Here is a 57,365-nt window from a genome sequence, read left to right as displayed (position 1 = left end):
CTGAGGTGCAGTGGAGACTGGTTACTTCGTTCGGGTCTTCTCTTGGCACAAGTCCTTGTAGCAGAGAACCAGAGATATTCAGATCATACAGCTAGAAAAGATCATCAAGAGAAAAGATTGAAGCAATAGATACAAAAACCCCCATGTAAATATGTTCTTTATTGCCCTCAGAGAGCGTTAGCAATGGCAGTGCCACATTTCCAGAAGCAGAATGGCTGTGCAATGGGGACAGGACAGGACAGGAGCAGAGGGTCCTTCTGTGGTTCCTCTCCTCTGGAATACAGCCCCGATGGAATACAGGCTCCAGGCTGCTTGGGAACTGACCAGGTATACTTTTCCAGGTGTCAGTGGCCCCTCAGCACCCTCTGCTTTCTGCTGATAGTGTACAAAATCTTAACCTCCAAGACAGAGAACAAATACATCATAAAATTCTAACTCAAGTGGTGATCTAACCCTCCCCACAGAGACTGTGAGAAACATAATCTGCTTTATATGGGAGAGTCAAAATAAATGATCAAATAGTCTTCTGGGATCTCTAGGAAACTGAGCTGTGCTGGTGGAGCCTTCCCATCACTGGCGTGGCAGACAGGTCCATGCTCCCCCAACTTTGTCAGTACAGATGAAACTCCAGATTCACCATTTTTTCCTGTCTCTCCGACACAAAACCCTTCCCTTTCCAGGCAGTGGGTGTGCAGGTTGTGGAGGTGGCACATGCTACACATGGCCACAACCCAGCAGCACACTGCTGCCAGAGGCGAAGAGACAAAACGGCAGTTGGCTGCTGCCAGTGCTTGCAGCTCTAAACCAGAGTGAAGTTCAGTCCAATTTCACCAGTGCCTTGAAGCACTGAGAGAGTACAGGTGGAGTTATTACATTCCCCATAACACTCCCAAAGTGCTATGGTGGGCAGGAAAGGGAACTTAAAAATACTGAAAATTGCAACGCCTGACTTTCGGGTGCCTGGGAGTCCAGACCTTTGTGCTCAAGTCTTGATGTGAATTCAGCTCCTCACAAAATGAGGCTCTGATTTGTGATCAGCATTTGTAGACTATGCAAAATCAGTGGAAGTATTTCGGGGACCATTTGGCCAAGCAGTTGGAAACAAATTCAACAAGCTGTTTCAGGACAGAAGTATGTGAAGCGTTGAATTGCTATCCTTCTAAAACACTCCAAAACAAGCAGCCCACTAAGGAAAAAGGATATTTGGAAATTTCTGCTGTAGATTCAGGTTCATGTCAAACATTAATTCAAAGCCCTTACCTAAGTGTGTGCTGAAAACACTGACTGTGCACTGACTTAGAAGGTACTGCATCAATGTTAATTGCTGTAAGTTAACTATGACCATTTTCTGAGCTGTTTATTTCTGTTAATGAGAGAGAAATGATTAAGCAATTATTAGACGAATCTTCCTTTCATTCTTGCCTGTCGAACTTCATTGTCCTTACAATCTTCTTATGCTTTGTCCACCACTTCACACATCCACATTCACTATCTGTGCACACAGAGAGGATGGATGTACAGCAGTCCTGCTTTGTCTTTCTAGAGCAACTGGATTGTGCAACCTTTCACAGGCACTGTTTTTTTACTATGTGTGTCTTCTCTAAGACGTCTCTCTATTGAAAGTATTCAAGTACCAACAACACAACCACCTTCACCTAGGAAGTTTTTCTGGTGTCCCTACTTCTTCGTAATATCCTTCTCCAGGAAATTCCTATTTATTTCCTTTGTCTTTACTCATGCAATTATTAGCAGGAGTTGGCATATCTGTTGCTGCCATCAGGAGCCAGAACTCTTTCAGCAGAAGACAAAACCCCTATAAATGACATTTTTTAGGTGCAGTCTCACATCAAAATACTTATGCTGGGGAAGAATTTAAGTACATATTTTATGCTTTTTTTTTTTATTATTCAAGGTTTATTACACTTGAACTAGATTAACCTATAGTTTAACAGTGATTACAAAAACAGTATGATGGAGCTTGCAGCTCCTTCCTGATTTCATTGCTTTTTCAGACATTTTTCCCAAGCAGGGCACTGTGATTGTTAGAGGACCTTTACAGCTGACAAGGTGGATACAAACAGCAAAAGGTAGAGCAGCAGGGTATTGCACAGCCTCCTTCCCACTGCCACCAAGAGCATCTAGTTAGGTGCAGGGACAGCATCCAACTCCTGTTACCTATGGTTCCGTCTACTTAATTTACATCGAGAAACACACTGGTCATGGTAGACCAGTCATGCATTTGAACTAGTTGGCTATAAAGGCTACATCCTATTATTGATTTCCCTGACACTGTCTTCTGTCAATTCCTTTTTCAGACTGTGTGCCTCTTGAGTCAACTGTCTGCAAGGAGTTGTTGTCTGCTGCACTTGAAATTCCCAGGATGCCCTCATTTCTCACTGGTTCTGCACTTAATCAGCAAAAAAACTTCTCTAGCGTATTGCCTTTTAATAATTGATCCTGCAAACCTTTCACATATAATCTCACTCTTGGCTCTTAGCTTTGAAAAGCCAAATGCCTCAGCTCACAGACTGAAATGCAGTGTTTTCATTACATTTATTCATGTTGAATAAGATCAAGCCACTCACTACCAGCAGACCAAAACATGGAAAATAAACAAGTTACCTAGGTGTCTAGGGATTGGTCCACTAACTGCTTAAAAATTTAAAAATATAGACCATAAGACTAACCAAAGACTTAACACATGAACAACAAACATCCAGCTGTCCTGGCATAGGATGGGGTTGACTTTTCTGTACCTTTTGCATTGATCTGATCTCTGCTATAGCCTATTTGGAGACCCATTATTTAACTTCTAAATAAACCAAACTCTTCAAAGAACCATTTCTCTACTTCTCTTAAACCATGACTGAAATAATTTAATATAGCCACTTCCAAACCTGTTCACAGTGCTTTGAAAAACACAACTACCACAGGAAAGAAAAACTACCTTTCATCTTTGAATTTTTCCTTTTGGTTGAGGGAATAGGTAAGATGCAATTATATTGCTGGTATGGTCAAGTGAAACCAACAATTGCCATGAAACTGTCAAAGACAATGTTAAGTTGCAAGTCTTCCCCAGATTACATTTCTTTTCAAATCTAGAGTTTCTCACCTCCTCCCAGTTGCTCTTTGGTGGGTCCTAAGGGAAGAAAGCCAGTGCCTAAGTGCTGTACAGCTTTCTGAAGGTTTTATTTATATAGTCCATACTGCTCCACTCACATTTTTTGTGTTTGTGCAAGGAAATCATCATTCATATTTGCACAGCTTTAGGCATACTCAACTGAGACCTCAATAAAACCAGCCCAGTGGCAGGGGCACTGTATACATCTGAAGTGACAATTCTTGAGAAGTGTTTTTATCCATATCCTCATACAAGATTATTATCTTGTACTTAGATAATTTGAGTCCAAGACAAAACAAACCACTTTAATCAAGGGTCAGAATTAAAATTCAGTGCTCATGTGCTAGTCTGCAAGATCAAGGATTAGGACTGGAAAGAAGTGGAAAATCCAAGTTTCAGAATAACAGTTTTACACTCATCAGCTTGTATATGGCTGCCTACCTTCCTCCCTCGGTGCCTGGCCCAAAAGCCATTAAAAGATAGCACAATATGGAAAGTAACAGCTGCTTTTTTTCCTATAAAACCTTCAAAACAAGGTTATGCTGCTTTTTCCTCAAACTGAAAAATAAAGTAGAACCATTTTGCCGTGCAAATGGAAAACAGTGCTTCATTCTCTTGTAACTGGAGAAAACTCAGTTTGGACAGCACTGGGAGAAATAGCTATTACTATTGTAAATAAAGACTTCATTGAATTACAGGACTTGAAAGATGGTTTTGAAGGGTTAGCCAAGTTTTTCGCCACACTAAATAAAATTAATACCATTTCCAACCTCAGTGAGAACAGCATGGGTGGGAAGCGATAGTCTATCCAAAGTGGAGAATTCTTTGCAGAATTTGATCAGTTGCAGAAGGAAAGAGGGTGGAGACAGTCTGCAGTTCAGCCAAGAAAACAAATAAAAGTTGTTCAGAAAGTAGCAACACAGAAAACCAAATGATAATTTAGGATTATGTGATGTATCAATATAAATATGGTGATAAACCACTATAACAATCAGTATGGATAAATAAGTATAGACAATTTAAAAAGAATTGCCAATTAAAAAAAAATAAAAACAATAAACACACACAAAAAGAAAGAATAGACACCAAAAAGTTTCACATTTCCTTCTAATTCAGCATACTAATTTCACTTCCATCTCAGTTTCTGCAAAAATCAATATTTATAAAGCAGACCAGGGTTTCAGCCCCCACTGTTCCTATGTCGGATAGCAGCTGACCCATGGTAGTAAAATGTCACGTTCCTGTTTGTTATCTTAAGGGAGCTGAGAAAAGACCTATAAGGTAGACTGAAATCAGCAGAAACAGATCTAGCTTCCTCAAGCTATACTTTGTAATGTCTGAATAAAAAGGACAGGCATCAATTCAAGGAACATATCTCTGGTACAAGAGGCTAGAAGAAAGCCTGAATGTGGTTTGTGTAAAGTTACTATGTGGGACAGACTGCATCTGCTTATCAGGTGAACATTTTGCAGGAAGAATGAGATATTTCTCAAGAGAAAGAGCAAAACTTTATATTAGAGGTGCAAAAATTATCTCCCCAAAATGGTATTTATATCCATCAGAGATCTAATTCTAAGATACCAAAGCAAGACATTTCAACAGATGAGCAAAAACTGGGAATTCTAGGACAAAGCTTGAGCTTTGCTGTTATAAAAAAATGCACGCTCTCTACTATTGAGACTAAATAACTGATAAGAATCAGAAAAACATTTTGCATTGCTATATGGGATATTTAGATCAGTTGGATTACATGACCTTTAAAGGTCCCTTCCAACCCAAACTATTCTATGGTTCTATGATTTTATTTCCTGATTATCTCAATTTCAAGTTGCAGGATAACATTTTTAATACTTACAGAGGCAGGAAATTACCAGTGTAGATACATGAAAGTATCCTATAATCTACTCAGATACACCTGATGAAATTATATTAATTAGCAAAGATTGTATCTAGATATGTTTGGGTACCATGAGATACCTTATGTTATCAGTGACTCCAAGCTTTTTGTCCTTCTGGGTCTAAGGCACTGATCACGCAGCTGTGTTCATATTAAAGGAAAGATGCACTGCCTGAAGCCTGTACAGTGATCCCCTGAAGAGACTTGTGCAGAACACAGCAACTCTGACTGACAGCTTCACCTTCCACTATTTCAGATGGCATTAGAACATCACAGTGGTGCCATATAATTTCAAAATACCAATATAATCACTACCTTCATTTTCACACTATCAAAAATCACCAAGCATCCATCAAGAAGCTGATGTGAACTGAAGCACAGGTAGCTTTTCACAGACTTACTCAAAGGGATTCTGATTTGCCACAGTCTATAGATGAACTACTACATGATGCTTTCAGAGGCTCAAAGAGCCTTCAGAGATGTTTGAGACTTCCCTGCTTAGATATACAACAGCAGTGAAGAACAGATGATGCTTTCTGCTGAAGCAGATAAAGGCTTTGCTGGGGTGCCATCCTCTCAGCATCAGTACTTATGTGAACTCCTCTGCTTCCCTGCCAGCCTAAGCAAGCTCAAGGTCAAGTACGTAACAGTTTGGTGTCTGTTACTTTGGCCTAGACTCTCATCGACCTAAATTCTCTTCCTCCCCCTCCCAGAGCATCTAATTATAACACTGAAGTCTTGATTGCAGCTCACACTGTGCTGGAGATCAGCCCACCTGCGGTTTCCCCAGCCCAGCCCTCAGCTTTGTTGAGTGCCATTGTGGGAAGGGCAAAACGAAGGAGCCGCCGGAGCTGAAGATGGGGTGGGAGACGGAGCGGCTCCTGGGGTCACCCGGGGACCACGCAGACAGAAGTAGATCACCTCCCCAGCCCCCGTGGGGCAGGTCCCTCGCTGCCGGGTGGTGTCCACCCGTGTCAGCCAGCCCGCGCCCCGCACCCCTGCCCCTGCCCTTCCGCTGGGCCGCTCCTGCCCCGCCGCCTCGCCCCCGCTCTGCCCGCTCCGACGCCCTCTTCCTCCTGCTCCATCGAGGCCGGGCAATCACGTCCCTCCCAGTGGCTGTCTCCTGCTCTTAGTATCCAACACGAGCAGAATACTTTCTGCACCCTGGTCTGGTGTCATTTCTTCTTGTAAATTCAAACCACAGGCTCTTGTCCTATCAGCTTCTCCTAATTCACTCTCCTAAAGACAGTTAAAAGATAAGGGATTACCTCGGAATTATTTATAGCATCCTGACGATTCACATGACTTCTTTATCCTCACTTCTGATGCTTCTTATTCCTTGAACGCCTGTAATGACCCCTCCATTCCCCTTCCTTGTTTTTTTATCCTCTAATCTTTTATTTCCTCTTTTCTCAATGTTAATTAGAAGCAGACCTTAGATAGTCACTGCTATGAAACAGAAAATTGTCCCCTTGTTATTGTGTAGACACTGAAAAGTAGTGCCCAAGAAGGAAAAAACAGAAAGCACTTATAGTAGTAAAATTTAAAAGTGACAGATAATTATCTAAATTACGAAGTAATATTTCTGTTATTCTTCCAATGAATTCCAGTGGTAGGTCTGAATTAAACAACAATTGGGATAGATAATTTGCAGCATTTTACTACATCTGGACAGAGTATCGTAACAGATACTTTAATATGGTTAGAGACATATCTTAGGTCTCTTACAGCAAGGTAGGATGTCCTAAAGTCTGGCATTAGAAACAACATCCATGCTACCCTGATTTCCTGCAAGGACTTTGTTTCAAGTGATAATTCTGGTTCTCATTAGTTTTATCCTTAACACTAACTAGAATATCCATGCAGATGCAGCAAACTAATAACAGGTGTAACCAGCATCAGCTTCTCCCATAAACACATATGGAACTGATCACGCTTCAAGGATCTCATTAGAAAAAAATTCAAAATAAGGGGTGGAGGACAAGAATCCAGAGTCCACATCTGTTTTCTAACAATCTAAATTAATGTCCTGCCTCTAGAGCTTGTGGTTCACGTTAATCTTGTTAATTTGTTCGTACTCACAAGATTTTTCAGGCCTTGGATCAGCTTTTAATACAAATTTTTTCATGGGCACTTCTCTTCCTGTTCATGATTATACAATTTCCCTATGGCAACTACCACAAATTCTCCTATTAAATAGTGGCATTATGAAAGTATTTAAGTTGTCTTGTAATGCAGTTTTGCAGCTGGAATTAAAGAGGCGAGAAGCCCGTACCATACAGTAATAGCTAGCTGTACAGCTGGGGAATCTTGCTGGACAAGATCCACCATGTGATTAACGACACAGCCAGCAGGATAAAAAAAATTCATACATACTCTTGTTCAGCCTTTGCCTAGAAGCATATGTCAGAAGCACGCTTGAAGAAAAATTTCAGCTAAAGATGTGCAGTATCTGTAATAACAAAGGAACTACTACCATCATGCTACAGTATTATGTTTCCTCCGACACATGTATTTTAAAAGGAGTCTTAACCTGGGCCTTTTACTACATTGGCTGAAAATAATACATGTACTGTAAATTTTCAGAGGAATGGCAGTGGAGTGATTAGCTTGGATTCTCTCTCCGGCAAATCATTCTTTGCCTTATCTCTGTCCATGACCTTGTGGTAATTAAAAGGAAAGGAGAATAGTCTGACGAGTAATCGAAAATGGGATTTATTTCCAGCTGTTTCTCTGTTTCATGAGATATCTCAACTTTGTAGGTCCTTTATATGGTAAATATTACCTGTATTCAAAGGCTTCATATACGTGGCTGATGCATTGCCTAATGGAGAAAGGTACATAAATGTTAAGTAGCACAGACCCCTGCTTTACTGTTGTTTGTCATGACTTGTGTTCGGTAAGGTGCTATTTAACTTATTTAACAGATTGATAGCTTCTCAGATATAAGCTACCTCTTCACACAATGAAAATATTGGTCCAGTTTCAAGTAATTATCTCATTTAATTGGCGTGGTTTACAATATTGATCTGCTAAAGATACTATCTGAGTAATTGCAATTTGGGAATAATAAAGTACTTACCCCATGAGTATAATTTTCTAGAATATTATCTGTCATGGACTCACAGATCTATTTCACATTTTTATGTGACTCAAATGGGTGGACATAAAGTTACAACAGCAAAGGGATGTAGCTTTCTGTAGTAGAAAATATAACACATTATCAGATCAGCATGTGTGCAATACAAGACTGGGAGTCAAGACTCCGTTCCTGAGTCACTAATTTAGCTGGGAATATAGTTAACCCATCTTTGTCAGGACAAAGTTTTCCTTTCTCTAAAATGGGCAGGCACACCACATACCATATTTCATGTGAGGCATGGCCAGGCTTCAGAAAATGCATGAAATCTGTCAAATGAAAGGATCTAACAACCGGTTAGAAATACAAAACAAACAACATCATTCACTAATATTCCATGTGACCCACCTCCTCCTTCAGCTTTCTGATTCATTTTCCTCACAGATTTTTGGTCAGGAAGCTGAAGCCATAGATGCAAAACAGCCTGAAGCCATCGGATGCTTTCCTAATGCTGGCAAACAGAATCCAACCCAGTGTGTTGGCACCAGGATAACACAGGAGAGTCAGTTCCTGTAGCTGACTCACTGTTGGCTTTAGGCGTATTACAGAGCATATTGTTTTGAAGAAGGCTGAATCAGAGTTGTCTGCTCCATGACACGTACATTTGTTAACTTCTCCAGGGAGGGTACAATTAGAGACAGAGCTGATCTTGACAGTACCACATACCATCAACCATGTGATATAATTTTTTTAACAGTGTCAAATTATGCCTTTATGTCAATAGCAGGAGAACTTCACACTGTTGATGTCCCTTGCAAATCAAGATAATAAACACTAGTACAACTTGATATATAACAGACTGGAGAGGGGATTGCACTGGCACAGAACCTGAAGGTACTGACACATCGAAGGCTGCAGCCCACGAAGACCTGTAGCACCAGCTGAGGCTGCCCCATGAACAACAGAGACATGGAGGCTCAGTGGAGACTGTCAAGGATGTGGTGTTAAGAGTCACTGCTATCAAAAGCTTTAAATGGCAATGCCTGCTTCTGGGGAAATCACCACTGCAAGAGGCCTTTCAACTGTTCACCGAACAGATGCCCTGGTTGCAGAGCGCCTTCTGCTTCCCTCAGAAGCACCCCACAATCTGCATACCTGCTCTGTGGAAATCAGCCTCTCCATGTAACAAAATTCTGCTTCCACACCTATTCATCTACTGTTTCAACCTAGCAGAGAGAAACTGAGTAAATTAAGGGAGTGAAAATAATTGATGTCTTCTAAAAGGATCATGAACCAAACCTCATTTTATATAAGGTGTTCAACAGCCTCCAAGTAGCAAGAACTTTTATTCATGAGCAGCTAGCAGATAATAACACTGTGATGAGAGCCCAAGGAATCTCCACAGTCCCTAATGGACACAAATCTTCTCCCACAGGCAGGTAGGCAGGACATATGAACCTTGCACTGATTTCATCATCTACCAGTGTTAAATCCAGGGTAGAGATTATTCTCTTTCATTTCGTTCTCTTCAGCATAAATCACTTTCCTCTTCCCACAAGGATGGGTGTTCTACTGTACGTTTGTTCCCTGAAGTAATGTCCACTTAATTTTCCCTCTGTCTCACTTAAAGTCCCAAGGGACTGCAGTACAGTGCTCTCCGATTTTTGCCAAGTGTATGCTCAGCTATATCTTCTGTCAGCCCATGCTGCAGGTTTTCATGCCCAATAACAATATGATCTTTTTCACATGGCACATATGTCCTCTGCCAATATATGCCCTTTGTTTATTCTGTTCCTTCTCCCTATCCATTCTGTGGGATCACTGTGCACTTATTTACTGATTTTGCCAAGCGTTTGACAAGTCCAAGAACGAGATACAGAAAGACTGTACAAAAAAAAAAAAAAAAACCACTCCCAAAATAGACCTAATTTTTATGTTCGCTCTCCCTTTCACCAGACTGCGCATTGGCAAAAATTCACATCCCTGTTCATTGGTATGCTTTTTTTGGCTGCTGATATCTTGGGAACATCTCAACAGCTGGATTTTGTGCAAACCTATATTCATATGATCTCATTATATTCTCATATATGGACATTTCCAAGATGAATATGCTGAAGAATGCTTTCTCTGGTGGCAATCAGTTACTGACTAACTTTTCAGAAGACAAATAGGTTTGTATCATATTCTTTCTGCTGCTCTCAAATCTTCTGTCTTGCACTGAAAAATCTACTTTGCAATTTAATGATTTCTGACAAGAACCCTGGATTTTTTGTACTTCATGTTGCTAGTTAAATTGTTTTAAACTGCAGCTTCATTCTAAGTATTTATAAATAACAAAAGTCATCTTAGGTAATTAACCAAGGTCATAAAAATTCTCAGGACAGGTAGTCCCTACAGAAAACCAGAATCCCACTGGACAGAAGTATTATTTCTGGCTTCATTTCCCTGCAGTGGAAAGAGTTTCCTTCTCATTACAGAAACAACCCCTGGAGTATGATACTAGAGAAAGTCCTCACTATTTTGTTTAGTTCTCCATGGCTGTCAGACCAGCACCTCACCATGGACAAATGTAACACCATATGTAAAAATAAGAAGCAAGTGCCTTGGGAGGGACTAAACTGTTTCAGGAGCCTGAGAGCAATTTAGGAGCAACCTCAAGGAAATGTGCTGTGAAGGGGGTGAGTGACCTCAGCAGAGGTGGTCTGGAATGGAAAATGCATTATTTTTTATAGTGTGTTGAAGGGAAAACTGATACTATGAATGTTCATTGGTTTTTAATACTATGATATAGAGGATGGCAGAGAGCATGTACAAAAGCATCCGTGAACTGTCTCTCTTTGCAATACAGAGAATGCATTGGGTGATTCTGCTTAAGGTAAAGGACAAACACATTCAGAAAACAGCAGCCAACTATTTATAAATATTCTTCTGCCCCTCACTCTCCTCTCTCCAAACCACAGACAACACACAGATATTCTCTCACTTCAAAAATCATAGCCTACCATGTCAGCATCTCATATTCAAACACAGAATAAAACAGAGTGGACTCCCTGTTACCTGTTGCAGTTCCTTTCTAAAGACCCGTTTATAACAAAATTAAAATCTATGTAATTTTTCAGCAGGAACAATCAGATTTATTCTCAAAACAAGAATTTGTAAAAATTGCAGTATTTCTACAGAGTGATTTAAGACAAAACACCCAGAAAAACACTGCAAATCTAATTCTCATGGCTAACATTTTTTCTTTCATAATAGCTCACCAGCACCAGCCCTGAGGGCTCAATACACACTGAGGTTGTTCTGTGTCCTGTTATGCTCAGTGCATCAACACAGTTACCAGATAAATTCCAATCACAAAATCTTTATTGCTGAGGCTGTTTTGCCTTGTAATTGAGCTTATAATCTAACTTAATTTGGAAGTCACTGAGGGTGATTACACTTTGAACTCTACAATAGCATCTCTACAGGCTCACTTTCAGATATCTTATTCAAGTAACTTGATTTTCTGACTGCTAGAGAGGTAGCAAAGACTAAGGAAATCCATTCTAGTTTTTGGGGTTTTATTTTCAACAGTTAGAACACTGTTTATCCTGGACAACAGCCTTTAGGATTAAGTAGGACACCCTAATGGCCTTTCACCTTTTACTTGCAATAGTTTGAAAAAAGAGAACTCAAGTAGATATGAGGAACAATATCAGGAAGGAGATACCTTAAGTCTTCGAACTCCAGTCTAGTGGAGTCAAAGATTGGCGCTTACCCAGTCAGCACCCATGAACCCTCAAGACAAACAATTAACATTTAATTAAGATCCTTCTAAAAATCACACACTTTGTCAGAATACCATCAGCAGCACTATTTTTGCACGTGATGTTACCAAGTCTAAGCTGTTTCAAAAACCTGACAAACTGAAAAGGGCTCAGATGGCTCCTCAGGATCTCCCATGATACCATACCATCCAAACATAAAGCACCACAGACAGTTGCCACCTCCCACAGCACAACCATACTTCGCACTGCCCAAAAAACGATGTTTCTGCAGTCTTAAAATTAACAAATAATGGAAAAAGCCCGGTAAGCTCACAAGATCTAAAGACACTGTGTTTGCCAGTGTCCCTGCTTTCCCCGCCCTAGATGAAATCCTACAGGGAAAGAAACATCCAGCACCCCTTCCTCCTCCTTTCTCCCTTCCTTTTCTTGCCCCACTTGCTGTATTTACAGGATCCAAAGCTCTTTGGCACATTCCAGTTGTAGTCTGCATAACTAAATACAAGGGTAAAAAAAATAACTTTGGGGAGATTGGAACACTGCCAGCTTTCCTGGGTAACTGGACATTGTGTGGAGCTGGAAGGGTGTATTTTAAAAGGAGGGAAGCAGAATAGAACAGCTTAAGAATCTTGGCTCAGCCTGGGCATATTTCCTCCTAACTCTGGCTAAACCTCAGCACGAACGGCTGGACGGAGGAGTCGATGTGAAGCTGGGGAGGGAGGCTGCAGGGCTCTCCACCAGGACTACGGCAGAGCTTGGAGAGGCTGAAACCATGCTTTTCCTTTGGGCACTGGCGTTTATTTTAGTCCTGCAGGAGCAAGATCTTTTAGGTAAGTGATTCCGAGCTTGCAAAGCAGAAACTATAGCTTAAGCGTAGCATGGTCAAAGCCTTTGTGTGGGGTGTGAGGGGGAGGTAAAGAATTGCTTACTGTATGGGTTTTGTATGAAGGTGACACAGGTATGTGTCAAGTTTCTCTGGGAATATTGTTTTTAACAGGAAAAACTCATTTTGGGGGCTATTAAAGTCCACCCTGGCAGCATATTTCTTTGGTAGAGATTTTTCACTTCTCTCAGGAGATACTATCACTGTATTTTCAAAAATTTAGAACCACATTCAAGTGTTGCAGCCAGTACCCTGCACCTCCATAATTACTGTTCTGGAAGCCTTATTAACATATGCACCAATCCACTCAGAAATGAGATCGAAGTTCAGGGTGAAGAGGGAAAGATTTTCCTTTATTCAAACCCTTCTTTTTAGATTTTCTGGTAACAGCACCACATTATATTGTCTTTTGCGTTGGATTACATACTCCTGAGGTTTTGAGGCACATAACGCCTTCTCCAAATGCCTTGTGAGTACAACATATAAACACAGAACATCTGATAAGCTTGCCTCTGAGTTTTATTTTCATTAACAACAGATTTGTGCTGGAATAAGCTGTAATCACATTCTAGCTGACAGTGTGACTGAAAGCTATTGAGTTTGTCTAGTTCAAGGGTTTATAGTCCCCATGTAACCACAAACCTGGCTTCCCAGCCTGTTTGTATGACGTGTTTTCTGTTAGCTGAGGCCCAGCTTTATTTTCCCTCTGCTCTTACTTCTGGACAACACACAATGTTTGTATTTCATGGTGAGGTAGTAAGTTTCCATTACAATCAAAACATTTCCTGAAAAAGAATAAGTCCCTTCTGCCCCCAAGTCCTAGTCACTCTTCCTTGCCCTGACTCCCTCCTCCCTCCCAACTGGCCTTGTAATGTTTATCAGTTATGAACTGAAATATCAATACATACCCCAGCAAGGGCACTCTAGCTTGTTTTCACTCCACAAGTACTCACTATCCTCTTGCGAGCTTTGCAAGCTTCACAAAAAAACTGTGAAATTAAGGGAAAAAAAAAAAAAAAAAAGGGCTGGAAGAATGTTTTTATTTATTCCCCCCAAAGTATAGTTTTAATCTGAAATCATTAACAAACTCAGATAAAATCCAGCTAAACAGGACAGTACTTGAATAATAACTGCGGTGGAGACTAGCACCTGGTATCATGCCAGGTGGTAGCTACTCAGTCAGGGAATCATTTTAACGATCTCAATCACGTACTTGACGTAAGATGGACAATTTTGTGTATGCCGTGGCCAGCAGAGTACCCTGGCTGGCTGACAGGCTTAAAAAAAGTCATCTCCACTTTCCCTTTGCTACCTTTGACTTGGGAAATCTAACTTCTGATTTCTTTACAGATCTTCCCTCTCGAGCCCTATGGGTTCCTCTTAAAAGCAGTTCAGAGTTGGCTGAAGTAGAATTTATGTTTTAATTCAGACATTAACATGAACAATCTCATATTCATAGAGCTCAGCCTTCAAAGAGCTCAGGAGGAGAATCTGGCACGGGAGCCCTTCTGGATGCAACCACATGCTCCTGCCTAATGGCTGCAGTTCTTTGCTGTTGTTGCTGGGTTAGTCTGTGGGGGGGCTGTGCAAATGTAGTGTGCAATGTAGCCTGGGGCACTGGAACATTCAATACCTGCCCCCTTGAAACGTGTTTCCATTCTTACAAAAACCTTCAGGCAAAGTGTTCTGAGGGATGAAGCACCCCAACAGCAAAGTCTTCGCTGCATGCTTAGGCATGGCAGAGAGGGGACCTGGAGTCCTCAGGTAAAGTACCCGGCATGAAAGCTGGCCCTGCTGGCATGCTCCATTTAGCTGAGCAAACCAAATATTGGGCATGCTACTAGGGAGACAGTGACATGAGTGCTCCAGTGGAGGCATTGCTGCCGAATGCTCCACACTATGGCATGATTTGTTTTTAAACAGCAGAAGTTTCCTTCAATTGTAATTACACGTTAAAGTAAACCAACTGTATGTTTTTCTTCATTCAGCTAACATAATATGACTTCTCAGAATATTTTGGATCCTCTGATATTCACAGGCAATAGCAAAGCTGAGAAGATCTATAAGCTAGACCATTGCCTAGAAACTGAAGAGAAAAAAAATACCTTCAGAACAGCCTACTTTTGCCCAAAATTGACCACTTGCATTCTCACAGAACAGCTTTTTGCCTTCACTGGAGGACTGCACTGTAGAATTAAATCCACAATAAGAATTTATGAGATATGTCCTACCTTAAACCAGACTTGGACTCAGATTTCTCCACTAATAAACTAGTAGTGGTTTAACCTATACCCCATGTTATAGGTATTTTCTGTCCTTATAGAAATCTACTGGCATTATTGTCTCCAATGCAAGGATTACAGTCTTTGCAAACACTCATCTCTCAGCTCCAACAAGGAAGGAGAAAAAGTTAGTCACAAGAAGGCATACTGAGATGTAGGTGTGTTTCTTAAGACCATGACACGTCTGAAGATATGAGTTCTATACAGAAGTGAGCCTTTTTACAGATTTTATACATCTATAAACCCCTATGTTTAGTTATATTTAATTTAAACGAATTTATTAAGTTCTGTAGACTTTGTAACCTCCATGTATAAAGCAAAGGTTAATACCAAACTTCAAAAAAGTTTGGAGTTTAGAAATATAGGACTCCTGCTGTTCATCTGCAGGATGCAACTGTATTTATAAACACATCTCTCATCTGCTCTGGTTGGAGCAGTTGTGAATCTTGGCCATAAATGCCAGGACCTAGCATGTGTGTATGTATGAATGTGGGTGGGTATATATATATCTATCTATCACTATTCTACTTCCTGAGTTCTTGCAGAACATATGAACTGTCTGCCTGAGGAAAATACATCTTCAAGCAAGTTCTTAGACTTGTTTAAGTATTAGAAAAAAACTACGAGGAAATTCTTTCATTGTACTATCATATTTCTTTCTACTACCATGACTTGCTCATATGCAAACTACACAACCACAGAGCTGACTAATAAGTCACAGACTCACCTCACCGGCTCCCCGTGACCATAGCTCCTATTACTAAACACAGACCAAAAGCCATGTCCTCATAAAATTGAAACCCTCTATTCCCAGATACCAGCGGTCATCCTCAAATTGATGGTAGCATCAAATACTCATGTATCCCACCTTCTCCATTCTCAAACCAGCCTTAAACTCAATCATTCTACACAACTTATATTCTTTACATATGCTACAACACAGCTGCTCTTCTTCCTAAAATGGTTTATCCCCTTCTCCACACACAAGTATGTCCTATACAGTTACTAGCTATAACCCTCCTGACACTTTGCCTTAGATTCCAAAACATATATATATATTCACACAGAATACATAATAAAGGGAAACTTTTGTTTGCAGTCCAAAGCACCAGGGTACCCCATCATAAATTACAGCATGAATTAGAGTAACCTACCTGCAAATTACATAGCTCACATCTCTTATCAGTCCAATTGCCTAGAGTCAGTCACTGCAGTGCACAAGAGGATATTCCTTGGCTGCTTGTTCAGAAGAGCAGCATGCTGGAAATACATTCCAAGCCAATAGCTCCTGCACAGGAACTTTTTATTGTTATGCTCCTTCCTTGGAATGAAAATATACAAAACTTAAGCGTTTCTTACAATCACAAATATGGTTACATAACAGAAGAAGAAAAGTGGTTTTTCAGATATATTTTTTTTCTTCTAGCAGACAGAAATAGCAGGGACCTCAAATTTTGCTGTATCTGAAAAAAAAGACTGCCCACTGGCAGCACAAGCTATCCCTGGCCCTGTACACTCTCCCTCAGACTCCACTGCTTGGTAAGCAAGAGCTAAAGCTCCCTTGTGAAAAAAGAATGACATGGATCACAAGAGCAAAAAATTCCTCCAGATGAAGTAGTTTTACACAGAAATGCATGGCAGACATCTCTTAGTCAGGAATAATTTCTATCAAGTCCCTTTTCTGATTTTACATATTTCACAAGCACAAGTGAGGCACTGTAGGACCAGAACACATCACAACATGGCATCTCAGATGGGACAAACAAGTTTAGAGAAGTGAGAACTGATATGCTGGTACCCTGACTCACCTTCACTAATGCAATGCATCCCACAGTGCATGAGATTTCCTCTTTGCTCCTCTTTCAGGGAAAGAAGTATTAAAGTAAGTTTAATGTTAACTGATCTAGGATCTGAAATAATATTCATAGTAGCATATTCCATGTCTTGACAAATACAGTATGGACATGGTCTGCAAGTTTGGAACTTGACTTTCTGATATGGTTATTTAGCTTCTGAAATGGATATTAAAAATAATTATTTTAATGCAAGAACCTTCCTTCAGGGTGTTTCCATAATTATCAGAATCTCATGAATCTTGGATACCAGAGGAATCCCTTGGCTTTTGTTCCATGTTTGAAACCTTTCCAAGATCTGGCATTCAGGTGGCAGTTGAGGTATACAGTGAATGTATAGATTAATCCCTACTCAGGCATTAAAAACTTTCAGTGTACCTCTTGAAATGTTTTTTAAAAAACCCAAACTAAACCAATCCTCCCAAACCTCCCAAATTCCTGAAGAGCTTTCTACTGTCAATTCTCTGCCTAATATACAACGCCCACCTTCCATCTCTCAGTTTGAATATTCCATATTTGCCCTCTATGGAATTTGCAATGTTGTTCTGTCACAAAAACTAGAGCCTAATAAAGGTGTGTGTACATATACATATATATTTACATGTGTGCATGTATATATAAGCAAAGCCCTGCAGTTGCCTCCAGTGTAAAGTATAGTAACCTATGACAGTATAAGAAGCTAAGAAATTTTACATATTTATTACAATTCCTGCAGTCTTTATTTCAATCTCTAAAAGCAAGAATTTTCTTATCTTTAAACAACTAGAAACTCTAAACTCTAGAAAGAGGTTCAGAGGTGCTTAAATCACAGCTAAACATTAGGCAGTATTTTATGGATTACAGCCTGGAAGATGCTCTATGTCCAGTTAAAGATATGCTCCCTAGCATGTAAGAAGTTGAAGATAATCAGCACATTAAAACTATTTCCAGCACAACATGTTCTAAATCAATTATCTTTGCTGTCCTAACAATAAGATTTGATATGGATTAAGTTATATATAACACAGCTTAAAATTAATTTGGCTACACTGGTGATAATGAAACTGGTAGTGGTGCAGAAAGTTAATCCAGTACTTCCATATCTAAGGATGCCAATGTAATTAAGGGTAGACATAACTGGAAACTAATTTTGATGCCTTTAAGAACTGCCCCTCAAATGAATTATGACTAATAGTCTTGGCATAACATGTGTTTAGGTCCAAAAGCTCTAATACTGATAGTATTGGTATCAGTTCAGGTTTAAAACAATTGAACCTTTCCTGTATTCAGCTGCAAGTTAACTTCACCAACCACTTTTGTAAACCGTATAATTTCTTGCGCTTACACTTCAAAGTTTTATACACATATTAAAGTGGAGTCCAACACTTATATTTAGACAAGGAATAGTTTAAGCAAGGATCAGCAAATCCCTTCAGAAGTCTGTTGCATTCTTCCCAAACTGGTTAAGGGGTTCACCCTTTGAACTTGATACTCAAGTTCATGACCTTTTTCCTATTGGAACATAAATCCATTAATACGTCCTTCATTTTCTCATTGAAAACTATCTGGCAACCTTATCCAATATGCTCCAGGAATAAAATGATAGTGCTAAACCTAAGGCAGTGCAAACAAGAACACACAGCATAGTATATTTTCTTGAAGACTTACACATGTTCTTCTTTATTCCCTTTGGTCTATCACATTATTTCAGGCTTCCTTATTTGCCATCTGGTTCCTGTTTCAATCTCACTAGTCTTTCATTTGGCTTGTGGCCTGCTTTGTTTTATCACTCCCTCCCTATTGAGCACAACATGAACTCTCAGTTAACTTTCAAAACCACACTGATCATAGAATGATGCAAAAGGAATTTCACAGACTTTAAGACCAATAGGGAACATTATGGCTCCTCAGCTTGACCCTCTCCGTAACACAGACCAAAGAACCCAACCCAGTAATTTCTATATCAAGCCTGTAACTTCAGTTTGACCAACTTTAGGAAGGATACTAATAAAGACCTACCAGATTTGTGTGATTGCGTACTTCAGTTCTGTCAGTCTTGATAACAGTGGCGAAAGGACAGTTGCTCAGGTTTATTGTGATGCTTAACATTAGCCACTACTTGGGTGATCAAAATGAACCAATAAGCAGCATCTGGATAGACAGATCCTGAGGGTTGTAGAAGGGGACTTCTTCAGGGAGTGTGTAGAAGCAACATCTTTGGGGCCTGGTGGAATATATCAAATGTACAGGAGTCAGAACAGCTTAACTGAGAGGTATTCTTCAACTAAGGTCTTTGCCCTTGTTTGCTAGGGTTGTTTTAATTCTTACTTCATCATTCTTTCTATCCCCTGCTGTAAGATCAAGTTTTCTATAGTCAGGCTGACCATGATACACAAATCTTTACTCTTCATCATGCCACTTTCAAACATTAAACATACTTTTCTATTAAACACATCCTTATTAGCAACCAACACAGAGAATCTTCATTTTGCTGCTCCATCTGCTGGTGTCTGACTGTATCAGAGCACAGGGCACTTAGAACCACCCAGCTTTATGGGCACCATCAACATCGCACAGACTTCATCAGAGGAAAAAAGGCTCAGTTTGTTTTCTTATCTTGAACAGAGTTCTGATTCTTGATGGAAAAAAACCCACCTGTATATCAAATAGAATGGACTTAAAGACTTGAACTAAGCATCTCAGTTGCAGGAAGCATCAGGTGGGTATTTGCAGATGGGACATTAACTGAAAGGTAGCGTTCTCTTTGCCATATGGAAACATCACAACAAATATCTGCCTGAAGTAATCCATTAGGCTTCAAATGAGATATTTAAAACATTGAAATATGCCTCCTACACACTTGTTTAAGCTGCCAGAAGTTGCAAATACCCACACATTTTAAATATGTAATTTATACAGCATGCAAAGAAGAGTTTACTTTTAAAAGCTGCTAGCTTTAAATTTTACTATCAAAGCTTTCTGCATTTATGCATGTGATTTGACACATAGGCAAGTAAAAATTCTAATTTACATTTTTAAAATGTTTCTTCAGCAACAAGAGAGCAAGAATATGGAAGTATCCTAAAAAGCCATTAGTCCTTTGCTTACATGGCTTGCAGCCTTCTATTTTTCATTCCCTTTACAAGGTGACTGCTATTACTACATGAGGTAGAGATGCTGCTGGAGAAGGTCAGTGTCAAAGGCAGACAGTGTCATTTTCTTTCACCAACTGTGACACAGAGAAAGGCAGTGCTTGTAGGCAACGTGTGATTCTCTTCAAGCACATGGAAATTATTGCTTCAGCTGAATTGTCTGACCATAGTGACCCAGATACATGCCATATTTACAAGGGACTGGATGTGTCCTGTGAACATCCCATCCCAGAGGTAAAGGCTGTGAGTTAAGAGCTAAAGCCAGACAACAAAATAACAGTTGGGGTTTTAGCAGCCAAAGCCTCAAGCCAAGCCTCAGAAAACAGAAGAAAACGACACTGGCCAAAGCACTGGCTGCCCAGCCAGCAGCAGCAACTGCCCACCTTAAGTACCCTATTCTGGCATGGTAGTGAAGGGACAATCACAAGTGCAAGAGCACCTCTGCTCCGGCATGAAAGCTGCTAACCCGAGACAGACACACAGGCCCTGGCTGAGAGGGTTTCTGCTCGGTCAGCCCTCAGCCAGCTCCACACTGTGAGGTCTGGGAACTGGACACGCTTTGGTTTCTACTAACTGCCACCACTCGCTAACAACAGCTATCAGGTACTATCCTGGGACACTTAGACTTAGGCTATTTGTCACATTTTTTTAGGTACCGCACTAGTCCTGTGGTTCTGGGTAACATCTGACAGTCCTATTAAACTAGGATGATACCCTTCCTCCTCCTCCAGTAGGCACCACAGTCTATAACACAGCAACATGCTCTGAGTACCAGGAAGCTGTCTGTCTGCATGTCAGGAGAGACGAACCAACCACCCCGAGCAACCAAACACTACCGAGTCCTGCATTTCACAGCAACCCCTTTAGCAAGTTCTCTATGTGTGCATGTGCACACAAGCTGTGCATTGCTTTGCTAACATCACACTGAGATTCAACAGCCTTACGCTGGCTATACATACCTATCACGGCACACTCTGCTTTGAACAAATGACAGAGTCATCCATCATATATCTAGCCTCCCCATCTACGTACACCTGCCTCGAGTAGCAGTCAGCACTGCTCTGAGGTTTGTGCTGAACAGCATCCTCTTTCACATAGAAGGGATTCTCTGGGATTCTGCTCTAACAGCACCACCTCCTGGTAGGTGAGTGCACCAAAAAACCCCAAATCAAAACATCGTTACAGATAAACAACCAAAAACTCTCTCTTAAACTCTGCCAAACCAATTTCTAAATAATGCCTAGTACATCAGATAACATTTTAATCCTCTCCTCCTCCCCACTCTCTGCCCTCCAATTTCAAGGATACCATTCCAACCCAGAGTACATCTCACCCCATCAAACTTCAATGGCCACAATCCTTACTGACACGTGTTTGCCATCATCTGATACCAACGCTCCAGAAATCTTGGCACAGACTTGCGATGAAGCACTGCAGTAGTTCCAAATCACTGCTCTTGCACAACAGTACTGAAGACAGAACTAGTTGCTCTTCTTATGTTTCTTACTGTTCCTTATAACCAATGCTCAGTTTCCTCTTTGTCTCTGTTACAACCAAATGACAATGGAAGGAGTTACTGCTGCTTTTTCATTATCATAGCTTCTTCGGGCCTCAAACAAGAGCAAGACCTAACTTCACATGGAGCAAGATATGCTGTCACTTCAGTTGGGTTTAAAATACTCCTCTATGGTTCTGTGCACACATACTAAAATCTAAATGTTACTCAACGTTGCACAAAAATTATGAAAATGAAATTGGCTCCATTAAAGCATAGACACCAGCAGGGACTGACTTTTCATGGAGCAGAGCCAGCAGAATGAAACATTCAAAGAGCCATAGCTCACAAGTACTGAGTGGTAAATACAGATAACAGACAGAGGTAAGTGATTTTGTATATAGCACCATGTATGAGTGACTTGGTCAGCAAATGGCATCAGCTGTACACACTTTTACTGTTTTCCTTCCCATTGCAAAATCAGACTGTTACAGACAAGTTTCTGTCCCAGTGGATTCACCAGCCTGTATCTATTTGGGGCATAAGTGGACAAACTTAGCTACTCTTCAAAGCTTTACTGTGACATCTGTTTCTGAAGAAAGTCTAAGAAGAACTGATGTGTAAGGTTGATCTTCCCAACGCTCAGGTTTTATACTTGTAGAGACAGAGTTACAGTCTGTAAACTTACCCTACACACAGGTAGGAAAAAAGAGATTGTGTAAACCAAACATAGGCACAAATAAAAAAACCCAATACCCCTGGCAAGAATAAACACAGTGACAGCATGTACAGGCAAGGAGACATTCACAGCACTGGGGTATAGCTGTAGTTATCGGGAGAGAGGTTCAATTACTACCTGGGACTCATACATTTGTTTTCATAAACAATGCTGTTTAGCATGCAAAAATACCACTTCAGAAATCAGAAAGGTAAGGACTGCTATTAAAAAGCTCCTTCTGATTAACTGTGGCTGTTTTTCCAGCTGCTGCAGACCCTGTCAGTGTGTTACCTGGAAGTTTGGGAAGAGGAAGCTGGTGTAATGAACATGATACGGTCCAAAAACGCTTAGATATTATTGAAGAGGTAAGAGCTAGCGTGATGGCTCCTGGACTTTACAAGACCTGTGCCCCATCTTTTTGACCAAAGAAAAGAAAAAAGAATGATGTTTCTAGACACTATCACTTCTTGATTTTAGTCTATTCAAGGTATAACCATTTTTTTCAGATATCATGGTTCATAACTATCCATAAAACCATTATTGCCAGAAACATATAATCTTGATGAATTCCAAACAAGTGATTAACCAATCACTATTACATATCAGCCTTTTCTAAAATGTTTATAATTGTGCCATTAATAAAACAGTCTCAGAGTTGACACTTGTAAAGTTTCACATCTGCTCATGGGTAAATGTGAATTCTGCAGATGACTCCAAGACTGACAGAGGAGCTTCTGCTCGCTCCTGCAGATACTCAAGAGCTAAATGAACTCTATGACTGGGATTCTAGCAAAGATGCAACGTTCAAAATTTTTTTCCCCTGGTGTCTTAAGGACTCACAAGATACATGTCCAGAGCTAACTGCTCCCAGCTGGGTAGCTGCCAAACTACACACTGTTGCTTCTCAAATGGCAATGTTACTTCTCTCCTGGAGGCTCAGAAATAAGAGATAATTTAAAAAGAAAAAAAAAAAAAAAAAAAAGCAAAGGTCCCTCCAAGAAGTCAAATTATGGGCGATTCTTTATACAGAAGTGCTGTAATTTAACTCTTTCAAAACAAAGTCCTAATACTTCATGCCACTAGAGGCCAGCATAACACAAAAAATATTTATATCTGCAATGCGCAATATAAATTAAATTAGCTGTTTGCATTATGGGACATTAGATTTGCACTTCTGCTAACACGTTTGGTATGTTTCCTGCCACTTCACCCTTTGACTACCCCCTTTCTCCATCTGTCTCCCTTGTTTTCATTAGAAGGTAATAAAAACAGTGGAGCATCTAGAATCAGAAGTCAAATCACTCCTCAACATCATCAGTGAGACAACATCGAATATCCCCATTGCTCCAGGAACCCCACTTACAGATATATTTGATGGTAAGTATCTAGTGGGATATAACCTAAATTGAAAACAGTGTTGCATATATTATTACCAAAGATGTAATCTTTTCTCCCTCCAATACATGAAGTAATGCCTTCTTTCAATTCAGTGAAGCTAAGGCCTCAGCTGAAATACTGGGTCCAGTTTTGAACACCAGGTTTCAACAACTACTAAAGGGGGGAGAAAGGGATTGAGAAAAGGGGAAAAAAGCCCCAAACCACCAAACAAAGAAGAACCCAGCCAAGGAGCTAGATACATGAGCTACACAGAAAGGTGTTTAAATTGGGGATGTATACTCTAAAGAATATTGAGGTAGCCCACCAGAACAAGTAAGGCTGACACAAAGATGAAATCTGTGTTTTCTTCCCCATGGCAAAAGTGAATAAAACAAGAAATAATGCAGAAAGACAGACTCAAGCAAAACATAATGCAAAACTTTCTTACAAGGACAGTGAACCACAGAAATGATATTATTCTAGACCACCAGGATGGGCTAAGCAATCTCAAGGTCTTCCAGTTTTAAGATCCTGTAATTCTTTAGTTTCATGTGTGACAAATGAAACAAAGGTAGTAAAAAAAAAAAAAAAATTGAAGTATTACCATTTTGATATCTTAAATCCAATTTTGACATGCAAGCCCCTCACACAAAACAAGCTCCTGGATAAACATTTTTGGAATAAATTATTTGGATGAGATCACCTATTCTACACAGCTTCTTATAATGCTCTGTCCTCTTCATTCTCTACCCAAGCATCAATAGTGTATTTAACAAGGTGAGAGACCATCCTGGTAGAAAATAAACCATTTGTGGAAAACTATGAGCATCCACAGACATGTTTATGAAGTCAGTTTTGTCAGTGTTGTTTTTTCTGTTTGTTCATTTAAGATAGCTGTGCATGGGTACCTACACACATGCATACCACAGTGCACTTACATGACAGAAGGTGGGCTCGAACTAGACAGCAGTAGTTTACGCTGGTTTTTAGTTCTTGCAGTTGGCTGTATGGATATGGTCACCATGACTGATATTGTCCTTACCAACTTTGTTATTCATTAAATAGTCCGATTTTCTGTGAGGGACAGTTAATAGGTAACAATTAAGTTACTCCCCTGCAAGAAGAGTTTATTTTAAAAAGAAAAGTATTCCAGTAAAGCGTTACAATGAATTTAAAATGGAAACATTAAGTCAACCTTGGCATAGCTGTAGCACATCTATAGTAAGTACTATTCAGATGGAGCTTGTAACAACTGCCAAATGGCTCAAGAACTTCAGATAGGACCTTCCTTCTGTGATGTGGTGAATCAAAGTGACAGTTCCCCACTTTAAAATAGCAGGATTATTAATGTTTTAAATTATGTTTATCCACAAAGATTGATCCTTATAACCGAAGATCCTTATAACCAAAGATTGATCTTATAGCCAAAAATAATTACCTCAGCTCTTTTCTATACAGATACCAGCTGAGCACTGCAAAGACACAAGACAGCTGAATGTAACACCGGCTGTCATAAACAGTTGCACTTTTGTTCATTTAATAAGCTCGTGTTTCCAGAATTTGAGCAGGGATGAAGAATCCTCAGCTGTAGTTTGCCTTTTGTGTTCCTGTGCTTTATAATAAACACGTATTTGCTTTCAGACACGGTTTCAAAGCTTTGTATTTTAAATGTTACAGCAGCCCTACTTTATCAAAACTGCATTTCAAATACAGCATTCTCAGCAAGAAAACAAGATGAGGTGGGACCCAGGACTAAAGCACAGCTAACAAACTACACTTAATTCAAAAGTTTATTCCTTCCCCAGCAAAGAAATGAACTCTTGCCATCAGTGTAAATCAATGAATATATACTTCCAGCTGAAATTTCCTCTCAAGATATGCTTAGATTGTCTGACTGAGTGTATGGAGTGGTCTGGCTTTGGACATGGCCACATGGCTGCCGTTGCCTGAAACAGGAGTCCTATCTGCACGGCCTAGTCAGAACTGGGACTAGTCAGAATTTGTCATCCAGACCCACAGCCACCTTATTCTGTAATCTTTATACCCTTCTCCCTTGCCACAGTGACAATACAACCCAGAATTAACTCCAACATCCACCCCCATGATACCCCCATTTTCTTCTATGACAAACAGCAACACAAAATCTAGGAAACAGGACCTCCCTGACCTTCACAGAATGCAGAGAGAGCGTGCATATGTGTGTGAAATAAGAAAAGGAGTTTGCACATGCTTGACTAACAAGCAGTCTGTTTTAACTGACCTAGCTCTAAACCTCTTCCCCCACCTTGTATGTTTTTTTTTTTCCCCTTTGTGTGTTTATTTTGGGAAAAACAAGCTGAAGAGATGTCATCCATGCTAGCAGAGGATAAAAATTCAGAGTTCCAGGAGTCAGAGAAGAGTAATTACAATACGCAAAATGGAAGTACTGAGCAATAACTACAGATTACATAATAACTACAGATTACATGTATCACATACAGGCAATTGCTCATCAACAGCACACAAGTCCCAAACTCGTCAACACAACAATTTCTGAGTAATTCTGTGGATTCAAGTAGAGAACTTCTATGGAAAAACTAAGTTACATAAACTGAGTCATCAGTCACATGTAAATCAACATGAACACCAAAAAGCACAGTCTGTAAAGAGTTAGAAGACAGAGATTTAATTTCATAATCTCTTCCTACATACATATATTTAAGGCACGATCCAAAACCTTAAAACATTAACCATGGAATCTTTACTACTGTCAACTGAACTATTTCCTTGTGACAATTGCACTAGTGAGAATGAAATGTTGAACACATCTTCCTTAAAAACAACCAAGGAAAGAAAATGGAACTTAACAAAACTTCTTTAAAACAGTCTTAACTAGACACAAAACTCAAGGCTGATCTCTCCACATATCAGGGAGCAGACTAGCATGAAACCAACTTTGCATACAATATATTTAAAACTTGCATTAAAATGGCATGTAATGTTTACACACAAAAAAACCCCACTTTTAATCATACAACTGTAATTTTTGTTCCATAAAACAAACATTATTTGAGCATAACATAAGCAGAAAAGAAATAATGACCTGTCATTCATGGATTGCTGAGAGTACTATACAGAGTCCTGAGCAGATCATACATAAGCTTGATATTAATATTTTTTTGGCATTTATTACCTACTATTTTGAACTGAAGATATATGCAATATTATCTTTTAAAATATAATTGCTTTAGGGGAAACAGGTCATTACATATTTACTTTTGCAGAAAAAAAGATGCTTTAAAGCAAAACATGAAAATAGCAGCTTCTTTAAGAAAAGCTCAGTGCTCCCTTTAGTCATTTCCACCACACAACTTGAGTAGGATTTTACGGTAGTCTCCTGAAGTATCACCCTGGAAAGAAACCCAGAAAAAGAAAAGTTGAAGACTTGAGCTTTGAAACAGAGGAAAAATAAGGGTAAGCATCCTAAACATGACATTAATGACCAAAAGAGATGAAGCCAAGACTGAAAGAAAGCAGGTGTTAACCTCTTAAAAAAAATAAAAAATTAAAAGCCTGCTAATTAGAAATCACTCTAATAGAAGTACACAGTAAGATCTGCTCCTTCTGTAACTGAAATCAAAAGTGTCCATGGAGAACGTATTTCTTTAGCAAACTAAATTTGGTATATAGGCTCAACTACTTACGTGGAAATAGTTCAGTAAAAAAAAATCTCACTGAAAAGCTGCCTTTCAGCAAAAGGGATGAAAATATGGAAAAATTAATACAGAAATCCTTTTCCTTGAAGTCAATGTGGATATTTTTCCAGGAACAGTGAGTGAAAGTTCACTCTTTATTATGTTCAAATATTAAAACCAATGCCCTAATACCGAAAGATCTAAGGGTTTTTTTTTTCCCCACAATTTAAGAACATCTCTTTCATGTTGCGGGCAGTGAAAGTCAGTATGGATGCACGCACAAACACGCAATTGATCACAAAAGGCCTGTGCTAGTTGAGTTTTGCCTGGTGCTCTAATTTGTAAAAAGCGTTCCCTGGAAGCTGCTCATTAACTAGTTTTGGTTGATGAGACTTGTCAATCCTTTTCACAGAACAGTTTCAGCTGTTGCATTTATCTCAACCTTCATCTTCAGGTATGACTGAAAAGTGTTTTGTCCTGATCAGAATTATTACAATAGTGAGAGACACTTCAGAGATCAGGATAAATCCTGTGCATGTGTGTAAAGCACAGTCCACAAAATATGAAACATTCCTGTTTATGTACACACCGAAAGGAAAGAATGTCTGTTCACGTACAAAAAAGAGATTTAAGAACTTTCTTTCCAAGGATGTTTTAGGCTTTACTTTTACAGAAATAAGTAGAGTTTACTTATGCTTAACTGTGCAGATGAATGCCCCATATTTACCGAAACCAGGTTTTGAGTAAGTTCAGCCCATTAAATGGGTATGGCCTGTTCTTGTTTCTGAATGGTAAAATTATTTTAATGCCAGATCAAAAGAGAAGGACAAAGAAAAGAACAAAAAAAAAAAAAAGAAAAAAGACACAGAGCTTTTCAACCAACATCTCACTGTTTTTTACTCGTACATTGGTGGTTACAGGGCATATAACTACTGCAGTAGGAGCACATCTTCACTCCAGAGTTACACATTTGGAAGAAGCTTCTGTTAGGTGATCCTTTGTGGAACATGGACAGAAAGACCATATACTTGCTGGCAGAAGACTCACATGAAGACTTTTTGGCACACACTACTCTTCACTGTCTTTGCAGGATTCCTCCCAACCACCACCAAGTTGCAGCCCCTCAGTGTCAAAAGCAGAGGAATAAACAGGGGCTTAACAGGTTTGGCACTTTCATTACAAGGTAAATGAAGGTGGGACCACTCATTCTCCTCCAGCTCTTATTACCCTCCCCACCAGACAGGCATCCTCTTGACTGTTGCTACAGCTGTTAATAGCAATAATAGGGTTGATCAACTGCTAAACAATCTGAATTTTAGTCTATTTCCAAAACATGCTTTCAAAAGAAAGAGGAGGCAATCTTTTAAAAGCATATTAGGAGCTATTTCAACACACACATGAGGTAGGGCACCATCGTTACTTCGTTGGAGGACTAAGTGGTTTTTACAAGATCATATACGGAGATTGGGACAGAGACCAGACTTAAGCCCTGGTTTCTGAAACCCATCTGGACCAGTTTCCATTTCCTTCCCTGTCTGTTGGCTTCCCCCGCATCTCCAGCTCATCTAGCCCCGACACAAAAGCAAGCGCTGTCTGTTCTCTGGCACGTCAGCCTCCACTCTCCTGTCAAATGCAGCAAACCAAACACAGCCAGCTACACTCAGTGCAGTTAAGAACTTTTCAGCATAAGGATCCACGTTCTGCTAGCAGAAAGGATGTCATGGCACGGAATATAAAAACTCCAAGTCTTACAGTGATGTCTGTGTAGAGGGATTTGCCATACATCCGCTTGTATTCTGCACGTATATCCAGTAGGTCAACCTCACTGCGTGATACCATGATGCGAATCAGAGTTCTGTCATTTGTTCCTGCTCCCTGAAATAAACAAAACAACAATGTAACATGTTAATAATGAGTGGAAATGCTGGACAATACAGCATTAGTAAAAAAATAAAATAAATCATCACCCCACAAGCTGCCATTTACTATCATAACCCCATTGACTTCAACAAGCTTGAACAGAATTTGGCCTATCATGCTTTAATAAATTAAACTTACTGGTAGGAAACTAACAGTCATTTCTCTGCACAAGAACAGTTAGAAAAAAGAAAAGGGGGAAGGGGGGTATCAGAGGGACAGAGGGTCAGGAAAGTTTGGTGAGTTTGTGGACTATTTATTTATTTCAGCTAGACTTCCCTACTTAAAAGATATCAATTTCGATAAGTCTTAAGCATATTTGTGTTTTACCAAGTGAAGACTTTCTTTAAGGCATAGTCGTATGCATCTCCTTGTTAAGTGGATCAAATTAGCTAGATTTTTCCAGCCTTTCATAATAATGACTGCATCTTGTTAGTCATCTGCTCACTGAAAAATCCAGTATCTTCAGCTGAATAATTCATTCCAATGAGCTGTACAAGCATTTTTTAAAAAAGGCACACTAAGTTTTTCTATCTTGTCACAGGCACCTACCTTCATAGCTTTCTGTAATCTCTCTGCAAAAAAAGCTGGCGTGTTCTTGAGGCACTTAACTGCAAAAAGAAACAGTATTGCAGAAATTAGGTATTTGTCCTCAACCAGAAATCAGTAATTTTTTAAGGTTACCCTAGATAGTCACATGTATCAAGTGTATGCTTATGTAAAATTAAACCAATGCAGCTTCTGCTCCTTCTGTTAGTCACTGAAATGATTTTTAATCCAAACAGTAGCTGCAATGAAGTTAAAAAACCTACTACACTTTATGGCTCACAGCGAACTCTTCCATCACTAGAAACCATCTAGTGTGAAGTAGCCAAAATGAATCTTTAAAGTCTAATGACCAGATTCTTGCTTATGAAGGAAAAAGAGGGGATAAGGAAGGGGCAGGAGCCTTGAAGGAACATATAGGTAGTGGTGCTCCTGGCTTTTTCCTAATTAAAGAATTTTTAGACCATGCAGTCGCAAAGGTATGATAAATTCAAGTTCTGCCCTAACACAAGTTGGGAAGCCACCTATGACAGAAACCTCACCCTTATTTTAGTTACACTTTTTTTTTAGCCACAAAGCTCACCAAGACTCCTGAAAATTTCTCTACAGTCTTAGTTTAGTAATGACTGGATTTTATATCTAATTAGCACAGTTCATTAGAAATCTGAAAGAGCAAAATCTAAACCAAAATACTCTCACGTTGATCAGGATAATGAAAGAATCCTCCATCACTCATCAGAATTAAAATCAGTATATTGATCCTATGTTAATTACCAGTAAAAAATGGCACACCCTGTGGCAAATTACACAGAAAACAAACCACACCTGACTTATATTTTACAGCACAAGAATGTATCAAAAGCAATCATGTAAAATCAATGCAGAACAAAAGGAATAAACCTAAATACCTATTTCACAGCAACACACATTCTATAGAGGAAAAACTACTTTTCTGGATAGGAAAATGTAGATGAGAGATAGCAGTTCACCACACACAATTGTCTATGATACATATCATACAATTCAAAAACGAATGACAAATGAAATGCATCCTTCTTTATCACTGTATTTTTAGCTAAAACAACACACTTGCACTTCAAGATGTTTGAAGATGTTACAGTAAGTTACCAGTTGTACAATCCAGAAAGCTTTAAAGAAAGCAAAATTAAATATTTTCAATTAGAAAACCATTTTTCCTGAAAATAAGGTTCACAGAACAAATGATGCTAATATCATTGACTGCTGTAGATATATATGTATATGTATATATACAGACATAAAAATAAACAAAACAAAAGTCTATTCAATAAAGGAGTTACTGAGTATTAAAGACAATTCTTGCTTAAAAGCCTCTTGACTCGTTTGCAAACTACAGTCCCGATTCTGAATGTGTACCTACATGGAGACCTGTCAAGTGACTGCAAAGCTTTGTGAAGACAAAGGACTTTCAAATTCTGACAGTCAGTTTCTTTACCGAGGTGATCTTTTTCTACAACCACTGGGGAATATTTATTTTCCCTAAGTTTGGATTTCTAACAATATTTTTAGAGGTGACAAATTCTGAATCCTAGAAAAGATCTGCAAATGTATCATACCAACAGAGCCGGACCCAGTTTGGGTCACAAAAAGGCCACTATAGTGACAGCCTGGCCAAGTAGAGTAAGAAAAATAGTTACATAGTTCACATATGCACAAGACAGGCATGGGAAAAAAAAAAAAAAAAAAAAAAAAAAAAAGAGGCTTTTAAAATTGATTCCCATTTTGCAAGACTTCGTTAAAAATTTCGTTGGGAAAAAAAAAAAAATCTCGCAGTTGAGCCAAATACCCTCTCCCTTCTTGTTTTCAAGTGATGCAAAGTACATTTTTCCTATTTATTTTGGTAGAGGTTTTTTTGGATTTTTTAACATCACTCTTCTGGTCACTACCATATTCAAAACCAGAAAACAACACTTTGCAAACAGCAGATCTAGATACCACAGTAAATTCACAGTAATGAACAGGAAAAAAAAATGGAGATGTAAAGAAGCAATCTTGTCTAAGGGACAAGAGACAGAAAGAGGTCCACAATTCCATCTAAAATAAACCATTCGAAATAAAATTACTGTACAATAACTTGAAGCCTTGTCCCAACCTCATGGAAACTAATGACTACCTCCCAAGGGACACTAGCAGACCTGAGTTAAGAGTCTTAACTCTTCAGAAGTATTAGAGATACTTAAAAACAAAGATTTCACAAAGCTGTAACCACAGGAAATGTGGAAAAAATAACCCCTTTGCAACTGAACCTTCTACTAAAAAGAGGTAGAGGTAACTAATTACAGGGTTAATGCCTATATTTTGCTTGATTTGAAAAGCTGTCCCAAATATTCCATTCTCACTGACAGCAGTTGGTACAAGTTCTCACTTCTTTAAAACAATGTCAAGTACAGTTAATAATTCTTTCCTCACTTTAGCATGTGAAATTTAAATTCTTCAGCTGCCTGAAGCAAAAGCTTCATCTGTCATTTTGAGGTCAATTAAGTGCCCTGCTTTACTAACCATAAGTGACTTCACAGAAAGTTCAACATAAAAAGCAGAAAACTGGAATTATTACTAAGAAGAACATCCTTAGCTGGAGTCACAGATGGCACCACCTCAGCCAGCTGCAGTGGAACACAGGGAACAAACCTGCCAAGACGACACATACCTACTGCCAGCATGCCCTTTTCCAGGTCTCCAGACATTTCACGACATATGCTTTTTTCAATGTCACGGTTACACATCCTCTGGTACTCACTGAAGACTGTTAATGGAAAACAAAGATTTCAGGAGTCAGTCTCACAAAGAGAAGTGGCACCCGTGCACGCTGGATGGCTTAATTTCAATCACACCTCTCAATCTGATACTACAGTATACTTACACAAGTTTTAATGTCTCAAAGACTAATACTATGTTGTCAACTCTACTGTTCCATTTACATGTCATCATGTTCTTTCTAGCTTGTCTAGCTCTGTCCTTATTTTTAAAGGGCTAGACCAAGAAACCACCTAGGGAAACAGTGAAAACTCTTCTAGGAAAGCTTGTGGTGTCAATAAAATTAAGAAAACATTTAGGTTCTCACACACAGACCCATCACTCTCCTCTCACATATAAGTGCACCTCAATATGTAGCATGTGTCAAAAGTTCAGTGTAGTTACTAAAACATTTCTACCACTATAGACTGATGTAACACCTGATCACTAGCAAGTAAAAGGGAAGGACTACAAGTGTCTTGTGCACACACAAGCATACAAAACGGAAACTATTATAGTTTTTCAATTCTTTTATCAGAGGAACACTTGAACAAGTATGACCTCTACCTAGCTCTGATAGTTAAGAAAGATGATCATCATGTTCAGCTCTTGTGTGCCCTTTTCCCTCAGCAGAATTCACCCTGCTTTTCACTAAGGTATCATTAGATTCATTTTACAGATAGGGGTAATTCAGGTACAGACTGGTGCTGTACATTTTTATCATTAAAGACAACAGAATCAAGTTACTGTTTACGTAGAGGACACCATTACCTGCTCGTAGGTGGGCCCTGCTTCTTGCACACAGAATGGCATTGAATTTGGATTCATCTGTTCCTAGACGGTTCTCTCCAGCTGCATATAGCTCCTAAACACAGAATGGAATTCACACTTCATTAGTCAGAAAAGCAGTCAGGCTGAAAAGCTGAGTTACAGATCTGCTTCCTTACAGCCTCTCCCCTCCTTTTATACTTATTTCTTAGTCTATGTACTGCTGGAAAACAGGAGCAAGCAATAAATAGCAACCAGTTCTAACCTTCCTACAACATGCTATGCTTGCAGTCTTCCTAGCTTACTGATGCATAAGTGCTCAAACACAAGAGCTCCAGATTAGTAAAGGAAGGAAAATCGTTAAAAATGTACCTGGAAATTGTCCTTCCTAAAAGGATTTGGATCTAACTTTTCTTCCTACGCCTCTAAGTATGTTCAGGGATGTTCTTGTCTTTTGGCTAAGGCACACTGTGTAGAATGCTAATTACATTACTACATATACAACAGTAGTGTGCTGAAATGATCCAGTTTTTCTCTTTGCTATGTGGTGAAATGGAACGTGCAAAAAAAGTAACAGGGCAAGAGTTACTAGGTCCAACTGCCTTATTTGCTGCAAAACCCCAGAGTTCCTTAAATAACAGGCAAAGGCTAATGCAGGTTTTGAATAGATTAAAATTTAATCCAAACACATATGACCTCAAATCTCTTTGGACCATTCCCTTAATAAGCAGCACAACAGAGTCATCCAACACCTGGAAAAGCCAGAGAGTTGACAGAATAAGAGATAAAAAAACCCCTGTGGACTCTATTCCCAAGAGTTTCATGTCTGTAAGGGAGCTACATGGCTCTAATGCTCTGTCAGGACTTTTCATATCACTTCCATCCACTGAAACATAAGCACTACATCAGGAGAAGTCACAAGGTGTCCAAAACTGAGAGTAATCAGAAACCACACAGTCAAATTTCAGTGTATTGAGATAACTATACTTAGAATTGATGAAGAATTTTTACTGACCTGCACATCTTTCTGGACAAGAGACATGTCAACAGTTGTACTTTCATTCCTGTTTCCCTGAAAGAATTTGAAGATACAAAAGTGTTACTGGTGAGCTTATAAAAAACAAAACAAACCAAAACAAACAATCAACCCCACAAACAAATAAACAACACAATCCTACAAACACACACACAAAACCCAGACTCCAAAATCCCAGCATGCAAGTACCTGAGCAAGTGAAATTAAAAGCCTCTGAAAGTGTCCAGACGTGTCACTTTTTATTGCTTCCTCCAGAGTTTTCTTGAATTCTGGAAGAGACACAGTCCTGGATCATCATACACCCCTGCTCATTTCCTAAATTCATATTGTCAGTCAGTGATTAAGGAAGACAGTTCTGATGAAACTGTAACAAATCTAACCTGCTTTATAGACTCTGTTGAGTTCCTGAATATGCTCATTACTGCGAGAGGCTAAAATTTCAATGAGACAATTTTCATCTGTGCCAACACCCTACAACAAAGCATAAGGAGAGAACACACTCTTCAGATTCTCATCTTACTTCTACAGCCTAGTATAAAAGAAATATAATAAAATTTTAGAATAAAATATAATTCAGAATATCATCTTGTTATAGGAGAAGTCAAAGCAAGTGGTTTAAGTGCTCCTTATAACACATTTCCAAGACACAGACACATACTAAAGATACAAATTAAACAGATAATTAAAATAATTATGAAAATAAAATTTCATTTCAAAATGTTATCCTTCACAACATATTTTAGGCTTATTAAGAATCAATTTTTTTTATGATTAAAGACTAATTTGTTAAATCTAATAGGTAATTTTCATTAACTAATAGATAGCAGTTTCAATTACAATACAGCTAATATTATTTCATCCTCCTAGCTACTTAAAAACTGTGGCCAAAGAACACATAAATATATTACTGACTCAGTAATGGAAATATTTATTTCATCTTCATTTAAACATTGTCTTGACATACAAATGTTTGACCTGTTTTTGTTTTAAAAACCTGATTGTTTATAAAACAGTCTGATTGAATTAAAGAGAAAGTACATAATAATTCCGTAATATTTTAGAAAAGGTTCAGCATGGGCTAGGAAAATACACTTTTGAGATGAGGGCAAAGATAAAAAGAATATACACCCTGACCAAAATCTTTATGAACCTAATTTGCTGAACTAATATTGAACGTTGAGTGCAAAGTCACTGGAAACTAAGTTGAGCAGTTTTCTCATCAGTTCTACCACAGCTCAAAGCAAAATCCCAGAGACAAAGGGCTCCATGCAGTACCTAGCTTAGAGGAGAGCTGCCTCAGTGGCTTACTCAAGACTATGTAATAAATGAACTGCAGAGACGGTTAGAACTCAATCTCGGCCTTTTTTTGTTTGTATTTATTCATTAATATATGTTTGCTACAAGATAAACCTATTAAATAGTCTTTACCTTTAACCTATGGGAATAATATTTCTCAATTTTACTGTCATATACCTCCAAAAAAAATGGAGTACAGATCAAACAGTGGGTTGAATATCTGGATGGAGAAGAGGGAATGTAAGTTCAAGCTTTTAAAAATGACTACCGAAATTTTTATCAGCTCAAATATTTCCTCTATCTTATAAATTTGTATCTCCTACACAAACCTTTATAGCCTCCTTGATTTCATAAGCATCAAACATGACAGGTGTCTTCATCATTGCTAAGATTGTCCTCTCAAAGTTACCTGATAGCTCAGACTTGAGATCCTTGATCAAATCCTAATGAGAAGCAAAAAGAATAAAAAAACGCATAAAGACCCAAACTGACAAATGTAAGCACCAAAATTGTGGAGTTTAATTAGAATTCTTTATGCATATGCATCAATAATCTATCTTAAAAGTAAAGCTACTTCTCTTAACACTAAAACCATTATAATGTAACATGCACATTTAGGCAGTGAAGGTCCAACTTAATAGACTGAACAGGCCAGAGTCAAAGTAACCATTTAGCAGAGAAACTGCTTTATACATTTCATCCGAAACACAGCACGAAAAAGTCAAGAGAGGGTAAAAGCAGAACCCTTAAGAGGCTACTACCGAAAACCATCTTCCCCCTAAGCAACCACTAGTCTTTTTTTCCAAACACTAAGTCATCTGACTTCCAGTGAAGGAATGTAGGCTCTTCTTCTTTCTTCTGTTCTCATGACGTATTTACCTTTCCATAAGCTGTTTTGAAGGACAGGATGATCTGCTGCCGTTGCTTGTTTGAACGACTTCCAAGACAATCGATGATAGCCTGCTCATCGGTTCCTGTACATGCACACAGACACCACAGAATGAGCATGCATGTCATGTGAGGACTCAACTTTTTGTTTCCATTTGGTCCTATCTTTTTAAACCCAACCGAAGGACATGTATGCCTTTAATTCGTCTACACTATCTCTTCTTGTCTACGACCACAAAACTTGAAGCTTCACTCCCAATCACAGAGTAAGAATACAAAACAAAAAAATACAAAACAAATCAAACACCAAACTCATGATGTTGTTTATGCCTACGTGAACTTCCAACGATTTTTCTGATAACCAAGGACAACCACATGTGAACTAGTCCACTCAGTACACATCTAACAATGAAGAAAGACCAGTGCTGAATCAAATCTGCAATTCCACTTTTAATTGAAACATAAATCCACAAACTGCTCACCAAATCCTTTCATAGCCTTCCTTAAGACTTCTGCATCCTTCAGAGGGTCAAATCCCGGGGCATCGGTGACCGTACCTCGGTTTCCATGCTAAAATAAGACCAAGTTGAGTTACATAGTAGTGTTAGTCAGTAAAAGACTATGTTTTACTAAGGAAAGATGACCTCTGTTACAAATTTTCTTTTTGTTAGAAAAGTAACAGAGAAAACTCAAAAAAAAAAAACATATCAAACAATTTGTTCATTTCTATACCCAAATTATGAGAAAATGCAAGGTCAAGAAGGTTCACCGATATTAAATCTGCTGACCAGTTAATAAAGGTCTGATGAAACAGTATATACAATTAGCAATACTTTGTTAAGTTAGGAAGGGCAAATTTCATTAAATTTGAATTCATGTCACATCTTTCTTCAGGGATAATGTGGTAAAACACCATTTGTTTCAGTCATATGAAGCTATATTGCTTGCATTTGGAAAGGATCCATATCTGTCTTCAGTCAAACTTCTTTTCATGACATTCTTTTCAATTTTATGGTCAGTTTACTTTTCTATACACAAAGAAAATGTAGAGAACATATACTTAGTCACATCCCAAAACAAAAACACTGAATGTTCTTACTGTTAGAGGAGAGACCATAGGCCCTGTAGTTCCTGAGTAAGAGGGCATAGATGGATTCACAGCGGGGCCTGGTGGATAATTTGGCATGGGCTGCTGCCCTGGATAAGATGCTGGTGGTTGTCCTGGATAGCTCATGGGCTGCTGACCAGGGGGTGGTGTGGGCTGGCCTGGCATAGGGCCACCTGGGTATCCTGGGTAGGCTGGCATTCCTGATGGTGGATTTCCTCCAGGTGGAGGATACCCTCCGTAAGAAGGCTGTTGTCCTGATGGAGGTTGCCCAAAGCCACCTGGAGGGACTGGGGGATAACCTCCAGGTGGTGAAGGATATATGCCTTGTGGTACATTTGTCCCTCCAAAGGTTCCTGCCAGGCTGGATGCCTGCAATGTCAATAAAGAAAGAGGTAGCAAGGTGTACAAACAGTTGAGTTTCAGTAACATGCTTAATACAATACAACCTCCCTCCCCACCAACACAGACATGTGGTTCTGCATCCACAAAAACTCTGAAATAACCACGTCTTACTAGCAAGCAAGATGGAAAAAAAAAACAACTTTATTTGATTGGCTCTTGCTTTACTGTAATCACCCAGCTGCCATACATCAAGATGCAGAGCCAACAGACACGTACCTGCCACTGCATCCAGCATTATACACCACTCACACAGAAGAGCACCAATATCCATGCACCTCTTATTCTAAAAACTTGCACCAACTAATCCCAGCAACACAAACCTATGCCTATCCCCTCTCTGTCCATGGCTGCCTTACATGACCACAGCATCACCTGAGCACAGGGCTTTACTACGAGCAACCTCTGGCAGTTTTATGATGCACTAGATGCATTAGTAGTTTACAACTAGCAAGAGTTTCTGGACTACATTTGGAAAGGCATCCGCAGAAGCTGCCACAAAGATACTCCACTCCACATGCAGTATGATCTTCCCAGGTGACACACTCAGACCCTCTTCTACAGAGGAACCAGAAGAACTGACATTTGTTGACATTAGTGTTCTCAGGAGCTAGTTGCTGTGGATATTGCTATGTGCACACTAGGTAGTTTGTTGCTCATTTTGACCACTGGCTGCCAAATCAGTTCATTTAATCATTGCCTCAGCAAGGCATCCATAATGTAAAGGTCTTCCTACAAACTGTGCATTCGTTATGTAGCATAACAGATTTCTGAAGACTAACTTGTCAGAAGTGTCACTCCTACTCTATGCAAAAATAAATAAATAACATTGGAAATGTCTGCATCTTCTTCAATCAATGTAAAAGGTTTTCACTGCCATCTGTTAAGCATCAGTGCTTGTAAGAGACAGCTGATCCCACATTTTTTTCAGTGATGAGTAATTGATACATCAAATTGCACAGCCTTGTTCCTTATTCAGACTGGCCAAAATCCAGGTAATATGCAAAATCTGGACTGTTTGCCCATGTGAATATATTAACAGTGGATACTCAGTGTTAATAGTCTGTTCCCCTATTCCTCTGCACAGAAAAAAAACAAGTTATTTTGCTTTTACGTCCATGACTTCTGAAGTTAGGCTCTTAAATCAACATTTAACTAGTGGTGTGCTCTCCAAAAATAAGTAATAGCTTGCAGTAACCATCTTCTTCAATAGATGATATTGAACACTCAACACCTGGACAGACCACACAGAAAGGCACAGAACTCAAGTGATAAACTTCTCAGTGGCAATGCCAGAAACACATTTTTGCACTTAAGGAAGTCACAGTAAAACACATTAGATGAAAACAAACTCACCATTCCAGCCATGTAGTTGGGATTGAACTGACTGGCATAGCCAGCCACGTTTTCTAGACCAATTGGAGGTGGATTTGAAGGTGGATAAGCAGCACCACCCCAAGGAGTGCTACCTAAAATCAAACATAGCTGTGCTGAAACAAGAAACTACACATTTTTAAACTTATCCCTTGCTACTTACATTTCTAATGCAATGTCTGTTCCAACACTAGCAGTTTGGGAGGAGGAAAATCAACTGAAGAGGTGCAGGGTAGCAGTGCAATTATGATATAAAGAGAAGACACACTGGATATTTCTAATCACATTCGTTATTGTTGAATCTGTAAGTTCTCATTTAAAATATCTCTAAACATATCTGAAGGTTAACACTCAAGAGTTAATACTGTAAACACTAGAGTAGTTTCTCTTAAACTACAAAGTTGACTGGGTATTCCAGTAGGAAAATATTGTTAATTCCTTTTAGGTTGCTAGTATAAGAGATGTCTACAGAGCATGCTGCAGTACATTCAACAGCTACCCAAGTCACAAAACTGGGCTGCAGTACAGTCTTGTCTGCATAGCAATCTAAGCTAGAATATTCTGCTGGGAGCAGAAGTAGGATTTATCCTCCCAGGCTATCTTGGCTTCTCACTGTACACTGCTTCCCCTTCCTGAGTTAGCTTGCTTAACTCCACATTTCACCATACCCATATGACTCCAGTCCTCTCTTTCTGGCAACAACACCAACAACAGTAAAGTTCATTACTAACAGCTATAAAGTTTACCCTGATACCAAGCAGTAGTTACAGATGTCATCAGCTTCATATTATTATAATTTATATCCTTTTTAACAGCCCTCTGCCTTCCATATACAACTATCTGCCTAAGAACAGTAAATTAGGGATGATGTCATAATTAAAGCCCTAGCCCTAGTTTTTTGTGGGATATGATTTTAAATTGTGTGACTGGTTTCTCCCTGTACTCATTTTTCTCACCAGCTGCCTTCAAGACTCAGTACTGACTGGATGCTGTTCCCTGATATTTATTGATTTTGGTCAAATTATGACCATCTCCTAGTGCTGTGTGCTTCATTTGAGATGAATGAAAATGGACCTTATACGAGCACATGGTAGAACACCCATATTATATAAATCAGAATTCCCAGCCAAGATAAAATAGGACTTAACAAGAGAGCACAGAAAGCTTCAGTGAGTCAAGAAAACCCTCCAGAGTCTTGTTGTTTGTCCATGGCACCTTTCCCCTCCAGACAGAACCACCACTGCCTCTTAATGTTTACTTCATCTAAACAACTTACCTGGAGCTGCTGGTGGATATCCACCCGCTGTGGGATAGCCAGGGTAACTCATTGCAAAGATCTGAAAAGTATATGTGATACAGTTATTTTCTGTAATGCTTCACTAATTACACCACATAAAATTAACAGGCGATATGTTTGCAGTTGCCAGTTACCAATACTTAGACATAAACTGCACAAATCACACAGGCTTTTCCATGGGAAACCTGTTCCCACTTCCTTTTGCTGGACCAATAAACATGTTCAGATATCTAAGCAGTTGTAGAGTCACTCCTAAGTCTATTTTTCTTACTTGTTTCAGTTACTACTTACTGCTCACTTTGTCTATTATGCTGTTAAGGACACGTTAATAGAAAATTTTTACTTTATCGCACTATTAAAATCTCTAGAAGTTTGCAACCGATACAAAACAGTCTTACTAATCAAGAGTAGAAAACCATCTGACAAACAAGCCAAGTCTTCAAGTGAGTAACTGTATGGGAAATGTTAGATGGTATTTAAATGCAAACGTCTGCAGAAGTGCAAGGTCAGAATAAGAAGCAGAAGGGATACACCTCATGCTTACAGCATTGCCATAAAATATGAAGGGTTTACTGAAAGGATAAGATCACTAGAACAAATTGCAAGTTGATAGTGCCTCTGTCAGCGCAAAAGTGTGCAGTCATTAGCTGTCCAAAACAGAAGCGGAGGTCAAAAAGGAAGGACACCTATATGAAGGACAAAATGAAAGTGATTTTCAAGAATACAAAAAGCCTTAAACAGAACAACTATCAGGAAGAATGGTGAAAGTAACTCAAGCAGCTTGTTCCAGGTGAAGAAAATACCCACAATCAGTTTTAACTTTTTCAAGGGTACTTTTAGTGACAATTCCCAGTCTATTTTTAAACTGCTGTGCAAACAGTATCACTTTCTTTTCCCTAAAGCACTGCCTTTTGCATTTGCCGTGTTTTGGATTTCAGCTGTTGAGTTTTATTTTGGGTTTTGTTTGGCTTGGGGGGGTGGTGCTGTTTTTGTGGAATTGTTTTCATTTTGCATAATCATGTTAACTTCCCATTCTGGTTTGCATGGCTCTTTTGCACAGCAGCAGTGGAATGGAAAAACACCTTTTTCTTTTTTTTTAAAAAAAAAATAGGAAAATATCATTAGGGAATCTTCAATTTATTTAAGAACTGTTTGGAATTCATGCACTCATTTAAATTTAACTAGAGGAAAATGAACTAGCAGGAATTACAAAAAACAGAGCAACCTATAAGTTATAACCCTACCTTATCTCTACACCAGTGTGTAAAGAGTCTAACAGACTCAACAAATAAGTGAACACAGTTTTTCAGCACTAGAAAAAGCCTGTTTACCAGGAAATCTATGAAGGATGACTAACTGGAAAAAAATTATTTTTGTGCATGCAAATGCAAGTACTACCCTATAATTTGCACCGTTTGTTCACCCTCCATCCCCTCTAGAAATACAAGTGCAAGGTGGGGTCAGCCAGGGGTATAACCATTAACCCACCCTTACTCCCTTTTCCTCTAGGATGGGTGTAACAGAGTTAACAATTCACCCAGCTTCACACACTAAGAAACCAAGCAGGACCCACAGCCAGAAAACCTGCTGTCGTTTTCCAGAAACAGGCTTTGAAAGGTCTGGGGAAGTCAAAGCCACCCACAACCATCACGGCCCAATTCTGCATATTCAATTATAAGAATAGACTATAGATTAGCTAGTATGACACCGTTTATAACCTGACTATATCTCATGGGTAAAGGCTCACAGAAATTTTTACCTTGTATCAGATCCTTATTAAATGCTCTCTGTAACATGGTAAATGTGTTTTCCACATCCCCTTCAGCCTTGGTTTGCAATGAGATCTTTCACCGCAGTGCTATATAGGAGTTTTGGAATACCTTAGATACGAAGGCTGCTACAGCTGAAAAGACAAGTTTTTGACTCTACAAGAACTTTTCTACATGACTAGGCTCTATGTAATTTTTCATTTTATATGCAAACACAGTGCAGAAGACCTACAGCACCAAATCTGACATACAATTACTGTGCAATATACATAAGAGGGCACAAACTCCACATACAGCAGTCATCAGTGAGATCAAGTTTATTTTTCCATGTGTGCCCAATGCATATGCAACATTAAGATCTGGTCCCTATCTGTGTCCCTTTTTAGTGCTAGAAGCTAAATCTTGGAAGAAGGTCTCTCTCACGGTCATCCATGCAGTTCAGGAAAATAATGGATTTTTATCTTTGAATATTCACTGATGCTAAATAAATAGCATAAAAGTATGGCAGCAGCTGCATGGGTGTTTTTCAACACTCTAGAGAGACAGTATTCCAGCCTGAACATCTTCAAAATGCCAGCGTTCTTCACTGCAACTTTACAGAACTCTATAAAGCTGAACACTTTATTAAAGTAGATGCAAATTCAGGTTATAAAGTACATTCAAAGAGCACTCGCAAGATATTACTATCCCAAGGGAACAATAACTACTGGAGGCAATGCCTGCTGTTACCCATACAAAGAGTGTTAAGACCCCAAGCTCATGAGGCCAAAGGCAGAAATTCAACATTTCTGATTAGAGCTGAAAGAAAAACACCTATTCTCCTCCGCTGCTGGAAAAAGGGAAGGCAGCTTCCTTCCTCCTGGCGCTACGCCATGCTCTACCAGCCTGCACACAGGCGTGTTTGATTGCTGGAGGGAGCTGCCAGGGCCCAGCCACAGGTTGGGACGGCATAAGCAGTGGCAGGGAGCTGCACAGTGCGCTGCCTGCCCTGCCCACGCTGCCAGCTCCACTCCACTGCTGCCCCAGGGAAGCCAGGGTGCATGGAAGTAGAGAAAGGCCAGCCAAAAACAAAAAAAAAAACCCAACCAAATGAGAAGGAAGACTGGCACTTCAGAGCCTTGCTATGTAAGTAATTGGCTTTATGTAATAAAACATTGCCATGGTACTAAAATGAGAAAGAACAATTGTTACTCAAGTGACTCAAAAAACAAATAAAAAACCCACAACCCAGATTCTTTGTGTTCATAATGCTTATTAGTCAACATGTACATTTCTTATATATAAATTATTACAGCATTGAAATGTATTTTTTTGCCTCATGTGCAACCATAATTTATATTTTTTTTTAATTTATCTTTAGCTTCATGTGTAAAGACAATAATGGCAGGATACTCCCAAAAAAATGATAAGATGTCTTTTCAATATAGCTTTAGGCTTGGGTATTTTTTTGTGGTAAAGGGTGGGGAGCAATGGGATAGGCGTTTTTCTTAGCAGGGTTGTTTGCTTGCTTTTAATCCTACATGGAATGTTCCTTTCAAATGGAAAGAAAATTAAAAGAGCCTTTTGACAATTAAAGCTGACCTTGAGAAATAATGCTAGCTTCATTAGCAATCTGAAAAAAATGTTACTCTCTATATATAGAATTGTTCCTCTTGCTTCTTTTGAACACTTCAATTATCCCAGACACTTCCAAAGGGAATTTTTCCCATACTGGTTTGATTTCAGGCAAGCTAGATCCACAAACACACTGACTTCTCACATTCAAAAACTTTCCTGATCACCACCTTTTCTATACTTCATCGAGTCTCTGTTGGCCACTTCTCTAACTTCGCAAGTATATACCCCTCTAACTTAACTTTCCCAACCAATCCTACAACCTTGCCTCCATTTAATCTTCTAAGCCCGTCTTCCCAAATTTCTTCTGCTACAACCACAATATTTTACTAAAATTATTACTGATGAGCAGAACTTGCCTGCTGACGATAAAGCAGTGACAGAGGCCAGGGAACAGAAGATGTAGAATTCCACCCTGCTATACAAATACTGTGTGGGAGGATACAGAAACAGCAAGGTCTGTGTTTGCTCAGCCATAAAGGAAGTAGTGCAAGAGGAGGAAAGAAATCCAAACCACCAAACCACACACATAAAGAGGGAGTGCCTTGAGGAAACTACAGAACAAATACTGCTAAGACTCACTCCCCATTCCCAGTGTTCGCCCTGAAAGTCCACCTCAAAACTCTAAATAAAGACCTGAGGTTTTACTCATGCCGTGGACATCTCTACCTCACTTCACACAGTAAGCCATGAACCACTCAGACTCTCGGGCATTTTCCTGCTGCTTTGGCAAAGCTAAAAGGGAACAGACCTGTTCATAAATGATTAAATCTGTGATATATTTTCAATGAGAATCCTGAAAATACGCTCCTCTAAGACACAGCACAGCCGAAAAGGACTATAACTGGAGATAATGATAACAAAAATACAAATTACACAACGATGACAGAAGAATAACATTTTAGGGCTGCCAGAAAACTTCTGTTTCAAGGTGCAATAGAAATAAGCATTCATACTCATTCCTGAAATTCATTTAGCGGCTGCTGTTCAGGCTTCAGCTACACCAAGGTCCAGTAACTTGAGGGCAAAAAAAGAAGGAAAAGACCATGACTTATATTTGTTCAAAATAATTTGTTTAATTACACCTGTTTCCCAGGGAACACCAAATAAAGTTAAACCCTTGGCCTTTACTCCTCCTTCAGGTTAATTACCAGGATGTTGTACAAAAGGCTGCCCAAAGCCATAAATTACAGAACCTCCTCTGAGACTGATCCCTGATTGTGAAACCAGCAGAACAGAATTTATCACCTTACAATATGCTGTGGATTTTCATCAGGGGTGAGCCGAGGCATCCACCACTGTGCTTTTGCAAGACAAGGATGAGCCACAGTCAGCATCATAGTAGCTAACCGCCATTTTACCAGCCTGAACAAGATTTATCTTTGACTTATGTACTGCAGCACAGAAGTTGTTCTCTCCTGTACCAGGTATATTTTTCACCCTGACAAATAAAAAGCCCTGTAATTTGGTTTTCCATTAAGTCTTCTGTGTATGTGACTCCCTGTCTAGCCTTCCTTTCACTACAAAAAAACCCCTAATTTAGTAGGACAGGTTTCCCTTCCAACAGGTCTTAATGTAGCTGACTGAGTTCATGCCATCCAAAACTCAGGAAACCTCTTTCACACAGAACCTATGACTCATAAATTGCCTTTAGGAACCTTTACTGGTCTTAATCCAAAAATATGTATTTGAAGAGTACTCACACATCATCCATTTACTACAAAAAGATGTTTCCTTAAAAAAAACCCACAACCCACAGCTCTGAATAGACAGTGAAACAGAAACAAATTCAAATAGGGTTTTTAAAACTCTACATTTGAACTGCATGCTAGTGTTACAAGCCAGGAGCACTGCCGGTTTTGTTGAACCTTCTAATTCAGTATCATCATTATTATTACAGAAATACTTTATTGAAAGATAATCTACCATTTTTTGACCTGCTGGGGTAAATGGAGGGCAGGCGGAATTGGAGGGGGGGGAGCATCAGAAAGGTAGCACTGACAAGGCTTAGTCAAAATAAGGTAGAGCAGAAGGGAGATGCTAAGTCCAAAGAATGGCTGAATGGGAAGATGGACCCATAAATCACAACCGAGCTGCAAAAACATTAAATAAGAACATTCATGTAACTGACAGTTTTCAGTGACAGTAGCATAAACCACAACGTTACAGCCATACTACTGCAGGAGATGCTAACACAAGGTGATTGTGTCATGGATTCTGGACAAAAGTGCAAATATTTGCACTTCCAATTCTCAAACCTCTAGCAACAAGAAGTTAAATTTCAAAACTACTGATCATAATTTAAATTACATATAAGATTAGCCCACTTCAAATATTTTATACTGTTAAACACTACTTGAAGAGTAATTTGAACAGCATTAGAAACACTCCACGCAATAACAGAGAATGCATGAGAGTATATGACCAAAGTAAGATTCTCCAAGATAGTGAAACAACTGCTTTGATGGTACCTGCACCAGTACTGACTTTGTATTTCACAGAATAACTTAGGCTAAAAGGGACCTCTGGGATCATCTAGTCCACCAGGAATTTCCCAGATGACTCAGTCTGACCTACAACTAGTACCTCTTATTGCTTGCTTTTATTGGCTAGTGACAAAACAAAGCAAAAACGACACCACATTCAACTAAGACCTGAGGACCGCAAAGGATAATTCTGATGTAACAGGTAACTCATTCTATGACAAAGTTCTGTAAACACCTAGTAACAATAACCAGCATCTGCTGTGCCACAGGATCAAATAGGGACCAAAAGCTCCAATAACCAGCTCCCTTATCTCCATGACACAGGCTCACCTCAGCTTGAGCATACTCTCCTCTTGCTGATACATCTCCTTGATGACTCAAGGCCCACATCCTTCACAGAGGGTCAAAATTGGAAAGAGCAAGTAGGCCAACCTCATACTCTGGCTGCCCGCAGAACCAGGTCTGCTGGCAATGTAATGCCATTCACCAGTACTGAACCCCAGAGATGGCAAGTGGTTGAACAGAAAGAAACACGCTCTGTGCTTTGTTTTACGGAGCTTTGTTTTAGCGCTTCAAACAGCAGACAGCAGGGGAGAGGGGAAAAGATAGTATAACGTTACCACTCAGTGGCAGTATTTCACCATCGTGAAGATCCTGGTTATGTAACTAAACATTTATTCCCCCAGCATACAGGTTTATTCAGCAAATGTGACTCTTCTGGGAAGATCACATACTTCTTTGGGTTTATACATCAGTCCCTACATATATACTCTTAAGGCAACAAAGCCCAAAGAACTGAATTGAACTGCATGGACATGCAGCAAAAACATGAGTTAATTTCAGGAGGTCAACTTTCCTTTGGCTTCCTACTCTGCCCCAATCCAAGTGTTTCCTTCTGTAGCACAATCTTGCCATGTTCTCTTTGGAATATTTACAATACAGACAGTCGAAACGTAAATGACAATACAGATAAAGACACTTTCCTAACAACACAACAAGAAAGAAATAATACCAAAATAGGTTTATGAGATGTTTAAAGAAATAATAGAATGACATTGTTCTATTTCAAACTCATAACATGTCATATAAAATAATTTGTTGCCAAAAAATTCATGCTATAAATAGTCTGAATTATGTTCTCAACTGACTAATGCCTCAGCAATTTATACTCATCTATTTTAAGTTCCACTATGCAAGAACAAATTCTTACATCATCAATGCAAGTCAGAGTATGGTAAATACCAATTACTCCATTTCACAAAGTATACTCTGTGGGAAATCCTACAGAACTAAAGCAGTAGTGTTAACATTCAGTACTTTAAAACTGTTACTAGAAAAATACCTAATTGTTCATTTCACACCACTGATTTTTAATTAGCTGCTGTGCCCAAGCCCGAAGCGCAGAGCCAGAAAGTGGCCCTGCTGCAAAAGCAGAGGGCTCCAGAGTTCCCCTGCCCTGCGAGGCACCAGGAACAAAAGGACGGCTGAAGTTTATCATTAGGTCCTCTGCCAGTGCTTCCTACATTTACATTGTTCTGGCTGTAGAAGAAGCCAGGTAACACCAAGCTGTTCGGGTGACAACTCCACGAAGAAAGGCACACTTAGAGGACCTGCACTGCATCGTAAAGAGCTGTATGGATGTATCCTACGCTGCGTGCAAAACAACTGTGCTCTGCATCAATCTGACAGCCTTGGGACTCAGCAGCTGAAAAACAAGTAAAAAGGACCTTGCAAATATGTTAACTTTTTCTTAAAGGTGACAGCCTTCACACTTTCTAGACACATAAGTGCATAAACACACAGCTGTGCAGAAATACTAAGTTATTGCTCGTCTGTAAGCAAATGGACACACGTTGTTCATTCCTGACTATAAGGAAATACTGATTTTCAGCTGATCAACTACTTCTTTACAGGAATTGACTTACTCAAGAACAAACCAATTTAGTATAGTAAACCAGAGAGCCAGGTATTTCACAGCAACCATAAAAAAGCAAAGTTAAAAGAAAGAAAGACTATGGCCTTCAAATCTAGTCTGCACATGGGATCAGCAAACTTTAGTCCTTACAACTTTTTCAGTAATAAGAAGTAACTTTTCCCCCCTAAAGCCTAACATTTGTAAAATACATTTATTCTCCCACCTAATGGAAAACTGAGCATTTTTAAAGCACTGTCACGTGCAGCCAATAACCCATTATTTGGACTACAGATAGGTGCAATGTTTACAGAATAAATGCAATTTTCAAAGCTTATATTTGTTCTTCTCCAGCAACAAACAGTGAAAGGGATATTCACACTATCTGCTTTAGTCACCTTATGCATCTAATTCAGAGCAACTTGCTAGTCCAAACTTAGAAATCTAACATGCTTTTTTACCCAGGTGAGAGGTTTCTGGGAAAGTGAGCTAGATGCATAAATTAATCACAACAGGTATCGCTTTACACACACATTTGACTGAATGGCTATAGTGGGGTTTAGCACAAACAGAGGCCTTGCAAAGATTTAAAACTCATTTGGATCTTTAATATGGGATTAATTTGGTTGGCAGTTCTTAAGCCTGCCAGAAGTTGGAATCCAAAAGCATGAATCGGAGGCCCACCTCTCCTAATGATGAAATGAGTACTAATTAATGGCTCCAAAGAAGGAAGGCAACTGTGAAGTCCAGTGCTTGCTCAAGACAACTGAGCTAAAGCTAGAACAGAGCAACCCATCAGTGACACTTTCCCAATGCCCTCAGAAAGAAAACACTCACACTTTGTAGGAAAAATAAAAAAAAAGCAGCTTTTAACCTTCTCTAAGACAGTATCTTCGCTCTCAAACCAACAATGCATAAGGAAAAAAAGGAAGCAATGTCTGGGAAGGACTTCTTTTAATTTCTTTGTATATCTTACAAAACAATATTGCTGCCAATCAGACAGCACAGTGACATTCTGCACTGCAGAGGGAACAGGCAGGTAGCAGGACTGTGTGGTTCGTGTTTGTTTTTAAAAAAAACTACATGAAGCCTATTCAGTCTAAGTTCCTACAATGTAACGATTAGCATCACTCAGCATCTATGACAGCTGAACAGTACGGATACAATTTCACACATACACACAAAAAACAGCTGCTAGGCATAGGCAGGATGGCTTCCTTGGTCATCGCAAGCACATAAAAAAAATCATCTCTTTGAAGGACAGCAGCAAGTCCCCACTCTGACCCATAACTGACTGTAGGCCTGCCCTAACCAGGATCTAATCACCTATCAAGACTGTGTAGCGAGCTCTGATAAAATCTGGAACAAACAGGGAGCAACAACAGAAGTAATACACTGTAAATACTTACTGCTACCCTTTGGCTTACCTCTCTACCACCTGCGGTACTGCATTACATTCTTCCCAGCTTGGGGAACTGCCTGAAGGAAATTCAGCATTTACATCAAACACACCTGCTTTCAAATAAGCTGGCAACAGCAAAAGCAAAGGGACCACCTCAGCTTCGGTGCATGACAACTCAAGTTTCAAATGGGTGAAAAGTGTTGCTCACGGGAGCATAAAGGTGCAGCCTTTTTTTGCTTTTTCTAAAAAAAAGCTTTTTCTACCTTCTTCAAAAGCAACTTAAAACAAAAGCCACTACATGCAGCTGACAGGTTTCCATCCTTATTTCCAACACTTTATATAATATTATTTTAAAATATATCCAATAAGAAGGACGTTTCAAGGTAGCAAACATAAACATATGAAATGGAATAAATTACATTGGTACTGTTCCTCAATTATATACTTAATTCAAGGGAAGCCTCTAACTGCAGTTTGCAGCTGACAGAGATATTTCTATGGACGATTACACAAAGCTTTGGCTAAAAATAAAACAAACTTTCAATTTGTTAAAATGGGCTGCTATTTCTGTAGCCACCATTAAGCCATCTGCTTTTTTTTACATCTCTGCTTTAAGTATAGCGTCGTTCTTTTATCCCTAGATCGCTATCACAGAACTAAGATAGGCTCTATCTTAGCTCTGATGAATGCAATGTTCTTGAACAGACCCTCTCGATGCTCCACCTTCAGAAACTTGCCAGAGGTCTAGGAAACAACATCTCCTGTAACCTTCAAACCAAACAGACTTCTTGGCTTGATGTTCCGTAGTAGATCAGATTGTGTTTTAAGTTGCTATCTATCGCTACAGTCTTCACAATGATTTTTTCTTTAATATATTGTATTGACTACATAAATTCCTCCATAAAATAGCTCCATTCCACTACGGTTTGGTTATATTTTTTAGTAACTTTTGACATTCCACAGATTTTCCAGTCTGACAATTTGAAACTTCCAAGGACTATACAGAACAAGCTAAAGAAGTGACATAGCCTATGAATGAGTGTAATGACTACCCCAAAAATTTTAAGTCGAGATTCAAAGAGATGTTTTGGCTCCTAACCTCATACTGAGGTCAGGCAAGAGAGAGGTACATAAATATAATTGTTGACATAGACATTAAATCAGTAGGCCCTTCAAAATTTTGCTGAATCTGTATTATATATGGTGCTTTGGGGGGCAGGGGGAAGAAGAAGTCACAAGTGGGGGCAGAGGCACTTTCAGGAAGAAGAGATTCAGCAAAAATGCAGCGGGGATCCAGCCACAGGCAAAATGGTGAGCAATGCCCAGAGCAAGTTCTCTGCTCCAACAGTGTGAGGAAAGCAGTCCACATGACTCTTACAGCAGCTCTAAAATCAGGAAATTATCAAAATAGCCAAGCTGTGGGGAAGGCATTCATGCACTCAAGCTTTATAGCAGCCCTACACTAGCACTGCTTTTGTACTGTTTTTGATGTTACCGTGCATGTTCCAGCACAGGTGTGTGTAATTAGCTCCTTCATCAAAACACACTGCACAGCACTCTTTCCTCTTGTCAGTCTGTTTTCTCTCCACACCTTCACCTCAGTCTTTCTGCTCCAGTGCATCCATTCCTATTTTTGGCTGAGCTGCTTTCCATGCTTCTGCCACTCCCTTCAGAAGATTTCTCCCTCGACTGTTCCTCCTTATCAGGAAGGAACTTCCAGGAACTCCCATTAATCTGATAAACAAGGAAAATATATCCCGAGAAGATACTCCTCACATCCAGAAACAGTATGGGGACAGGGCAAAACTCTGCTTTTCCAAATATTGAGATATTTATGCTGTTTTCTGTCTTTCTTACACAAGGTATAGCAAGAGTTTAAGAGCTTCTATTTTAAGCTACTTTAAGCACACGTAGCGTAAGAAAAAGTAAAGTACATTACAAGAAGTCTGCAGAAAGGGACGTTTGGTTAAAAAAAGCCTTGTGTAACGGCTCTGACGACTTCCATCTTAAGCTGCTTCCTCTTGTTAACCATACGCATCAAAACCAAAAGTGAGGATACAGGCAAAGTACCGAACAGCAAGAGCAAAACACCCCTTTCCCTCCGAAACCACCTCGTTTGCCTATGAAACAAGAGCAGCTTTCTACGATCCGCGGAGCTGCTGCGGGCCCCGGCCTCCCCCTACGCCAGCTCCCGGGCCGCTGTCTGTCTGTCTGTCTGTCTGTCACCCCGGGCGCGCCACAGCTCCCACCGCCCGGTCCAGCGGAGGCGAGTTACCCCCCACCCCAGGGCCACCGACCCGGCCCCACGGCCCAGGCTGGCACTCGTCCCCCTCGGCCCGGCCCGGCCCGGCGCGTCCCGGGGGCCGCTCCTACCGCGGGTCCCAGGGAGCTGCTGCGGCCGCCGCCCCTGCTGCCGGCTCGCTGGCTCTGCGAGGCGGGGCCCTGGCCCGGGCCCGCCGGGAGAGGCAGGAGGAGGAGCTGCGGCGGCCGCGGCTCCTTCTGCCCGCCCCGCTGCGAGGGAGGGCCGGGGGCGGGGCAGCGCCAGGCGAGCCGGGGCGGTGGGGACGGTGGCGGCTGCGGCGGGGCCCCGGTCCGGCGCCGGGCCTGTGGTGTGGGGCAGCCGGCCGCGGCCCCTGAGGCCTGCGCCCCGCGGGGAGGCCGTGGGCAGGGCGGCTGCTGGCTGGGAACGGGTTGGAGAGTTCCACAAAACAGGTTTGACGAAAAGGGCATTTCCAGCGAGAGGTCCGTTTCGTAAAAAAAAAAAACAAAAAACCAAAAAAACAAAAAAAACCACCAACCAACCCAAAAACAAACAAACAAACACACCAAAAAAAAAAAAAAAACCACGAAAAAACAAACAGGAAAAAAAGAAGTAACGCCGCCCATCACGTGGGCAGCCTGGCTTTTCCCCTGCGAGATACCATCTCCCGGGGGACTGGGTGGCACAAAACCAAATCAAGGAAGTTACAATCCAAGTCAAGGTTGTCAGTGTAACATCGGATTTAAATCCAGAAACTGATTTCTTTCACCAGGAGTACCTAAAACATTCAGAAAACATGTTTTCCAGGCAAAGTGGGACAGAAACCTAGGGGTTTTTGCGTATAATGCACATTTCCTTCAGTAAAATTCTACAAAAATTTAAGAGGAAGGAGATTTTTCATGTTGACCTTTTCTAGTACAAGCAGTACTAGCTAAATGCTTCAATAAACATATTTTTTCCTACATGCATTCTTTAAAGATGAGTGAAGTTGCTCACATGGAAGCATTTAGAGAGACAAAATAATATAAAAAGGCCTAACGTTTTCCAATTAATTTTCTTTTGCCAAGACACTCATCAAAATAACACTGCTGACTGAATCACAGCATTATACAACTTGGGCAGGGAGCAAATTCTTTGCAGCTGGGATTTTTGTGAACAGGGTCTCAGAACCTCATTTCCAACACTCGTTTCCCTTATATGTATGATTTGTAGCAGGCAATTTAATTTAGAACTAATTTTGACAGATATGTTCGTGCTTCTTAAAGCATACCTCCCGTTCATTCACCAGCTTTCAGTGCAGGGGCTGTTTTTTTCTCCTCCATACAGCTTCAGCATACCATCATGGCCAATCAGAATTTTACCTGGCACCACAGAGGCCAAGGCTGCGCCTGTGGGAGAAAGGTAAATTTAAAGTAATCCAGAGCAGATGAATATGTATATTTCAATTTAAGTATGGCTTACTGTGGTTTAGCATAAATTATAAGTTTATTCCCAGCTGATCTTCAGCCTCACTGATAAAGACGTTTCTAATTAATAGGCAAAGCTAAACATCAATACAGGTTTTGATGCGGAGTGTAGTCTGATGTACACTACGCAGGCAGATGGAAAAATTAAGATGTGCCCACACAGTACTCACATGCAAAGAAGGCCAGGGATTGTTGTGCCCTCAGTGTGCTGGCAGAGCTCCTCTTGGGAGTTAACTCACCTGTTTTGTGCCAGCCAAAACAGGCCACATTAGCTTTAACAGGATAGTTTTGTTAACCAGAGTAATTTTGACTGAAACAGGTTAGGAGCCATTCAGAGGAGCTGCTACTCCCATCCAATGAGGACACAGTGACCTCTACAAAGAGTTACTTATTCCAGCAGGATTTGGAAAATAACATATTTCTGCAATTTAAGTACTGTTATTCTCTCATGTAGAAAAGCCCTTTGAGTATCATGCCTAGGCTGGAAGGGATGTATGAGGAAGCTTGTACTGCTGCAACCAGCCCAGTATTTATTCCAGTCCTGGTTGTGCTCACTTTGAAGTCAATTGCAATGTTCCATGGATTTAACTAAGGTCCAGATTTGGCTCACATCTATGAATCCCTCCTTTTATCCAGCCTTGGTGGCTGAAAGTCCCACACCTTTGACGCTGCATTCATAAACAGAAAACTGTGCTAGCTGTGGCAGCATATGGAATATTTTTCTGACAAGGAAACCACTGTATGGAAACCTTACTAGCTGCCATTTTCAGACAGTCAGGGAGTGAGGCATTTGCTTAACATATTACATTTCTGGAAATTTTTCCACAGGAATGATAACCTCAGAGCCCACGTTCTTTGGGAGCTTTGGCTGGAGCAAATCCTTCTTCCTTCAAGAGCTTTTGTGGGGAGCAAATGTTCTTGTCAGTAAAATAAAAAGATACCATAGTGCAGTAGCTTTGGCAGCATGTTTTATCAGTAAAATTTCATCAAAATGATGGAAACCTGTGAAAAATGATCCAAGCAATATAGGGTAGCCTGCTTGGAAGCATAGGCATCCCAAAGCAATAGCTTTAACTTCCTTAGAAATCTTGATGGAGTCTGAATTCCTAAACTTTCTCTGAGGCAAAAAATAAGCACTGGGGGAAATTTGGTTAGCAATAGGAATGTTGTGATTAAGGCTTCTCTATTTATTCAACGCCACATTCTCTGGCTGTCAGGGTTCTTGCCTGCTCTGTTTCTCTCACACCTCCACAGGGGAAAGGGATTCCTGATCCTCTTGGAGAGAGGGACACCCATGTCTCCACTTTTGGAGGAAGACACGTGTCTCCATTCTTGGAAGAAGAAAGAAGATGACAGCAAGGCCCGTACTTTTTTTTTAGAGTAGAGCAGTGAAGCTTATTCCCCTAGTTTGCTCAACCTGACAAAAATTATTAAACCCACTGAACCTTACAACATTCCTTGGCAAAAATAGGAGATGGTAAGAATCACAAGAATAAGTACGTGAAGAAATAATAATGATTTCATGTGGATCATATTTTAGACACATGTGTGAGGGAATTACATGGCACAGACACAACAGTTTCTGAAATATCAAACAGGATGCACATGTGCAATAATAAGTATTGGTCATATTTTTGATAGGTCCCTCATAAAGACATGGTTCATTATTAAAAAAATAAAGTAAACACAGAGATCACCTGTTGTATTATATTATTATGTTCCTTTTTATGTGGATATGCACAGTATGTAGTCATAAGTCACACAAGTGAACATTTGTGGCATTAAATACTAACAAGTCATTCTTTTGTGATTTAGGCAAGGATGAAGATCTAGCTCCAGCAATATAGCAATATATTTATGTAATTCCTTGACCCACTCTTTCTTTTCTTTAATTCTATTTAGTATCTCATAGATATTAAATATAGGTTGGTTCAAACGAGTGACAAAGTGTAATCTGAAAAGTGCCAATCTTGGACACCACAAACATATAGCAATATACAGTTATATAAAATATGGAAAACATTTTCAAAAGGAGGATATGTGAATTTCAAAGTTACAGAGCTAGATGTAATTTGCACATTAGGTTATTGCTTCCCTTCAAACTTATTAAAATAAAAAGAAATGCTAACAAGAACTCCACATTAAGCCCATTTCTGTTCACCCTCAGCAGCAGCATTACATCCGATACTCCCACAGAGATGTTCACAGTGTAGTTTCTGCCAAAAAGGGACGAGGACACTATCTCCTCTCCACCCTTCACTTCCAGCCAGGCTTTCTTTGATCCTTGTTAGATCAGCTTAGCTGTATCATGGATTCCCACCAGGAGAGTAGATCTAAGAGCCTTAAGATTTCCGACTAGGAGTCACCTCTATACCTTTGTAACACATTTCATCTCAAAAGTACATTAGAACAGTTTACTGGTGAAGTAAATATTATATAACAACTTGACTGACTACTTCTCTAGAGCAGAATGTAACTGCAGCCTCTTTCCTTAAGAGTTTACAAGAGGAAGACTATGTAGAAACATGTAGTATAGTGTACTATATTACATATATTTATTATATGTATATTATATACATACCTTTTAAGACTGGATTTCAATCAGCTCAGTTTAGGAAACCTAAGCCCAGTCTGGAAGTGGAATCGTTCTGGCACACAATTCCTAAGGTAACCACAGAAGCCATGCTGTGCAGCTGATACAGAGGAAAGTGAGGATATTTTCTCCAGTTAAAATGACAGGAAGCCTACCAGCAAGTTTTAATATCTATTTTTTTTTTTCAGTCTTTAGGGTTTTAATGTTGAAACTGTTTTTTAGCAAGGATAGAACCCCCAAACCTCATGTGCTATGCACTCTGAACAGAGGTTTACTTTTACTCATATTAACAACTGTCATTCTGTATTAGGGTTTCAAACCAAATGCATACGGACAGTGATGTATATCACAGCCAGGATAAGTCAGCAGCAAATGAGGCCTAGAATCCTTGCTGTCAGCATAGGTGAGAGTTTGCACATCATCTCAAGCATGGTTGTACTGCTTTCTGACATATTACCAATTCAGAGAATCACAGCAGCATTTCCTGCAAGCACTGCATTTTCCTAGTGCCTCTTCCAAACTTCAGTTCCAACCTCACACTTTTCCAAGGGGATTTGTGCCATAACAGCACACAAACCAGAACCAAGTGATGGAAATTAGTATGTTAATTCAGTACAACATCCACACCCCTGATTTGACAGGTGCTTTGTCCTTTTTCCAGTGATTTATTTCCATCACTAAAATATTCCATTGCTGAAAACTCAAAGATAAAATAACTGAGAGCTCACACACTAAAAGCAAGCAGAAACTACAACAAAATATTTCTTCAAGTATTGTAACACTCTCTCAGGCAGGCTAGGAACCTAGAGTATCAGCCATCCCGTGGTACCATTTTGGGAGTGCTACCCTGGAATCTGAGCAGTACAAGTTACTCCACAGGCTTCCTTCATGAACTTGATCAGGTTCAGATCCTCTGAAGATACAAATACATACAGCCTACCTTGAGTCACGAGGAGCTGATATACATAATTTTCCAATTCTCCCCTATGAGAAAGGGAGTTCTCTCACAGTTATTTTGGATTATACAGTCCTGTTAGCTGGTGATTTTGGAAAGATAGTCTCCTAAATACTTTCACTCTACCTTAGCCAACAAAAGGCACTCATTTTCCTTCCTCAGTTTTATTACTACTCCTCAGCATTCCTTAGGTTTTAGACTTATTTTGTTGCATGTGGTTTCCAAACCATGCG

The 57,365-nt window shown here is 39.7% G+C and overlaps 2 protein-coding genes across 4 annotated transcripts; one reads left to right on the top strand and one right to left on the bottom strand.

Annotated features, from left to right (window-relative positions):
• Positions 1 to 12,344: 12,344 nt before the first annotated feature.
• PLAC9 (placenta associated 9) lies at positions 12,345 to 25,240 on the top strand. 2 transcript variants are annotated; one of them, XM_032982069.2, is made up of 4 exons: positions 12,345 to 12,691; positions 22,488 to 22,588; positions 23,480 to 23,600; positions 25,044 to 25,240. In XM_032982069.2, exons 1-4 carry the CDS (start codon positions 12,634 to 12,636, stop codon positions 25,067 to 25,069), a joined length of 306 nt encoding a protein of 101 aa, XP_032837960.2. In that variant the 5' UTR covers positions 12,345 to 12,633; the 3' UTR covers positions 25,070 to 25,240. The 2 variants fall into 2 exon arrangements, with proteins under 2 accessions (XP_032837960.2, XP_009970211.3); XM_009971909.3 differs by having other exon boundaries at positions 12,356 to 12,691; positions 25,059 to 25,240.
• A 1,004-nt stretch (positions 25,241 to 26,244) lies between these two features.
• Positions 26,245 to 52,333, bottom strand: ANXA11 (annexin A11). 2 transcript variants are annotated; one of them, XM_042787090.1, is made up of 15 exons: positions 52,232 to 52,333; positions 40,651 to 40,715; positions 39,361 to 39,469; positions 37,597 to 37,974; positions 36,980 to 37,067; positions 36,489 to 36,583; positions 35,939 to 36,052; positions 34,694 to 34,784; positions 34,503 to 34,582; positions 34,293 to 34,349; positions 33,281 to 33,374; positions 32,424 to 32,519; positions 29,744 to 29,802; positions 29,027 to 29,149; positions 26,245 to 26,989 (listed from the first exon to the last, which is right to left on the bottom strand). In XM_042787090.1, the coding sequence occupies exons 2-15, from the start codon at positions 40,704 to 40,706 to the stop codon at positions 26,930 to 26,932; spliced, it is 1,500 nt and encodes a 499-aa protein (XP_042643024.1). In that variant the 5' UTR covers positions 40,707 to 40,715; positions 52,232 to 52,333; the 3' UTR covers positions 26,245 to 26,929. The 2 variants fall into 2 exon arrangements, with proteins under 2 accessions (XP_042643024.1, XP_032837959.1); XM_032982068.2 differs by having other exon boundaries at positions 39,361 to 39,473; positions 40,655 to 40,715.
• Positions 52,334 to 57,365: the final 5,032 nt, after the last annotated feature.

The sequence above is a fragment of the Tyto alba genome, unplaced genomic scaffold (genome assembly GCF_018691265.1).
Source record: "Tyto alba isolate M040663 unplaced genomic scaffold, T.alba_DEE_v4.0 Super-Scaffold_1, whole genome shotgun sequence".
Lineage (NCBI taxonomy): Eukaryota > Metazoa > Chordata > Aves > Strigiformes > Tytonidae > Tyto > Tyto alba.
Note: the sequence above shows the minus strand (reverse complement) of the source record. Positions and strands in the feature narration are given on the sequence as shown.

Excerpts from the sequence above, each read along its gene's own strand:
- PLAC9 (XM_032982069.2), top strand. The coding sequence starts at position 12,634 with ATGCTTTTCCTTTGGGCACTGGCGTTTATTTTAGTCCTGCAGGAGCAA. Across the intron at positions 12,692-22,487 it reads GCAGGAGCAAGATCTTTTAG|CTGCTGCAGACCCTGTCAGT; the intron begins GTAAGTGATTCC and ends CTGTTTTTCCAG. Across the intron at positions 23,601-25,043 it reads ACTTACAGATATATTTGATG|CTCTTTTCTATACAGATACC; the intron begins GTAAGTATCTAG and ends TAATTACCTCAG.
- ANXA11 (XM_042787090.1), bottom strand. The coding sequence starts at position 40,706 with ATGAGTTACCCTGGCTATCCCACAGCGGGTGGATATCCACCAGCAGCT. Across the intron at positions 34,785-35,938 it reads AAATCAAGGAGGCTATAAAG|GGTGTTGGCACAGATGAAAA; the intron begins GTTTGTGTAGGA and ends GCTTTGTTGTAG. Across the intron at positions 32,520-33,280 it reads CAGGGCCCACCTACGAGCAG|TCTTCAGTGAGTACCAGAGG; the intron begins GTAATGGTGTCC and ends TTCCATTAACAG.